Raw genomic sequence first — 72,089 nt, forward strand, 5'->3', positions numbered from 1 at the left:
TTCCACAAGTGACAGAGTCTCAACTGCTCATCGCACTTAACTCTTGTAAAACATTTATTTCTCTTAGGGTGATATGCAATTCAGTTTTTCAGGAAGCTATTTAGCCTGACAAACCTGTTCTCCCTCTCAAACGGATTTTTTGTTCTGCATTTCTTTCAAATGGCCTGGAAATTTTGTTCCATTTTCATTCATTGCTAAGGGGAAAAGTAACATTTCTTATATTTTTTAATACACTCAAATTCCCATTTAAATGAGTTGCTCTTTTCAGAGACAGATAATGAATTGGTATGTTATTGAAAGACAAGATAGTCAAAGCTGTATCTTGTACCTGTTTAATTTCCTATACAATGGCAAGCAAAAATATTTATAAGATCAAGTGTATTTGAACAGCCAGAGAAAGATGTCAGTTAAGTACAAATGGTAATATTTGCTTCATACCAGCCTAGACTGTCTTACTAGTGGCTGACTTTTTTACTACTGTTTTGTAAACAAAATATAGTCAAATGTTGATCTCTGGAGTCACTTGAGGTTTTTATAGCTTTCTGAAACCTATCATAAAATGTAGACTTGCATATTTCCCTTGATGTATTTTTTGTAGCTCAGTTTATGGACGGTTTACAAATCATCAGATATATGAGTAGAAATATGGATGAATTATAAGCACATATATTCCTTTTTCCACTATATAATTCTAAAAATAATTTACCCTAAACTCTTTACATGAGTTTGGGATTATTTTTATTTGGAATCATTTTTGGTCTAGAATATTAATTCAAGATGTTCTCTATTCTAGCCTTCTGCCAAGAGTAGGAAGTTCTAAATCATAAGCACATAAACCTGAAGCTTCCCAAACAATAATTTATTGATCCATGCTTGAAAAAATCTCTCTATTTCAGAGCTTTGGAAGTAGGAAATAAATATGTAGAACAATAGATTCTCAAGATAGACTGAAACTCCAGAGGTCACCTAAAATAAACCACCATTTCATTGCTTAAACGTCCTCTATAATTTCAGTTGGGGATTGAATACTTCCAGAGTGCTCTGCAAAAGTATAACTATGTTGAAGTAAAAGCCTTTGCTAAATGGGTGTCCTGATGCTAGTTGTGCCTTTAGGACCAAAATGTACCGGTTTAAATTTCTTAATAATGACGACTCCATAAGCACTTACGTGCCACTCTCCAGTTTCCCTGTAACTTGCCTTTTGGTTTAAACCTCCGGTTTCTTCACGTATTCCTCATACATTCGGTTTGATTCCCTTCTCAATTGCCATCACTCTCTTCTGTGTGCATTCTAGTTTGTGGCAAAGAGAAATAGGGTTTCAAACTGTTCACCAGAATGGAATGCCTACATTCTTGGCATTAGACATTCTTTGAAGCAGTCTGTTTTCATGAACAGTCTTAGCATATATGTGTAAATATATATATGAATGTGTCTTACAGTATTTTATATAATTATAAATGTATATATAAATATAAAAATATATAAAATATTTAAAATATATAAAAAATATATAATTTTCACTCATGTGAAGCCCGTTATTACAACTTCTAAGTCTTTTTCACTAGGTGTTAAGCCATATTTCTACCATATTGAATTGGAATTTTGTGGAAGGACAAGGGCAGCACTGGTAGATCGCAGTGAATGGTGGATTAGGGATGGACTAAACATGAATATTGTGTTTAATGCTATTTATCTTTGAAGTTTAATCCATAATTTTACTTTATCAAGGTCTTGTTGGATTCTGATAAGTCCTGCCAGCTTTATACCATTCAAAAATTTGGTCAATATTTTAATAGTACTCTCACCTAAATCTTTAATTAAATTTTTTTTTTAAGAAAGCATAGTTTTCAATAATATCATATTCAATTTGATCCACAATGCACATTCCTTGGATAAAACCCTTTATTCAGTTATAAATCCATCCAGATAGCACTAGTTATTCATCTTTTCAGTATTGATAACAGAATTTCTTAAAATGTTACACAGCTTGGGGCACCTGAGTGGCTCAGTCGGTCAAGCCTCCGACTTCCGCCCAGGTCATGATCTCCCGGTTTGTGGATTCGAGCCCCACATCAGGCTCTGTGCTGACAGCTCAGGGCCTGGAACCTGCTTCGGATTCTGTGTCTCCCTTCTGCTCCTCCCCCATTCATGCGCTCTCTCTCTCTCTCTCTCTCTCAAAAATAAAGCTTCAAAAAATTTTAAAAATGTTACACAGCTCTGAAGAGCTCTCACGGCAATCTGGTGCATCCCTGATCACTGGTATGTATGTATTTGATGCAACTGGCTACTTAGAAAAGGCTTCTTCTCTCGTCATAGTTACATCTATTCCTTCTAGTGCTTTAAGTTTTGCTGGATAAAACCTTCCATTAACCACCAGTGCTGTTTGTCATAGAGAACATTCAAATAATTACAAAACCTAATTCGCTAAAGTATATTTAAACCAAGTTACCAGAAAAGTAAGTGATATTAATGCGATATGACCTAATCTTATTTCTAAGTGTTCTCCCACTCATTTAATATATAACATTTTTAAAATTTGTATACGATTTTTATTTATTTATTTTTTATTTTAGAGAGCATGTGAGCAGGGAAGAGGGGCAGAGGAAGAGAAAGAGAGAGTCTTAAGCAGGCTCTATGCTCTGCAGAGCCTGATGCAGGGCTCAATCCCACAACCCTGACATCATGACCTGAGCCCAAACCAAGAGTGGGATGTTCAAGTGACTGAAGCACCCCTGCGCCCTGATAACTTTCTTATTTATTTTTTATTTAAAAAAATATATTTTTTAACATTTATTTTTGAGAGACAGAGCAAGACAGACCATGAGTCAGGGAGGGGCAGAGAGTGAGGGGGGACACAGAATCAGAAGCAGGCTCCAGGCTCTGAGCTGTCAGCACAGAACCCCACATAGGACTCGAACTCACAGACCCCGAGATCATGACCTGAGCCAAAGTCGGACGCCCAATTGACTGAGCCACCCAAGGACCCTCCCTCCCCTGATAACTTTCTTATTACCTAGTCTATGATGTAGTTAGAAATTTGTGACTTTAAAACACAGAATACTATCCCTGTCCTCAAGAAATTTGCCATCTTCGGGGCGCCTGAGTGGCGCAGTCTGTTAAGCGTCCGACTTCAGCCAGGTCACGATCTCACGGTCCGTGAGTTCGAGTCCCGCGTCAGGCTCTGGGCTGATGGCTCAGAGCCTGGAGCCTGTTTCCGATTCTGTGTCTCCCTCTCTCTCTGCCCCAACCCCGTTCATGCTCTGTCTCTCTCTGTCCCAAAAATAAATAAACGTTGGAAAAAAAAATTTAAAAAAAAAGAAATTTGCCATCTTCAGTAAGAAATTAGAAGTTGGAAGTGACTGTTTAACCGTGCTTTTTTGAAGTTACTATGAAAGTTGGTGACTCTGATCAAAGAATTTGGGAGAATGAGTTCTTTTTTTTTTTTTAATGAGTATTATTAGGTCAAGTTCCTTGAGGTGCAGAATTTGAGGAAGAGAAAAAATATATCCAAAGAGGAATTTTAAACTCTCCCTTAAAAAAAAAAAAAAAAGATTTAATTTAACTGCCGTAGCTTCTTTAGTATTCACGAAAGAATTTTATTGCCTTTCAATGGTGCTTTGGGTTTCGGTATGGCTGTTTTGATACCTCAGTGTGCAGAAGATACTCTCCAACAGCTCGGTCTGCCTAACTGGAAATCTTATCTTGACCATATTTCAGAATAAATTATCTTTTATTCCAAGCTATCTGTGCATCCATATATCTATATTGCTTCCCAAATACCAATAATCCAATAATGGAAGTACTTCACTTCAGTTTTCCAGTTTAGACTTCATGGTTTATAAGACAATTTCTGGGCTCTGGGAAGTGTCAACACAAAGCTTAATATTGGTGATTTTGTAGTGAAGTTAAGTTTAGGCAGGTTTTTTTGTGACATTGTGGATATAGTATCTAAAGGCATCCTTTTTTTTAAACTTTATTGATTGATTGATTGATTGTTACCTCTACACCCAATGTGGGGTTTGAATCCATAACCCCGAGATGAAGAGTCACATCCTCTTCCTACTGAGCCAGTCAGGTGCCCCAAGGCATTCTCTTTTGAGTTAGCCACGTCCAATCTGTATAATGGGCTAACCACTAGTGTGGGCTAACCACTTCTTCTTTTCACATAAGTGCCTTCTAATGATTAGATACTCTTAGTTATTCCACTGAACACTGAGAAGACTGCAGGAAAGAAAGGACAGTGATATTTCAGAACTTCATGCTTCCACAAAATGATATGCACAACATAGTTGTACTAAAATATGTCAGCACTTAAAATGTCCCAGCCATTATTTTAGACATTCTGTATCTATGCACTTTAATCTTCACAATAACCCTCTAAAGTAGCTATTATTTTCTCTATCTTTCAGAAGCATTGAAATTCATGGGGTTTATTAAACACGGTACCCTGATTCAAGTCTGGCAGCTATTAACAATTGCAGCCAGACTTTTTGAGATGGTTTATTCTTAATTTCTAAATCTCTGCTCTTTGTGTGAGATATATGGGCTTTTCTCTGGAAGGTTTGATTGTCCATGAATAAATCATCTTTTATATTTCATGACCTCATTACTTCAGTCTCTGTTCCTGTCACATGTATGGGTCATTTTATTAAAAATGCCTACCAACCCCCTAACATCAGTTTTGATTTTTAGGGTTGGATATGAAATATTTAAAGGACAAAGTAGCTGAGACTATCAAAGGACATAACCTAGTTGAATCTCTTCACTGATTCTTTTATTCTATTACTGTTAACTGGGTGAATATTGCAAAAACGCAGATGCTATGAGAGTTGATTTATGGTTCAGTTCAGGGTCAGAAGTTTTTGTAAATCAAAACCTCTTTTAAACAACCCTTGGAGTTGGTGAGAAGTTTTACTTGTTTCCATTTGAGCACTGTAGAAACCTCTGGTCTAATAAAGTAGAATACTAGAACAAAGAAAATTTAACCTAAGTTGAGACAACAGACACATTTTTAGTCTTGGCAGTATTTTTGATACAAGAGCAATGATACAAGATACGGTTTGAAAGGCCTACCAGTCCTATATGACATATTAAGAAAGACCAGTGACCTACTTCAATACTTCCCCCATTCTTGTATCTTTATTGTCCTATATCTAAATAAATTGTGTATGCTGATACTTGTTAATTTTTTTTCAACTTTAGAAATAAAACTACATCAGATGAAGACACAGCTTTTGTTTTTCAATTCCATCATAACGCAAATATTCCTGTACTCAATATTTCATATGTATATGTGAATATACAATTTGGTTTTATATTAATATTCAGCATTTATATTACCATGCCTAAATAAATGTCATGCACGACTAAGTCATATGTAGCACTTAATTACTTGTGTTTCTCTCAAATTTTTATTTCGCTTAGATTTTTTTTTACTACTAAGTTATTACCTATTTCCCAATTGTATTAGAATCCTCTCAGTAGAGGCAAACACCTCAAACAATCTTCAATTTTATCCTTTTGTAGACCTCTCTAATCTGCTGTCAGATAGACTAGTTGCTATGTTTGACCAACTCACATTTTGGACTCTTCCTATAATATCATCTCAAGGAGTTCCTTCTCCACTCTTGATTTGGGTTCTGTATAGATTTCTCCTACATACACATATACACATTTATATTTATAATAAAATATTATATACTTGGGGGGGTTAAGGAAATTTCTCATCTTTTCTGTGCTACTCAAAGTACATTTTAATGGGGCATTGCCTACAGAAAGGAGAGAAAGAGGCATGTCCTATTGATTGCATGGCTACTATTCCTAAATGCTTATAGCCTTCTCATTGTCCCATTCTTCTGGCCTTTGGTTAATGCTGTTCTCAGTGCTTGATAGATTGGTGTAGTTAGTCTCTCCTTTTCTGTCTCTCTCTCTCCCCCAAAGAAAACAGATGTTCCTCCCCTTAAATTGCTCAAGTGTAGGTTTGGAGTGGGTTGAACCTGAAAAACCAAAGTTTGGGGGTAAAACCTAAGGATCTAATAGAGCTGTAAGATGTATTCATTTTTCTCCATGTTTTTCTAAGAGAGCAAGTAGACAGCAGGGAAAATGTGGGTGGCTGGTACGTTACTCAGAGATTGCTTCTCTTATGTAAAGGGCTGGTGCTACCCACACTGTTTATTTTACATAATACTGTTATTATTTTTTAATTTCATTACTTAGACCCATTCTAAAGTAAGTTATTACACTTTAGTCAGATCCTGACATAAAGCGAAAATCTTCCTAGGTTTTTCTTTTCTCTCTCTCTCTCGCCTTTACAGAAATTTGGAACCATATGTAAGAAGATTTAGGAAATGTGCGACTGTTCATCTCTGCTAGTTCTGTTCACTTTCTCTATTTTAGATATCAGCGTGAGTAGAGAAATTATTTATATACATATAATATTTCATCAATATTGCCATTTATCTCTAGTGATATACATGCATAAATATTAGGCTTTGATAAGAGATTTCTCTTTTCCCTTGGTACTGTAACACAGGCTTTACCCTTACCAGCCATCTTAATCTAGTATTAATCTAGTTTCTTCAGAAAGCAGAGTCTGTTTTCTCTCTCTCTCTCTCTCTCTCTCTCTCTCTCTATTTTTCCCTTTGTTTATTTTCTTTGTTTTTTGAATTCCACATATGAGTGAAATCATATGGTATTTGTCTTTCTCTGATGGACTTATTTCATTTAGAATAATACTCTCTGGCTCTATCCATGTCATTGTAAATGGCAAGATTTCATTCTTTTTTATGACTGAATAATATTCCATTGTGTATCTATGCCACATCTTTATCCATTTACCAAATGATGGCCACTTGGACTGTTTTCATAGTTTAGTTATTGTGAATAATGCTGATATAAACACAGGAGGGCATGTTTCCCTTTGAATTACTGTTGTTGCATTTCGGGGATAAGTACTCAGTAGTGTGATTGCTGGAATATAAGGTAGTTCTGTTTTTAACTTTTTGAGGAAGCTCCATAGTGTTTTCCACAGTGGCTGCCCCAAGTTTGCATTCCCACTAATAGTGCATGAGGGTTCTTTTTTCTCCACATCCTCACCAACACCTGTTGCTTCTTGTGTTGTTGATTTTAGCCCTTCTGACAGGTGTGAGGTGATAATCTCACTGTAGTTTTGATTTTCATTTTCCTGATGGGATAATGAACATCTTTTCATGTGTCTGTTGGCCATCTGTATGTTCTTTGGAGAAATGTCTGTTCATGTCTTCTTCCCATTTTTAATTAGATTATTTGTTTTTGGGGTGTTGCATTGTATCAGTTCTTTATATATTTTGGATACTAACCCTTTATTGGGTATGTTATTTGCAAATATCTTCTCCCATTCCATAGGTTGCCTTTTAGTTTTGTTGATTGTTTCCTTACCTGTGCAGAAGGGGAGAGATTATTTTTAAACACATTTCTATTTGGGGAGAAAATTCAACAGTATGGTGACATCTTTTAAGACTGATTATCTGATGATTTCTATTTGGCTTAAGCCAAAATAGATAAGTCCAATACACCCTAGTGTACAAGTTCCTGGCAAAGCGTAAGATATCATTAATATTTAATAAGCCACCCTGGCTTCTAAGAATTTTTTAGTGTGGTAATCAATACCATTGTGATATTTACATGGTATTCAAAGTCTGCCTTAAAAGCATATAAAAAACTAGACAAACACATTTTTATGAGATCCTGGACATGGTAAATGTGGTATGTTCTTATGTAAAAAAACCTGCAATACCTACCCTCCTATATAGCATTGTGTTGCTTACTAAGAAGACATTGTTTTAATACATCCAGTTGACTATTAAACAGCTTTTATCTTCTGATGACTAAAGAATATTTGTAAAATAACCCATTGAAAACATCGAAAGCTGTCTCTGAGCTATTAACTGGATGTATGAAGATATAGCTATTGAAATTAGCAGTTAAAAAATCACATACATACAAGTAGTTTTAATTAAAGATAAAAAGATGTAAAGCGGCACCTGGGTGGCTCGGTGAGTTAAGCTTCTAACTCTTGATTTCGGTCCAGGTCATGATCTCACAGTTCGTGAGATCAGGCCCTGCACTGGGACTCTGTGCTGACAGCTGGGATCCTGTTTGGGATTCTGTCTCTCCCTCTCTCTCCCCCTGCCCCGCTCTCACTCTCTCTCTTTGTCTCTCTTTGTCTCTCTCTCTCTCTCTCTCTCTCTCTTTCTGTCTCTCAAATAAACATTTTTTCAACGTTTATTTATTTTTTTTGGGACAGAGAGAGACAGAGCATGAATGGGGGAGGGGCAGAGAGAGAGGGAGACACAGAATCGGAAACAGGCTCCAGGCTCTGAGCCATCAGCCCAGAGCCTGACGCGGGGCTCGAACTCCCGGACCGCGAGATCGTGACCTGGCTGAAGTCGGACGCTTAACCAACTGCGCCACCCAGGCGCCCCCCTCAAATAAACATTTTTTAAAAAAGATAGAAAAATACCTGGTGAAGAATGGAAGGAATGGATACCGTTGTACAACTCGGAAGAGAGGGAGCATAGATGAAAAAAATGTTTTCTAAACAAACTCAGAAAGGCCAAGTTTTCGAAGATTTTTGTACCTTTTCATTAGAAATTTAGATTCTTAAAAAAATGAAATGTGGAGACAAAGAACTTTTTGAATATACCAAATAAATAATTAGAGGCATTTTCATAAACCTTAAAATAAGACTAGTTGTTTTGAAGGGATTTTCATTAGGGTAGAGAAGATTTATGGCAATTATTTAGTGTGGGTGTTATCTTAAAAAGACTTGGTTGTCACAACACTTGTTCTAGAGATGAACACTTTGGAACATCTTTGAAAATCTCTTTTATGACCTGTCCATCATTTTTCATGGAAGATGCTCATACATTTTGAATAGGACCATCTATTAAAAACTGAGAATCTAAAAAACAAATTCCATTTCCTTTTATTTAATTTTACCCCTTTCACTTTTTTTAAACCATATATGCCATTAGATTACCTTCATTATTAAAGGTAAAGTTTTGTTGGTACAGGTACACTTTGAAGTCCCCCAACCTATCTCTTGAAATTTGGTTATTTTTGCAACTTTATCCTATTTTATGCTTCTTTTAGGTACCACAGATAAATAAATTGATGAATATTTGTATAAAGTATAGCCCCATTTCTATGGCCATCCTTATAACCCAAATTTATAAAACCACCTTACTGATGATTCTTGACAGAATAAACTTAGAGGTGGACTAGTAATTAATTTCTCTAGAGAGAGATTCACATTGACCATTGACTTAATTATATTCACTTGTATTATCCTATGTAACCAGAGTATATGCTATTAATATTTTACAACTCTTCATGAAATAAAATATCCTTCATAACATTGCTCAATATTTTATTTATTTTTTTAATGTTTGTTTATTTTGAGAGAGAGAGCACAAGCAGAGGAGAGTAGAGAGAGAGGGGGAGAGAAAAATTCCAAGCATGCTTTGCACGGACAGCGCAGGGCTTGGTCTCATGAACCAAGAGATCATGATCTCAGCCAAAATCAAGAGTCAGATGCTTAACTGACTGAGCCACACAGACACCCCATATTGCTCAGTAATTTCAATATTTCCTTATTTTTTTTGAAAACTATATTCTCCTCTAATCATCTGAAATTATGCAAAGTAGTAAAGTAGACAACATTCATTGTATGTTATATTTGGGAGTTTTATGTTCATTATCTCATTTTCTTCTCTTTTAATAGCTGTTTACAGCCCCATTTTATAGATGCAGAAACTAGGCTAAGTAGCATGTCACTATGCCTTACAATATACTGTTTAAAAAAAGATCCTCTGTAACCGTGTTTGTTAAATTAAAATTTAAACATGGATACATGTTTACTGTAACAATTAAACATGGATTTATGTCTCCTATCATCTGAAATGTATTCATCAATAGATATTTTTTGTTAATCTTGCTTGAAACAAATAAGGAAGATGTCTGTCCGTAACCTACCTCAAGAAGTGCATTGTAAAACTGTTCAATATCAGTTGTCCCAAAGTCTATGACTAAATTAGCCAAAACAATATTAGCCAAAACAATATTTTTCGTTTAATTACTAATATTTATTAGATTTCTATGTTTAGATCTAAGTTAAGGATATACCCCAGGACGTAAAAAAAAATGACAAAAGAGAATGGGTAGGTTTTAAGCAATGTGCTCTATACTCAGCAGTAAACAACAAAAAGACATTTTCAATTCCATGACAAAAAAAAAAAAAAAAAAAAAAAAAACAACAACAAAAAAAACACCCTAAAGCCCTAAAATAATGGCTTCTCTTTTTTTTCACCCCGAAATGCTTATTCACTAATTGGCACAGTAGACTTCCCCAAAGAGACTTGGCCAGGAAGTGTGTGAATATAAACTCAGCAGGGTGAAGTTGAGGATTAAAAGAAACATAATTTGGGTTTCTTCAAAACACTATAAATCTTTGAGCATTCTCTGAGTGCTTATTTGTCAGTCCCACCTGACTAGATAATTGGGAATTCCTTAATTGCTCTCTGTAGTAACCTTCAGATCAAAAATCAAGTGATTCCAAAACTAGGGGCTTCAGCTTCATCTTTCCACTGTACATGGTTTTGGGTAACTGGATCAGTTCAGGTAATGAAATTAGGTTTTAGCTTGCATTATGAACTATTTGCAGTAGGGAGGAAGGAAAAGAGAGGAAAGGAGTGAGTGACTTTATCATTAAATGCAAAGAAATGGATTCATAGTGTACAGAATTTGAAATCAAATACTGTAGAGGCTCCAAGTTGGGGATTTATTAAATTTTACATGTTTCGGATCACAGAAAGTGGAGATTGGATTTCTCTTAAATGGAATTAACACCTCTATCCATTACACATTCTCCTCATTAAGCCTTCTTGAATGCTTGCTTCTGTCATCACAGTGGCTATAAAACCTTGAGAACAACTCAAGATGCATTCCTAATTCCAAAATCCCTCATCCAATTGTAGATTTTTGAAGGCAAAGATTGCATTTTATTCATTTAAGAACTACTGTGCCTTTAGTGGATGGAAACTTTTACAATCAGAGCAAATGCTTGTAAAGTTCAGCTCTGCCTTGCATAATTCAGAGATGCAGTACATAAAGCAGATGGTGAACTTTTTTATTAAAACAATCTTTTGAGAGTTTTGGGTTCACAGAAAAATTGAGAGGGAAAGTGCAGAGATTTTCCATCTCCCCCTGCTCCCACATATGCATAGTTTCCCTCATTATCAACATTCCCCACCAGAGTGGTGTTACATTTGTGTAACATTTGTTACAACTGATGAACCTATATTGACATATCACAATCACCTGAAGTCCATAGTTTACCTTAGGGCTCATCTTGGTGTTGTATATTCTATGGATTTGGATAAATGTGAAATGACCTATAATGATTATTATAATATAATACAGGGTATTTTCCTGAAAATCCTTTGTGCTCTACCTGCTTACTCCTCCTCTTCCCACAAACTCCTAGCAACCACTGATTTTTTTCTTTTTACTGTTTCCATAGTATTGCCTTTTCCAAAATGTCATATAGTTGGAATCACACAGTATGTACCCTTTTAAGATTGGCCTCTTTCCCTTAGTAATATGGATTTATGTTTTCTCCATGTCTTTTCATGGCTTGACATCTCACTTCTTTTTAGTGCTGAATAATATTTCATCATCTGGCCATACCACAGTTATTGATCCATTCAACTACCAAAGGGCATCTTGGTTGCTTCCAAGTTTTGGCAATTATGAAACAAGCCGCTATAAATATTGTATGCCGGTTTTTGTATGGACATGTTTTCAGCCACTTTGGGTAAATACCAAAGAGTGTGGTTGCTGAATCATATGGTAAGAACATTTTTAGTTTTGTAAAAATCACAAACTGTCTTCCAAAGTGACTGTACCATGTTGCACCAGCAGTGAAGGAGAGTTCCTGCTGCTCCACATCCTTGTCAACATTTGGTGTCGTCAGTGTTCTGGATTTGGGGCATGGTAATCTGTGTGTATTAGTATCTTGTTGTTTTAATTTACATTTCTCTAATGGCATATGATGTGGAACATCTTTCCATATGCTTCTTTGTCATCTGCTTTCCTTGTTTTTGTTTTTTGATGTCTATTAAAGTCTTTTGTTCATTTTTTAATCAGGTTGTCAAACAATGTAGTTTTTACAATACCTCTGTTAAGCAGGTACTGTCCCCGTTTGAGATGCAAACACAAAGGCTTAGGAAGATTAAGTATCCTGCTTGGGTCACATCACCAACTTAAAGGAAGTTAACACAAATTCAAATCCCAAAGCCCATGCTACAGTTTCCATGCTTAAATGACTTCTATAAGAGTGTAAACCAGAAATTATACAGGTGTCTAAGTCTGACTAAACCTAATATATGTAGGCATATTCTCTAAAATTGAAATAAAAGCATTCCTGTGAATTAAGACACAGTAAAATCAGAGTCAGTTACTAGTATGTTTTTGTTTCATAGGGTTACATAGCCAGGAAGCATGAACCCATACTGAAGGCTAATTAGTGGTTGTCTGAGGACAGGAGTGGAGTGGAGTGGGGAGGATAATATCTGAGCAGGAGGAAACTTTTGGGAATGATAAATAGTCTATTATCTTAATAGTAGTTATGGTTTCACAGATGTATGCATATGCCAAAACTTATCAAATTGTCTAAATATGTGTGGTTTATTGTATAACAGTTACACCTCAGTATATCTATTTACTAAAAAAAAGATGCTAGTAAGAGAATACGAAAAGATAGTCCATGGACTATAAGAAAATATTGGCAAAGAACCTATCTGATAGAGTTGGCATTCAAATAAATTTTTTAAAATTCTCAAAACATTAAAAAATGATGTAAATATTGGAAAAATATTTGAATAGAAACTTCTCTGTAAAAGAAATGTGATGGCAAATAAACACGATAAGATGCACAACAGTAGTCATTAGATAAATGCAAATTAATACCAATATTCAGACTCTTATCACCTGTCATCTAAAAAGGAAAAGAAAGGGAGAAAAAAACCTGACTCTCATACATTGCAGGTAGGAATGTAAAACAGTACAGAAGAATGTGACCAACAGTTTGGTACTTTCTTCAAAAATCTAGCAAATCTTTAACATGTGGCCCAATAATCTCTGTTCTGGGTATTTGCTCAAGGAAGCTAGATCTATTCTCACACAAGCCTGTATACAAAACACTTACAGTTGCTTTATTTATGACTTTCCCAAACTAGAAACAAATCAAACGTTCATCACCCTGTGAATAGACAAACTGTTCTGCATCCACCCAGTGGAATATTATGCAGTAATAAAAAGGAGTGCATTGTCAATATACACAACAAAATGGAGAAGTTTCAAAGGCAATGTACTGAGCAAAAGCCAGAGTCATACATTCTGTATGCTTCCCTTCATACGACATCAGGACAGAAAATAAATTAGTGATTGCCAGTATTTAGTGACGGTTGGAGAGATGACTCCAGAGGAGAACAAGAGAATAAGTTTGGATGATGGGACAGTCCTGTATCTTGATTTCAGGGTGAATATCGGACTGTGGGATGTAACAGTACTGTACAATAAGAAGAGTAATTGTTTCTGAATATAAATTATACCTCAATAAAACATACACATATTCTTTAACAATCTGAGATACAAAGCTAACGGAAAGGAAGGTTGAACATATTTATTAGTTACTGTCCCTTCCTTGTGTTAGATTACCAAGGCTGCCATAACAAATTACCACAAGCTTGGTGATTTAAAACACTAGAAATTTATTCTCTCATAGTTCTGGGGGCTAGAAGTCTGAAGTTGAGGTAGGTATCAGCTGAGTCATACTACCTCTAAATGCTCTAGGAAACCAGTTTTAGAATATTGGACCCACCCTAATTCACTGTAACCTCATCTTAACCAATTGCATCTACAAGGACCTTATTCCAAATAAGGTCACATTTTGTGGTTCCAGATGAACTGGTGAGGGGGCACTATTCAACCTACTATACCCCTCATGGAGAGGATATAGTTTTAATTATAGTTTGGCATATCAATTTCACGTAGATACTTCCAGGTATTTTTCTATACCGTTATCTAGAGAAAAATTTGCCTGGCTGAGATTCTTGTTTCCTAATTGTGTATAACAAATTTTACATTGATCAGGGATGTGAACAAGAAAGCTAGGCTCAGCATCCAAATGAAGCAGCTGGGGCACATTTGGCAAAAGATAAAATCTTCTATGTAGAGATTGCAAGAATATTTCAAATAATGCTAGTCCTTTTATGAAAATGTCAGAGGACCATTTTATATTTGGTCAGAATTTCTGTGTAGCTTTTGTCTAGAAGCAATAATTCCAGCAGTGCTGGTTCAAATGGTTTCATCTGCCTATTTCCCAAATCCCATCTGGTTCTATTACTCTGGCCAAATCCATACAGGAAAAATAATTATGGTTACATAACCCATCCTTGAGTAAGAGCAGATAAGCTTACTTTGTGACAATAATATCAGCATTGCCTTATACTCACTAGTCACAAATTCATTTTGCCTATATAAAAATTCTGTCCTAATTTTTCACCGTTGGCCAATACATGAAGCAGAAGTCACACCTTGTCAATTCCAAGCTTGGGTCTTAAATGGTTACGTGCTTCCCTTCTTTGTCTCCTGGAACCAAGCCTAAACAAATTGGGGTGAGCCTGCTGTACAATGAGAAACTTACTGCCTACTTACCCCATCATTTTCATTGACCATAACTTCCCAGATATGTTAGTAAGGCGACCCTTGTCCAGCAAGCCCCTGCCAAGCTGACCCTCAGAATACGAACAAGCCCAATCGAGAACAGCCAAGCCTAGCCCAGATCAGCAGAAATACCTTACTTACCCAAATACGTATAAGCAAAAACAAATGTTTTAAGGCACAATATTTACAGTGATTTGTTGATAGCGATATATATTGATAATGGGGTTAAGAAATATCTATAAGAATATAAAATAATATTTGTTGAGTAACTGTTAGGTCAGTGTCAATATGCACCCATATTTTACTCTAGTAGAAGAGATACACTGGGGGTCATTAGCACTTAAATCAAACTTTGCATAATTAAATCTTTCCTAAACCAATATACCCAATGGTCAGCCATTTGCTTTTTATTGTATCTTTGTCATTTGATTTTAGTAAACTGAGACTGTGGAAAGTATTTAAGTTAAAAACATAGTATTATGTTGTTTTCTGCTTTATTGTGTATTTTCTTTTAATGTTCAAAATATGGCCACAAAAAAATGGGCTCAGTGTTCACTCTGACAGTATCCACCTGAAACATGCAATGAAGGCCATTGAAATATCTCATTGTGATTATGGAATGAAAATGTCATCATGAGAGATAGAGCCTGCCATCTTTCATTAAATCAGATGTGTCTCTGTGATTTTCTTTTCTCTCTAACCATCTAAAATGGTTGGCTAATTCTCTTTGCCTTTAGCACCTCATCCATAATCTCTCCAGTCAAAGAATCTTATTACAATTGTGTTTATTTTCAAGCAATTTATTTGTACCTTTTAGTTCATGTGAAAATTGTAACATCTAAATTGTTTTATATCTACCTTAATTCTAAAGGATTTTTTTTTTTTTTGCCACAAATTATGCCTTCCATCTACCTTCCTGAACAAAGCAGAAGACAAAATTCACCAGGTATTTTGAAGAAAAATCATTTACTTCCTTGCAGCTGTTAAGTCATTTCATGATAATGATTCTGGGAATGAAGCATAACCACCCCTAGACCAGCACGTGAAATTATTTCCACTGGGGAGCTGACCTTCTTTACAGGATGGCATTTCATGATTATTATTTATTAATAGGGTCTTTTCAGATATAAAACGAGGATGCACAATAATGGCAGATTGCTGCTGGAGATACTATGAAGTTATACTAGGAGGTTTTTTTTTTTTCTTTAATGAAGGAAATATGGAGGCTTCCTAGAAAATAAGATTGACATTGATATTCAAAGACTTCACCCTGTGTTAGTAGTTCAAATCAAAGCTACACAATGTTTAAAGGTCAATTACCGTTTGGTAATTATGGCTTGACAAATAGACTAACCTGTTCTGATTCTGAAAGTATCTTTCTCATATTTGACATTAATTGGCCCTTCTGTGGCTTTACAGAGACCAAAGTTGAATAAACTTTGGAGAATGGGCTTCTTCCTTACCACAGATACTGTTCTTTGCTTTATTAGTAGACACAACTTGAACATGTTCTGCCTTATTATTATCTGCAAAGCATGAAAAGAATGAAACTCACCTTATGAGGGGAAGTAATGAAAATGGAGGACAACAATAATAAGAAAGCCTCATTTTCAATCATGACCATTCTAATGTTATATCTATCACCTGCCTCTGTTCTCCACAAAATTTATGGGAATACTTTCAAATGCTATTCATCCTTCTCAAGATTAAGAGCTTCTATAATAGGGCCTGTGTAAGTTTTGACACTTTTCTTCCAATCTTTTTTTTTTAAATCAAAGTATATCTTTTTTTTTTTTTTTTTTTTTGGTCTTTCTGTGACAACTACCTATCATCTCTAGCAATTTTAATTCTGCCATTGTAGTCTAGACTATGGCTCCAGAAATGCAGATTAATTTGAGAGACTAGAAATGGAAATGTGGGGCAAAAGTCATTGTTTATTGATAGCAGTTCTATGAAGGGAACTGATCTATGGTTGGTCTAAATCCAGTTTTCCTACCCACAAGGCTGTCTTGTCTTTGCTTGATCCAAGATGCTCTGTGTCAGAGTAACAAGTTGTGCTAAGGCCCACTTAGGAAGCTACATCACCCTAATTACACAGGTCTCAGGCTCTTGCCTTTTAGGGAAAAAAAAATGATGCTTGAAACTAGGGATATCTTTGATCTTTTCCCTTCCTTTCTCTAAAAGCTATGCAATTATTTCTTGCCATGCACTTAACTTTTCTCCCCCCTTTTGGCTACTATTTTTTCTAATTATATTTAGCATCATGCTCTCATAAAAAGAGTGTTTTTTAAAGTTTTGTATCTTAAATAATTTTTCTTTAAATCATACTCATTTAATTTTGAGTGTTTTTCTACCTTAGCATTCTATGAGCATTCAAGAAAGAAACAGCAAACAGAAATGAAATAATAATTTAAAGTGTTACTCTGAGGTGGGGCAGTTATTCTAAATGAATAAGAGTGTGAAATTAGGTTGTTTTAGAAAGTAGCAGGATAAATTTAATGATGAACATCAAAGGTTATGACCTGGTGAGGATCTAGTAATAAAAGTAGGTCCAGATGAAGCAGGATATGTGGAGTTAACATAGAGAGGATATATAAAGTTCAGAATATAGGTTCTGAGAGTTACTCAAAATACAAGGAGGCACATGGGGAATTCAGCAAGATGGCTTAAGATGAGAAATAAAAGTATATAAAAGCTAATGCTTTCATTACATCTGATCCATGTCAGTCTTTATTGAGAAGAAGATATCAAACAGATAGGGTAGAATTGACTAATATTCAGCAGGAAACCAGGAGTAAAGATACACTTGTTAAAATCCCAGATAAATCACTTATTCTTTGACCTTGAAAAACTTTCATATGAAGAGAGCTAAAAAGATGGTGCCTCTGGGTCTCTGTTGAATATCACTGTAGTGTTTGAATGAAAGTCTTATAGAATACAAAAATAACAACCAAAGAACGTCAAAGACAATATATAAATTCACACACACACACACACACACACACACACACACACACATCTATTTAGAGGGGGGAGGGAAGAGCAGGTGTGAAAGAGGATAATAAATTCCTATTGTCTTTTCTTTTCAGTAGATAAATATGTACAGTGTTGTAAACATTTGTGAAATGTTTTCTACCCATTAGAGATTTACCACTTGAGGGAGGATAAATTATTTATCACATGCTTTGGCATGTATTTGGGGAATATTTATACAAAATGTTTTATCTAAACTGTACATTTATTACAAAAAATAGTAATTCATTTTAAAGCAGTATCTTGGCCATCTTTTTTTTTAATTAATTTATTTATTTTGAGAGAGAAAGAACATGAGTGGCAGAGGGGAAGAGAGAGGGAGAGGGAGAAACAGAATCCCAAGCAGGCTCCACACTGTCAGGATGGAGCCTGATGAAGGGCTTGAACTCAGGATCCATGAGATCATGACCTGAGCCAAAGTCAAGAGATGGACACTTAACAGACTGAGCCACCCAGGCACTCCTGGCCTTCTTGAGTCTAGCTGCTACTCTTGAAAAGGCAGCCGTGTAAGCTTAAAGAGCGTCTAAAAGTGGAGTTCTATTTCTTAGCTGAAAGATTGTATTCTTCTTTGTGTAACTCAATAAACAACTTAGAGCCAAATCTAAGAAAGATTATAGTAAAACTGTTCAAAATCACTTTATGGAGCTGGGTCAGAATTCCCAAATTAAATGTAGTTCCTGTTTGTACTGCAGTTTGTGGTAAGGTGTCTCATAAATTAGATCAGTCTTCAGTTCAAGTGAGTTACCATTCTTAATTCTGCGTATTTCACTTGTAATCTTCAAGCACTTTGCAGAAAGGCACTCAACACTTTTAGGCCACTCAACTCAGTCAGAGGAAATCATCATTTGATACACAAATTAAAATACATCCAATTTCACATAAGCCAGTGATATTCAGCTTTTCACTTTCAAATGTAATATGTCAAGTAATTTCTTTATATTTTTAATTATTCTAGCACAGAAAAATTTGGGGAATGAATAGTTTCTTTCAGTTATTGTTACTGCTGTGTGTATAAACTTACCCAAACGATGCTAGCTTGATGCTCAAGAATCCACAGTGTTTTTCACATATTTATGTTGGTGGACATAAAAAAAAACAGTCTTACTTAGTTGCTACTTTAAACAGAATTTTCAATACACCGAGAGAATGCAGAGCCTTACTTAACTTATTAAGCCAGTCATTCATATTAAGTAAGTGTTTAAATATATCTAATTGATCAAAAACACAGAACTGGATCCTGAGGGCATTTAGAGAGGATGAAGACACCATTTTCTTTTAGCTTTGCTTACATAGAATAACACAAGTTAACACAATTAAACAATAACACAATGAAAACACAATTTAACAATATTTATTTGTCATGGGGAAAAAAACACTTCTGTTGGGGCACCTGGGTAGCTTAGTCGGTTGAGTGTCCAATTTTTGATTTTGGCTCAGGTCATGATCTCATGGTTGTGAGATAGAGTCCCTCCTCCGGCTCCATGCTGACAAAATTGAGCCTGCTTGGGATTTCCTCTCTCTATGCCCCTCCCCCAATCATGTGTGTGCACATGCGTGCACATATGCACTTACTCTCTCAAGTAAAAAAAATACTTCCGTAAGACACCTATTCTAATATCAACACTTCTGCTAGTTAGCTGTAAATCTGGAATAAGAAACTTACCTTGTTTCCTCAATTACAATTCATCTGTCTTATAAATATTTCTTCAATGTATAAAGCTTAGAGCGTAATCAGAGGGTTTTTAAATTCCATTAAATTGACACACTTTAAGAGATTCTATGGACCTTAACAAAAAATAATACATGTATATTTGTATCAGTTCCTATAAGGGATATAATCAGAGTCAAATGGTATTACCCTTGGGTCAACATTTCTCTGTTGTTTGAGATGCCTTCCTGTCCGATCCCACCCACATGTGACTTAGAGTATGTCTACTTTGCTATGAAAGCATTATGATAATTTTCATATGAACACCTTCAACAAAACAGAGGTTATATTTCTTGAACAGAGAATTGCTAACTATATACTACAGTGATGGAAATAATTAACATAAAATTTATAATTGAGTTAATTATGTTTTCCTTTCTAAGTAAAACTAACTTTTCATTGCCCAATTTACAGATCATGAAATGAATTCAATCATGATGAAAATACGAAAGAAATTAGAATTGAGAAAATAAATGAATGTTAGTAGACTCTTCGAAATCAAACACAAATTAAGAGTATCAAAAAGCTGGGAGGCCGGGGTGGCTCAGTGGGTTAAGCAGTGGACTCTTGATTTTGCCTCAGGTCATGATCTGGCGTTTAATGAGTTCAGCACCATGTCAGGCTCTGTGCTGACAGCTTGGAGCCTGCTTGAGATTCTCTCTCTCCCTCTCTCTCTTTCTCTCTGCCCTTCCCCACTTATGTGCACTCTCTCTCTCTCAAAAATATATGAACATTAAAAAAAAAAGAGTGTCAAGAAGCAAAAAGTCTACTATCAAAAATCACTGCAAACATCATCAGTTAAGACTCAGGGACAAATCAATATTTCTTCTCAGAGAACAGCACAAATAGCTTATGTTATTACACTGTCAGATAGAACCACAAAAATCAAGCTAATAAAATATGTTGGGAGAGAATTTAACTATTCAAGTTACTTTCCCAAGTACAACTGTACTTCAGGGGATGATCAATCACACCCTGTTGTGATAGTCTTCATTCTGACGAAAGTCTGACGGAGAAGCATGATGGGTAAATTAGCCTTTTGTTCTGTGGAAGAACAGACCAGATGTGGAGTAGTTGACAAGCACATGGGCTGTTTGTGTGTGCACATGTGTGTGCATGTGCACATGTCTGTGTGTGTGATGTTTGAGTTTTTCCTACAAACCTCTTTAAAATTAACAAGCCACCCTTCTGCCGACGTATTAAATGTATGTGTTTCTTCTTAGCATCATAGTGCTATCATAAATCTGTTGAGCTGTAAGTCCAGTTTCAACAGAGCGCCCACCTAAAAAAGACAACATTAACATCACATATCTTAAAGCCAAAACTTTTCATGGGGGTGAGAGGTGAGGAGACAGAATAAACCTGGTAATTCTCACCCAGAGATAGCACTGCTCAGTGACCTTAATACTAAAAGAGGTCTCCGGGTGGAAGAAAGAATTAGAACTCATCTTTGCAATTTCACTTGACTGACACATCTGTCAGTGTCTTTTATGATCCAGCTGACCCACCTTGACAGAAAGCCCAGCTGTACTTCCAGGATCTAATGAACGGCTGTTATATTGTACTTCTAAAGTTAGCAGCACTCCTCCCTTTAATATTGTGGGGTAAACGGGACAGAAGCAAGTGTTGGATGAGGCTGTGGTTTGGTTTTGTCACCAAGGGTGATCTTATTACTTGCCTTTCAGCTGTTGAAAGAGAAACTTAAAAATGATTTTAAACTTTTCATAGTTTGCCTGTAACTTTGACCCTACAGGATGAGAAACGGCTGCAATATTGTTCATGATTATTGTCATTTGACCATTTCTGCCAAAACAGCAAAGATTCCACATGTCTCTGTCTGCCCTTGAAGCGGATACATCTGCAGGCTTTTATTCCCACAGGAAACAATTCCAAAGAAATTTTGTCATATTTAATATTTTAAGACTAATTAATTAGAGTAGGATTTAAGTTACAGCTAGTAGTTACAGTGATTGATACTGAAGTTCATTTTCTACTGAGGGCTCCATAAGTTTTTGCTGTGCAAATGGAAGATAGAGGAAAATAATTCTACTCCATATATTTTTTTATTTCTCTTCAGGTAGCTATTGTAACAGATGAAGCTCAAATCATGATCAACCCTTCGGCTAAAGATAAAACTCTTTTCAGTAGACATGCTATGTGGGTATTTAGCTCTTTTCTTTTTCTCTCCTATCATTTTCCATTTCAAAGATTGTCCTTATCTCCCAGAAAACTGTGTATCAATGTCTCCTCTACCACAGTGGTTCTCCAACTGAGCTGTGGGGAAGTCATTTGATTCTTTTCTCTTGAAATGAATTTGAAAAATCAGCTCAAATGGACTGAGATAAACTAGTCACTTGGAGTAGGAGAGGTGGTAGAAGGTGTTGAGGAGATTTTTACCCTAGGGTCAACACACTAGGAAAATTCAGAAGGGGATAGTTACATCGAGCTTTCCTAGATTTCCCCTGCAGAATCTCTATCCAATATTTGTTCTCCATGAGCTATTGCCTATAAATTGGTTACTACACTCCCAAGTTATTTTTTCCTTAAGTTATAGATTTTATTAAAAAATCATTTCTTGGGGTGCCTGGGTGGCTTAGTTAGTTAAGCGGCCAACTTCCGCCCAGGTCATGATCTCGCGGTCCATGAGTTTGAGCCCTGCGTCGGGCTCTGTGCTGACAGCTCAGAGCCTGGAGCCTGCTTCGGATTCTGTGTCTCCCTCTCTCTGACCCTCCCCTGTTCATGCTTTGTCTCTCTCTGTCTCAAAAATAAATAAACGTTAAAAAAATTTTTTTTAAAAAATCATTTCTTCTCAGAATGAATATAGAACCAATTTCACATACTTCTGAAGTCATGAGAAACAAAGGGTAAAAGATATCCGTTTATAGTTTATATTTTATTTATACTTAGGTTATTTAATAAATTTCAAGGTTGGTCTCTTTGCAAAATATCATAGGTGACTTAAAAAATATAACTACTGTCTTGAATGAGTAGAGACCATAGCAAAATAATTTGTTAAATTCATGCCATTTTGAGAGTGGTTTACTTTTCAGGTAATCATGAAATTAAATAAATACATTATTTTTATATTTATTTAGCAATTATTTAGGAAGTACTATAGTAATGATAGCAGTAATGCCAAGCAGTTATTAAGCATTTCTTAATTTTTAGGCAGAATATTAAGAATTTTCTAAGCATCGAATTGTGGTATTTCCCAATTCCATTATGAAGTAAATAATCCTTATAAGACAATAAATTTGAGGCTTACACATATTAAACAGTATATTCCACATTAATAGAGCAAGAACATGGCAGAGCTGAAATTCGACCTGAGTAGTTGGGACTTCAGGTGCTGTGATGTCTCTCTGTGAGTCATGTGCATACATCCACAACTTAATGTAGGCAGATAGCTACTTTTGTGAGGCTAACTGTGCTTAAGAGGAGGAAGAAATTAATAGAAAATTATTTGAGTCTTCCAATTGATAGCAGTTGTTTGTATAAAATTATGCTTGGTCACTTGCTCAATTGTTGGTCCCATTTTTTTTTCTTTTCTTCTTAGTTTATTTGTACCAGGATTTATTTTTAGTTTTTTATTCCCTGTTAAAATGACTTGTTTCAATCAGCAATGCATGAAACAGTTTATAAAACTAGCTATCTAAATCAGATTGTACTTTACTTGAACATTCAGATGAGATCTTTAGGTTATCTGTAAAAAAGAATTTATTCCTGCTTTTTATGAAATGTTCTATCCCTACACATTTAAATTCCTAGCAGGGAGGAGTATTCATGACCAAACTACAGTTTCAAAAAACACTGTTTTCCTTGATAACTTTAGACCAAATTTGTTATATGTCTGAATCTATCAATCAGTAGCTGGTGTTTGAACTTTTTAAATACAAACTGACAAATAAGTGTTTGCATCTGTCCATCTAACCACAAGTATTTGAGACTTGTCAGACAAGATCTATGCCTTATTCTTCCTTGAATCACAATTTCTTAGAACAAAATTTCCCAGAATTTCTCATGGAACGGCCTTGACAATGAGTAAAATGTTTCGACTAGATCTGATGTCATCATTGATTTGGCATATTATTTTTCTCACACATGCTCTAAACAGTAAGGTATTGGAAAAATGGACATCTCACAGTCTTCAATATATTATCAGACAGCCAATTTCATAATTTATTAGTGTTTTTTTTCTTTTTTATACATAAAGAATACAATAAAACATAAAGCAAAAAGTTATCAACCATCCCTCTCCCTAGAATAGAGTAACCCCTCTATCTAGATTCACCTTTAAAATCATGACTTTTAATTATATCATCCCATAATTTTTTAAATGTTAGCCACTGGATACAAATATTTAAGTCAAATTATATGTATAGTTTACATTGCTTAAAGCCACAGATATTTAATTAGCACCCACTCTGTAAGGTGCTATGAGATGTGCATTATGCATGCAACTGATTTTTAAATATTGACCTTGTATCTTATAACCTTGCTAAACACACATGTTCTAGAATAGTTTTTGTATATTTCTTCAGGTTGTTCTATGTAAACAATAACATTGTCTGCAAATACAGTTTTATTTCTTCTGTTCAAATCAGCATGCTCTTACTTCTTTATCATACCTTATTGAGCCAGCTGGAATTTCCAGCATGATGTTGATTAAGAGTGTTGAGAATGGAGTATGATGCCTTATTACCAGTCTTAAAGAAAAGAACATTAAGTCTTTGATCATTATGTCTGATGTTATCTAAAGTTTTCTGTAGATAATCTTTACAAGGTTAATGATGCTTCTTTCTGTTCCTAGTCTTCATCATGAATGTGTTTTGAATTTGGCAAATGATTTTGCTCTATTGAGCTGACTGTATGTTTTTTCCTCTTTAGCTTGTGAATTACACTGATTGATTTTATTTTAAACTTTAAAAAATGCTTATTTATTTTTTGAGAAAGAGAGAAAAAGCACAAGCAGGGGAGGGGCAGAGAGGGAGGGAGAGGGAGAGTCCCAGGCAGGCTCCATGCTCGGCGCAGAACCTGACCTGGGGCTGGATTCCACGACCCTGAGATCATGACCTGAGCTGAAATCAAGAGTCAGCCATTTAACTGACTTAGCCACCCTACATTGATTGATTTTAAATGGTGAGTTAGCCTTGTATTCCTAGTAGAAACTCAGTTTGGTCATGGTGTATTAATTTTAAATAGATTGCTGGATTTATCAAGGATATTTGGCTCTGTCTTCCTTAATGAGATTAGTCTGTGCTTTCTCTATGTCATCATATCTTTGTTCAATTTTGGTATCAAGTAATACTGGCCTCATAAAAATGAGTAGGGAAGAGTCCCATGTTCTATTTTTTGAAAGAGATTGTGTAGATTTGGTATTATATCTTTTTTAAACAATTCATAGGATTGGTCAATGAAATTATATTTACTTGAGGTTTTCTTTAAACTATGTATTGAATTTATTTCATAAATAAAGGATTATTCAAATTATTCTTCTTCTGAAGTGATTTTTAATAGTGTATTTCTTTTACTGACTTGATCCATTTCATCTCTGGTATGTAATTTATGAGCACAGAGTTGCTTTTAGTATTTTTATTATCTTTTTATTAGTTGTACATTCTCTAGCGATTTCCCACTTTCAATCCTGATCATGGTAGGTTGTATCTGGCTAAAGGTAATCGACTTATTGATCTTTCAAGAAAAACTATTGCTTTCAGAGGTTTTCTCTAGACCTTTCATGTTTTCCTTTCATTTATTTCTGTTTTTATCATTATTCATTTTTGGTTGACTTAGATTTAATTTGCTCTTGTTTTTCAAGTTTCTTACAGTAGAAAAATAGGTCATTGACTTGAGACTTTTATTCTTTTTTTTAATTTAATTTTTTTTAATTTACATCCAAATTAATTAGCATATAGTGCAACAATGATTTCAGGAGTAGATTCCTTAATGCCCCATACCCATTTAGCCCTTCCCCCCTTCCACAATCCCTCCAGTAACCTTCTGTTTGTTTTCCATATTTAAGAGTCTCTTATGTTTTGTCCCTCTCCCTGTTTTTAGATTATTTTTGCTTCCCTTCCCTTGTGTTCATCTGTTCTCTTAACATCCTCATATGAGTGAAGTCATGTGATATTTGTCTTTCTCTGACTAATTTTGCTTAGCATAATACCTTCCAGTTCGATCCACATAGTTGCAAATGGCAAGATTTCATTCTTTTTGATTGCCGAGTAGTACTGCATCGTGTGTGTGTGTGTGTGTGTGTGTGTGTGTGTATATATATATATATATATATATATATATATATATACCACATCTTCTTTATCCATTCATCCATCAACGGACATTTGGGCTCTTTCCATACTTTGGCTATTGTTGGTAGTGCTGCTATAAACATTGGGGTGCATGTGTCCCTTCGGAACAGCACACCTGTGTCCCTTGGATAAATACCTAGTAGTGCAATTGCTGGGTCATAGGGTAGTTCTATTTTTAATTTTTTGAGGAACCTCCATACTGTTTTCCAGAGTAGCTGCACTATCATGCATTCCTACCCGCAATACAAAAGAGATCCTCTTTCTCTGCATCCTCGCCAACATCTGTTGTTGACTGGGTTGTTAATGTTAGCCATTCTGACAGGGGTGAGGTGGTATCTCATTGTGGTTTTGATTTGTATTTCCCTGATGATGAGTGATGTTGAGCATTTTTTCATGTGTTGGTTGGCCATCTGGATGTCTTCTTTGGAGAAGTGTCTATTCATGTCTTTTGCCCATTTCTTCATTGGATTATTTGTTTTTTGGATGTGGAATTTGATAAGTTCTTTGTAGGTCTTGGATACTAACCCTTTATCTGATATGTCATTTGCAAATATCTTCTTCCATTCTGTTGGTTGCCTTTTAGTTTTGCTGATTGTTTCCTTCGCTGTGCAGAAGGTTTTTACTTTGATGAGGTCCCAGTAGTTCATTTTTGCATTTGTTTCCCTTGCCCCCTGGGACATGTTGAGTAAAACGTTGTTGCAGCCAAGATCAAATCATAAGACAGTATGGTACTGTCACAAGAACAGACACATCAATGGAACAGAATAGAGAACCCAGAAATGGACCCACAAACTAATCTTTGGCCAACTAATCTTTGACAAAGCAGGAAAGAATATCCAGTGGAATAAAGACAGTCTCTTCAGCAACTGGTGCTGGGAAAACTGGACAGCAACATGCGGAAGAATGAACCTGGACCACTTTCTTACACCATACACAAAAATAAAGTCAAATGGATGAAAGACCTAAATGTAAGACAGGAAGCCATCAAAATCCTTGAGGAGAAAACGGGCAAAAACCTCTTTGATTGAGACCTTCTTTCCTAATGTAAACTTTTAATGTCATGAATTTCATTTTTTTTTAAATTGATTTCTTTTGAGAGATGGGGGAGGGGCAGATAGAGAAAGAGACTCCCAAAGATGTGGGGCTCGAACTCATGAACGGATACTTAACCAACTGAGCCACCCAGGTGCCCCTGCCATGAATTTCATTTAAGCATTTTTTTTTCACTACATCACACACATTTTGATGTCATTTTACTTTTATTCTGTTCAAAATGTTTCCCAATTTTCCTGAGAGGTTTTTGTATTGAGATGTTTATAAGTGTTTTATTTAGTTTACTTTTTAGGCAGTTGGAGATTCTTCTGTTGTCTTACTGACTGACATTAATTTCTTGTTTAATGATGTTATGGTTAAAGAACATACTTTGCATGATTTATTTCTGTCAGAGCTTATTTTATGAACCACATTATAGTCTCCTGTGGTCATGACTCATGCACAATTGAAATGTGTGTGTATCTGCGGTTGTTGGTTCGAGTGTCCAGTAAATAGTTAGGTTGAGTTGGTAGATAGTGTTGCTTAGATGTTCTATACTCTTGCTAATTTTGTTTTTCTGTTCTATCAATTACTGAGAAAGAAGTGTTCAGGGATCTTTAAATGTAGATTTGTCTTTTTCAAATTCCATAAGTTTTTGCTTCAATTATTTTGAAACCATACAGTTACATTCATACACATTTCATATTTTAATGATCATACACGTTTCATATTATTTCTTGGTGAATTTATCTTTTTATCCTAAGGTAACCCCCCAATTTTACACTGGGTAATGTTTTTCTTTTAAAGTCTATTTTGTCTGATGTAAATAGAGCCATACCAGCTATTAAAAAAGTGTGTTTATTTATTTTATTTATTTTTATTCTTTTTCATGAAATTATGTAATTATATATATATATATATATATATATATATAATTACATAATTTCATGAAATTGAATTGAATGTGTAGATATCTTTGGGTAGTATTGACATTTTTAACAATATTTATTCTTCTAACCTATGAGCACGGAATGTTTTTCCATTTCTTTATATCTTCTTCAATTTCCTTCATAAGCTTTCTATAGTTTTCAGCATACATATCTTTTACATCTTTGGTTAGATTTATTCCTAGGTATTTTATGCTTCTTGGTGCAATGGTGAATGGGATCAGTTTCTTTACTTGTCTTTCTGTTGCTTCATTATTAGTGTATAAGAATGCAACTGATTTCTGTACATTGATTTTGTATCCTGCGACTTTGCTGAATTCATGTATCAGTTCTAGCAGACTTTTGGTGGAGTCTGTCGGGTTCTCCATGTATATTATCATGTCGTCTGCAAAGAGTGAAAACTTGACTTCATCTTTGCCAATTTTGATGCCTTTGATTTCCTTTTGTTGTCTGATTGCTGATGCTAGCACTTCCAACACTGTGTTAAACAACAGCTATGAGAGTGGACAATCCCAGTCATGTTCCTGATCTCAGGGGGAAAGCTGTCAGTTTTTCTCCATTGAGGATGATATTAGCTGTGGGCTTTTCATAAATGGCTTTTATGATCTTTAAGTATGTTCCTTCTATCCTGACTTTCCTGAGGGTTTTTGTTAAGAAAGGAGGCTGAATTTTGTCAAATGCTTTTTGTGCATCGATTGGCAGGATCTTTTTTTATTAATGTTATGTATCACATTGATTGGTTTGCAAATATTAACCAGCCCTACAGCCCAGGAATCAGTCCCACTTGATCATGGTGAATAATTCTTTTATATGCTGTTGAATTCGATTTGCTAGTATGTTATTGAGATTTTTTGCATCCATATTCATCAGGGATATTGGCCTGTAGTTCTCTTTTCTTTCTGGGTCTTTGTCTGGTTTGGGAATCAAAGTAGTGCTATCTTCATAGAATGATTCTGGAAGTTTCCCTTCCCTTTCTATTTTTTGGAACAGCTTGAGAAGGATAGATATTTTCTCTGCTTTAAATGTTTGGTAGAATTCCCCAGGGAAGCCATCTGGTCCTGGACTCTTATTTGTTGGGAGATTTTTGATAACTGATTCAATTTCTTCACTGGTTATGGGTCTGTTCAAATTTTCTATTCCTTCCTGTTTGAGTTTTGGAAGTGTGTGGGTGCTTAGGAATTTTTCCATTTCTTCCAGGTTGTCCAGTTTGTTGGCATATAGTTTTTCATGGTATTCCCTGATAATTGCTTGTATTTCTGAGGGATTGGTTGTAATAATTCCATTTTCATTCATGATTTTATCTATTTGGGTTATCTCCCTTTTCTTTTTGAGAAGCCTGGCTAGAGGTTTATCAGTTTTGTTTATTTTTTCAAAAAAAAAAACCTCTTGGTTGCATAGATTTTCTCTACATTTTTTAGATTATATATTGTTTATTTCTGCTCTTATCTTTTTTTTTTAATTCTTTTTTTTTTTCAACGTTTATTTATTTTTGGGACAGAGAGAGACAGAGCATGAACAGGGGAGGGGCAGAGAGAGAGGGAGACACAGAATCGGAAACAGGCTCCAGGCTCTGAGCCATCAGCCCAGAGCCTGACGCGGGGCTCGAACTCACGGACCGCGAGATCGTGACCTGGCTGAAGTCGGACGCTTAACCGACTGCGCCACCCAGGCGCCCTGCTCTTATCTTTAATATTTCTCTTATTCTGCTGGGTTTGAGGTGTCTTTGCTGTTGTGCTTCTAGTTCCTTTAGGTGTGCTGTTAGATTTTGTATTTGGGGTTTTTCTTGTTTCTTGAGATGGGCCTGGATTGCAATGTATTTTCCTCTCAGGACTGCCTTTGCTGCATTCCAAAGTGTTTGGATTGTTGTATTTTCATTTTCATTTGTTTCCATATATCTTTTGATTTCTTCTATAATTGCCTGGCTGACCCATTCATGTTTTAGTAGGGTGTTCTTTACCCTCCATGCTTTTGGAGGTTTTCCAGACTTTTTCCTGTGGTTGATTTCAAGCTTCATAGCATTGTGTTCTGAAAGTGTACATGGTATGATCTCAATTTTTTTATACTTATTAAGGGCTGTTTTGTGACCCAGTATGTGATCTATCTTAGAGAATGTCCTATGTGCACTTGAGAAGAAAGTATATTCTATTGCTTTGGGATGCAGAGTTCTAAATATATCTGTCAAGTCCGTCTGATCCTACGTATCATTCAGGGCCCTTGTTTCTTTATTTATTCTCTGTCTAGGTGAACTATCCATTACTGTAAGTGGGGTATTAAAGTCCCCTACAGTTACCACATCTTATTAATAAGGTTGCTGATGTTCATGATTAATTGTTTTATATATTTGGGGGCTCCCATATTTGGCACATAGACATTTATAATTGTTAGCTCTTCCTGATGGATAGACCCTGTAATTATTATATTATGCCCTTCTTCATCTCTTGTTACAGCCTTTAATTGAAAGTCTAGTTTGTCTGATGTAAGTATGGCTACTCCAGCTTTCTTTTGACTTCCAGTAGCATGATAGATCTCCAGCCCCTTGCTTTCAATTTGAAAGTGTCCTCAGGTCTAAAATGAGTCTCTTGTAGACAGCAAATAGATGGGTCTTTTTTTTTTTTTTAATCCATTCTGATACCCTGTGTCTTTTGGTTGGAGCATTTAGTCCATTTACGTTCAGTGTTATTATAGAAAGATATGGGTTTAGAATCATTGTGATGTCTGTAGGTTTCATGCTTGTAGTGATGTCTCTGGTATGTTGTGGTCCTTGCCACATTTCACTCACAGAGTCCCCCTTAGGGTCTCTTGTAGGGCTGGTTTAGTGGTGATGAATTCCTTCAGTTTTTGTTTGTTTGGGGAGACCTTTATCTCTCCTTCTATTCTGAATGACAGACTTGCTGGATAAAGGATTCTTGGCTGCATATTTTTTCTGTTCATCACATTGAAGATTCCCTGCCATTCCTCTCTGGCCTGCCAAGTTTCAGTAGATAAATGCTACTACCCTTATGTGTCTACCTTTGTAAGTCATGGCCTGTTTATCCCTAGCTGCTTTCAGAATTTTCTCTTTATCCTTGTATTTTGCCAGTTTCACTATGATATGTCATGCAGAAGATCGATTCAAGTTACGTTTGAAGGGAGTTCTCTGTGCCTCTTGGGTTTCAATGCCTGTTTCCTTCCCCATATCGGGGAAGTTCCCAGCTATGATTGTTCAAGTACACCTTCAGCCCCTTTCTCTCCCTCCTCTTCTGGAATTCCTATGATACGGACATTGTTCCATTTGATTGCATCACTTAGTTTTCTAATTCTCTCCTCATACTCCTAGATTTTTTTATCTCTCTCTTTCTCAGCTTCCTCTTTTTCTATAATTTTATCTTCTAATTCACCTATTCTCTCCTCTGTCTCTTAAATCCATGCTATGGCCGCCTTCATTTTATTTTGACCCTCATTTGTAGCATTTTTTTAGTTCCTCATGACTATTTTTTAGTCCCTTGATCTCTGTAGCAATAGATTCTCTGCTGTCCTTATGCTTTTTTCAAGCCCAGCGATTAATTTTATGACTATTATTCTAAATTCTTATTCTGTTATATTGCTTAAGTCGGTTTTAATCAATTCGTTGATTAAAGGAGGGGCCCTGCAGCACCTGAAGGGAGGCGGGCCCATTGGAGGGATGGATCCACAGAAGCACAGCATTGGGTGTTTGTGCGGTGCAAGCAAGTTCGGTGATAGGAACTGGTTCCCTTTGGACTTTCGGCTGGGGGATGGGCGAGGGAGATGGTGCAGGCCAGCACCTTTGTTCCCCGCCAAGCTGAGCCCTGTCTTCCGGTGCTCAACAACTCTCCCTCCTGGTGAGATCTCGCCCTCCTGCTCTCTGAGCAGAGCTGCTGACTTTTAACATTCCGGATGTTAAGTCTCGCTGGCTGTCAGAACTCAAGTCCGGCCCCTCCGCTTTTGCAAGCCAGACTCGGGGGCTCTGCCTTGCCCGGCACGCTGCCCCTCCACCGCCCCGCCTCCCTCCCACCAGTCCATATAGCACACACCACCTCTCCACCCTTCCTACCCTCTTCCCTGGGCCTCTTGTCTACGCTTGCCTCTGGAGAGTCCATTATGCTAGTCTTCTGGCAGTTTTCTGGGTTATTTAGGCCAATGTGGGTGGAATCTAAGTGATTAGTTGGATGAGGTAAGCCCAGCATCCTCCTACACCACAGTCTTCCAAGCCTAGCCTCTATGTTTATTTACTTTTGAGAGAGAGAGAAACGGTACAAGCAGGGGAGGGAGGCAGGGGTGGGGACACAGAATCTGAAGCAAGCTCCAGGCTCTGAGCTGCCAGCACGGAGCCTCATGCGGGGCTCGAACTCAAGAACTGCTAGATCATGACCTGAGCTGAAGTTGGATGCTCAACTGACTGAGTCATCCATGCACTCCTAATCTTCATTGTCTTCTTTTCTCTCCTCTATTCTTTACCTCTTTTTTCCTTTTATCCTGCATTATTTTTGGTTATTTGAATATATTTTCAGTAATGCATTTTATTTCTATTAACTTTTTGGGTTGATCTGTTTGCATTATCTTTAGGAAGTTACTCCAGAGATTGCGGAGTACATATTTGAATATTCATGTTTGAATTTAACCTTATTTAGAGTTAAGATTTGATCACTTCAAATAAAATGTTTATGATATAGTTGAATATTATATCTGCAATACATTGAAAAGCCATCAAAATGTATTTTTTTCAACAGTTATGCATATTCCAAAGATTTTAAGAGGTGAAACATAACGTTTCATGTTTAGCTAGGTATTTACCATTGTATTCCTATTCCTTTATTCCTGAAGTTCCATATTTTCCTCTGATATCATTTCTTTTTAGCCTAAAGAACCACCTTTAGTATTTCTTCTGAAGTATATTTGCCAGTGCTGATTTCCTTTAGTTTTCCTTCACCTGAGAATGGCTTTACTTTGTCATCACCCCTGGCAAGTATTTTCATTGGATATGCAATTTTGAGTTGACTGTTTTGTTTTGCTTTTTAAAACACTTCAGAGAGGTCCACTGTCTACTAGCCTGTGTGGTCTTTTATAAAAAATCTGCAGTCACTAAAATTTTTGTTCCCCTGTATATAAAGTACTTTCTCTACCTATACAAGGATTTTTCTTTATCTATGATTTTGAGTATATTGATTATGGTATGAATGGATGAGAGCTTTATGAGCTCTTTCACCCTGTTCATTTATGTTTTGACCATGTTTGCAAGGTCATTATTTCCTCTAATTTTTTCCTGCATTAGTTGTTTTCTTTCTCTTTCTGAGACTCCATTGACAGGAATAATACACCATCTGATGTAGTTTCACATATCTTGAAGGCTGTGTGTTCATTTTATTTTAAATCATATTTTTTCTTTCCTCTGTCTTCTCTATTCTGTTGGTACCATTCTTGTAGGGTTTTGTTGTTGTTGTAACTGTTTTACTCCAAATATGGTAATTCTTCTTTCTAATATTTCCAATGTTTTTTTTTTAATAGTTTCTATTTCTCTGCCAAGAAATTCTCTCTTTTATTTCAAGAACATCTATCTCTTCTTCATGTAGCATGGTTATTTTACCTATGATAGAGTCTTTGACTAGTAACTGCTATATCTGCATCATCTCAGGATTGGCTTCACATCTATTCATTATCTTTTTGCTTGAGAATTTGTCACAGTTTTCTTTTTCTTTGTATGTGTAACAATTTTGGATTGTGCCCTAGATATATTTAATTTTGCATTTGAATCTCTAAATATTTTCATAATCCTTTGCTGAGTGTTGATTTCATTTTTATTTCAGAAGCTTATCAACCCAGTTGGGTTTAGGGTGTTTTATCTTTTGTAGGTGGTCATTTCAAGGTCAGTTACATGTTCAAAGCCTTTGTTCTGTTACCTTTGGCCTTTCCCCTACATCTGCAGCTCAGGCATAATAAGCCCAGGGCTTAGGTTGCTTCACACACAAGATCAGGGAACCCTTTTCCAGGTCTGTTTGTCTCCAGTATGCTTTCCTCCATCTCTAGCTCCAGGGTTAACTTTTTCCAATCCTCTGCCTCTGAAGGCAGAAGTGTTTTTTATTTATTTGGATGGTTTTGTTTGTTTGTTTGTTTGTTTTCCTCAGAGTTTTATCCCACCACTGCCTCATAGTTTTTTGTGATTGTCATTTGGACAATGCAGTGTAACAAGACAAGAAACAAAATAATGGAGATCCCTACACTTTTTGGATCACATGTTTTTTTGTTTTTGCAGTTTCTCTGTACAGAAAGATATGCGTTCTGTTGTGGTTTCTGGGTTTTACCACAGCTTTCTGCCTCTGCCCCACGACTAAGGAGTCCAGGGTGGGCCTAAAAGAAAAAGCAGAAATAATCAATTGAATTAAATTAGAAGTAAAATAAAATGGAATGGAATTTAAAGGAAACAGAAAAAAGGAAAAGGATAGTCCCCTAATCCTCCTTGCTTACAGAGATTCCTTTTCCTGGTTCTCTAGCCAGAAATAAATGGATATCATTGCTGTCCCAGCTGGCTGCGGAATACTACAGAAGAGAGGCTTTTAGGTAAAGTCCTGGCTTGTTTAGGACCATCAAGTTTGGCATCTATCTCCATTCTGCCTACTATTATTAATTCTTCAGAATCCAAGACAGTTGCTTTTTATATTTTGCTCAGAGATTTTAGACCAGGGAGAGAGAGAGAGGCTGTAGTGGGTCTATACCAGCGTGGCTGGCACCAAAAGTCTTATCTGGACAATTTTGATATAAATCCTTTATTGATGTGTGGCATCAATAAACACATTGATCTTTGTGTGGTTCGTATATTTCCTATCATTGGACATTCATATTGTACAATTTTTGTCATAAAAAATGCTGCTCTTAGTATTGTTATGTACAAAATGCGATAGGCAGTCTCCATATTTGTTCACCTTTTTGAATACTTAAGAGAAATCTTGAAAGTGAAGCTACTAAAGCAGGGTTACAATCATTTTTTTTTCCAATTTTGATGCTTGCTGCTGTGTTTTCCTCTATAGTAACATTTCTAGCACTAGTATGAAGAGTTCCTCTTTCACCTACTCTCAAAAAACATTGGACATGGTCACTTTTAAAAATAATTTCTAGTCTGATAAGTAGAAAAGAATATTGTTTTAAATGTGTGCCTCCTGGAACTCCCAGGCTATATTTTAAAACTAAAGTTAATAGATTTTGACCCTTTTTAGGATTTTCTTATCCTATCGATGTCATTCTATTTGATTTATAAAAATTCATTATGTGGTATCATCTTAACATTTTATCATTTTTTATTTATCTGTGATTGCTTTTAATTTTATTTACAAACATTTTTGTCAAATAAAAATTATGAAATATAGTTGATGATATTTTACTGTTACTACCTGTGATGTCTCACTTAGAATATTTTTTACATCCTCATGTTTATATAAAATTCACATATAGATTCTTCTGGTATTTATAGTGCCTAAATTGATTTTGGTGTGAGGTAAAGATATAATTTTTATTTCTGTTTTACTTAAATGTTTTGGAAAACTTTATTCCCTAATAGCTATTTGTTAGGATAGTCACTGAATAGTCAAAGCAAATATACAAATACTTACCAGGTAGCAGCTGTTTTGACTTGAAAGTATACTAGCTTAAAGTTAAGAATTTGTTGTAAACAGTCTTATGCTGAGTTCTATGCCTCATGTGTTGTAACACTTTGGAATATTGAAAATACCACTCAAGCTCTTATTAGTACCTTACAGGGTTCTTAAGGGTCCTGTAATATATGTTATTTCTTTGGTTACAGGACTTTGGGAAACACTGAACTAGAATAGTGTCCTTTAAATTTGGAACCAGTAATTCTCTAAGAAGATAAATTAAAAGGCAGAGGATATTTTGTTTTAGAAGAGGAATAGATATAAATGACTAATGACCAGGGTATTATAATACTTGAAGACCACGCCCCTTTGAGAACATTCTTTTCAAGCCTCACTTTTTTTTTTTTTAATTGCAAACCATAAATGAAAAAGACCAGCAACAATTTTAGGAGTTTTAATGGAAGACAAAGTTCAAACAACTGAACCGTGGTCACAGTTTTCTAACTTAGAAAACTCAGTGAAAAATACTGAACTTGCTTTCTCCTTAAGTATTAACCAATTGTGCTAAAGCATTCTTTCACCTGACTCCTGACTTGTTAGAACAACAGGCACGTGACACAGTGTGTCCAAATTTCACTTAGAGACAGCGTCAGACAATAGGCAAGGAATCTCTTCTGAACTTGGAGGGGCAAAACAGCCCTCGTATCCAACAGGATAAGCTTCACGATTGCCTTTTGTTTTCTATTGCAATTTTGGTTTCCCATTCTCGTCCGTGGCAGCAGCCTCAGGTGCTTGGTTAGGCTTTGGCAGGTGAGGGTAATAAGGCAAAAGGGAGGAGGATGAAGTGAATTGAGCCACAGGTGGAAAATAACATTGAGTCCTGGCAGACATAGTGCAATGGGGGATGTAGCTGCTGACCGCTGAAAAGTTACTGTTTGGATGATCTCATTCCATTATTGTAATGGGACAAATTATTAGATGGATGGTTTTCTTTTTATTGCTGGTCTGGTTTCACATCATGCTGGGGGTTTTAATATTGTATTCGCAATGCAGTAGATTCAGAGCAGGAAGAAAATGAGGAAATAACTAGCTCTGAGGATAACTGACCTAATCTTGGTTTGAATTCATATATATCTTTACCTGGAATTCCAGTGAGCAACTTGCCAAAGAATGACTTATATATGGGAAGGAGAACAATTGAAGAAATGCTGCAGTGTAGCCTGCGGTTTAAATTAAATCTGGACAGAGTCAAGATTGACGGAGGCAATTGAAGTTGCACAAAGTGCCTATGTGCAGTGGGTCAGGGGAGCTGGGAATTAGAGAATTCTCAAGTGGTCTGTGAAAGATAAGTACAGGAAGCCCAAATCAGAAAAATAAAGTTTTTGCCCTTGCTTGGCAGGGAAATACTAGAAATCTGGCTTTAGGGTAGCCAGGTTTAGCAAATAAAATTACAAAACACCTTGTATTTGAATGCAGATAGACAGTGATGTTTCAGTGTAAGTAAGTCCTAAATATTTAATGGGATATACTTACATCAAGAAGTTACTTGTTGTGGGTGATGGTGAGTAAGGATGGTGCTCTTTGTGATGTGCACTGGGTGGTATATGTAAGTGATGAATCACTAAATTCTACTCCTGAAACTAATATTACACTATATGCTAACTAACTACAATTTAAATAAAAATTTGAAACAAAAAATGAAACTGCTTGTTGTTTGTCTGAAATTCAAACTTAACCATGAGTCGTTTGTTATATTTGGCAACTCTGCTCCCAACCAAACCCTGCCTTTCTATTAATTCATGATTACAGGGATTAGTAATCTGAGATGGCCTGGAAGGAATTGAATCTATTGAGATTTTCACACTTCCCTAGTGAAGGGTAAGCCTGGTGATGCTGGCTAGAGTCAGCTAAATCAAATATTCAGTATAGTTATAGAAGTTAATACAGACTTCCCTTAGGAAACAGATTTGTCTGAATCCTCTGACTATGGAGTAAGTTTTTTACCAATATATCAAAGAAACCTGAAATAACTATCTCTGTTTTGTAAATAATTTCTTAAAAATGATGGTGGAAAATGCCACATTGACATGTTCTCTTTTCAATATATTCAGTAACATAAGATAACAGAGAGGCCATATCTACAAAAACATACATACATTGTTGGAAGAATTACATAGTTGAAATTATTTTAAATGGTCTCATTTTGTCCTATAGTTTAGAACCATTTGAGGTCTCAGAGAAATAATATGTCTAGATCAGAATAATCTTGACTTCACACAGCCGTTATGAACTTTTCTTCAATTATTGCTTATCTTTTATCATTTAGTGTGCAGAAAGACGTGCATAGTCATGTGTGAAATAATTTTGTGCATCTTGACAATGAAGCATCATCATCATCATTCATCATTGTCATATTCATTGATAGGTTAATGATTTCTGACAAGTACATGTAAGTTAGAATAGAATGCAGATTGATTGCATTTTAACCCAGTTTGGGCTCTTGGGTGAAAATTTCTTGAACAATAATTGATCTTGAAAAAATAAAATTATCATTGCTTTGGTGATAAGCTAGAGAGAGTGACACGATATGACACTACAGCTGTAGACAACGCTCCTTCCCCCTAAACCATCACTGCATTATGGAGTCGAGATGTCATTGGTCCAGATGTGTGTGTTCTATTCTCCTGTCTCTGAATGACCATTGTCCCTAGAGAGTGGAGAAAGAGTTTATACCATTCCCAGGATGAGACACAGGCTACATCTGCCACCCACTCTGACTTTCCTGATTGAAGGGACATGAATTCTCCCAGGTGGCTCAGTCTCTACTTATTGACAATGATATCACTTATCAGCTTTGGCTGTAATAAGCTGCCTTATTGACTTCTGCCTTGTCACTTCTCCAGCTAGCTCCTTGTCACAAGCACCACTGCTTTGCATCAGTCTGCCTTTGCTTTATTGGTTTATTGATAGTTCCATCCGTCTTCTTCAAGGAGGTTGACAGGCTGGCATTTGACTCTTCTGTCTTCCTGTGATTTTACAGCCAGCAGGATGGCCGCCTGAAGTGCCTGGAGTTTTGCTCCAATGGCCAGTGTGCCAACCACTCCTCCCCACTACACAAAAGGCTGCTACAAATTCTTTATTGCAAAATATGGAATTATTGATAAATCTTTGCAAGTGTTGAGGTGCAAGAGCAAACTAATATTTGACCTGGTGACAATGACGAAACAGCTTCAGACTGTTTTTCCAGGTGCTCTCTATGAGAGCTCTCTAATTGTTGCACTAACGGAGCCATGGTTTGCCCCAGGTATCCAAGCAGAGCCAAATAGCTGCAGGGGTGTGAACTGATTCCCTTCTGCTTGTACAACATCAAAACCATGTTAGAGGAGCTCTGACAAGATTCTTTGGTACTGATGGAAAGGAAAAACTAATTCCTAATACTAAACTCATTGATTTTCAAAGACAGAATAATAAAACTCGATTTTTTGTTTTAATTTAAGGTCAGTGTTTATGCCTCTGGCATGTGGGGAAATTATTTGACTTGTAAACTGAGTATGTTTGATCTGGAACTATTCACAGAATGAGACAGCATGGTGTAATGAGAGCTTTCATGGGAAAACAAAACAGGGATTATACAATGGAAACACTTTTGGGGGTCTACACTGCTAGATATCATTATATATGCATTTTTATCCCATCCTTACTAGATTTTATGTACGAAAATCATGTAGGCTATATCTACAGAAAATAAATTAAGGAGTTATATCAGGTACAACCACAAGTCTAGCATAAAAGTGTTTCTTTTACTTTAATGGGTCTCTAGGAATTTGCAGTACCCTATGGATGAACTTCACACTGAAGTTTTGAAACATGCTTTTTTTTTTCTTTTGAAGAACTATAAATGTCTCTTAGGAGGAAAAGGAAGAAAATGAAGAAAAATGAAAACAAGAGCTTTCACTTATTATGTGATGATGATTATGACATTATTTAATTCACATCAAAACCCTTATTAAAATTGATATAAGGTAAATATTAATTTCCCATGACTAGATGAAAGAAATTGAAGCATCAAAGTTAATGGAATTGCCAGAGATGAATGACATAGCTAGAAAATAAGCTTATCTAGTATTTAACCCCACCCTCTCTCTCTCCAAAGCCCAGCCTTATAACTGCTGTGGGGCTTTATCTGCCAAACTATAAGTTTTGAAACTGTAAAATCTGGATATCTTAGGCAGACTGTGTTATGCTTGGGAAGAACAATGAACATGGACTTTAAGTTGATGTTTGAGAATGATAAGGAAACAAGGACAATAAAAAATAATTATGAGGAACTGGTAAGATATCAATAGATAAATCTTCGGTGCTTAATCTAAAAGTAGGCAACATTAATTACTTTCAAGACATTGCTTCACATTTTCACACAACCAGCGAGGGGATCACCACACCCACCCTGACATCTTTAGGAGTCCCTCCATTATAGGTTTATTCCACACTGCAAATCTTTAGGGAAGATGAAATTTAATATTCTACAGTCAATCTTATCTGCTTATGAAACAAACATAATTACTTGACATTCTGTTTTGCATTTTCTTCTAAAATAGCAGAATAGAATATTCTTTTTTTTTTATTTCATTTTTTAAATTTACATCCAAATTAGCATATAGACAACAATGATTTCAGGAGTAGATTCCTTAATGCCCCTTAATAATTTAGCCCATCTCCCCTCCCACAACCCCTCCAGTAACCCTCTGTTTGTTCCCCATATTTAAGAGTCTCTTATGTTTTGTCCCCCTCCCTGTTTTTAGATTATTTTTGCCTCCCTTCCCTTGTGTTCATCTGTTCTCTCTCTTAAGGTCCTCATGAGTGAAGTCATATGATATTTGTCTTTCTCTGACTAATTTTGCTTAGCATAATATCCTCCAGTTTGATCCACGTAGTTGCAAATGGCAAGATTTCATTCTTTTTAATTCAGAGTAATACTCCATTGTATATATATACCACATCTTCTTTATTCATTCATCCATCGATGGACATTTGGGTTCTTTCCATACTTTGGCTATTGTTGGTAGTGCTGCTATAAACATTGGGGTGCATGTATCCCTTTGAAACAGCATACCTGTATCCCTTGGACAAATACCCAGTAGTGCAATTGCTGGGTTGTAGCGTGGTTCTATTTTTAACTTTTTGAGGAACCTCCACACTGTTTTCCAGAGTGGCTTCACAAGTTTGCATTCCCACCAGCAGTGCAAAAGAGATCCTCTTTCTCCACATCTTTGCCAACATCTGTTGTTGCCTGAGTTGTTAATATTAGCCATTCTGACAGATGTGAGGTGGTATCTCATTGTGGTTTTGATTTGTATTTCCCTGATGATGAGTGATGTTGAACATTTTTTTCATGTGTCGGTTGGCAATCTGGATGTCTTCTTTGGAGAAGTGTCTATTCATGTCTTTGGCCCATTTTTTCACTGGATTATTTGTTTCTTGGGTTTTGAGTTTGATAAGTTCTTTATAGATTTTGGATATCCTTTATCTGATACGTCATTTGCAAATATCTTCTCCCATTCTGTAGGTTGCCTTTTAGTTTTGCTGATTGTTTCCTTCGCTGTGCAGAAGCTTTTTATTTTGATGAGGTCCCAGTAGTTCATGTTTGCTTTTGTTTCCCTCGCCCCCTTGGACGTGTTGAGTAAGAAGTTGCTGTGGCCAAGATTAAAGAGATTTTTGCCTCCTTTCTCATGGAGGATTTTGATGGCTTCCTGTGTTACATTGAGGTCTTTCATCCATTTTGTTTCTTTTTGTGTATGGTGCAAGAAAGTGGGCCAGGTTAATTTTCTGCAAGTCGCTGTCCAGTTTTCCCAGCACCACTTGCTGAAAAGACTCTTTATTCCATTGGATATTCTTTCCTGCTTTGTCAAAGATTAGTTGGCCATATATTTTTGGGTCCATTTATGGGTTCGCTATTCTGTTCCATTGATCTGAGAGTCTGTTTTTGTGTCAGTACCATACTGTCTTGATGATTACAGCTTTGCAGTATAGCTTGAAGTCCAGGATTGTGATGCCTCCTGCTTTGGTTTTCTTTTTCCAGATTGCTTTGGCTATTTGGGTTTTTTTCTGGTTCCATACAAATTTTAGGATTATTTGTTCTAGCTCTGTGAAGAATGCTGGTGTTACTTTGATAGGGATTGCATTGACTATGTAGATTGCTTTGGGTAGTATCACATTTTCCAATATTTGTTCTTCCTATCCAGGAGCATGGGATCTTTTTCCATTTTTTGGTGTCTTCTTCAATTTCTTTCATAAGCTTTCTATACTTTTCAGTGTATAGATTTTTCACCTCTTTGGTTAGATTTATCCCTAGGTATTTTTGTGGTTTTTGCAGAATAGTAAATTCTTAATGACTTAATGACAGAACATAATAGCTAAGTGTCCACAGCAACATAAACTCCACGTTCTATATCCAGCCAGCCTCTTAAAGTCAAGAATAGCATACTGATAACAGAAAGTAAACACAATTACATGATAGTACACTAGTGTTTCCACAAAACATTGGTAAACTGTAACAAACCTTTGCTCCACAAAGCTAGTAATAGTTCACTGAAAAACAACTGGGAAGCCATGTGCTGGGGGGAAGTGATGCGTGCAGCTACTTACAAAATAGTTACTTCAGCCTTGACAACCTTGTGGACCTCCAGTATCTACAAGTAACCTCATTTCTCTCATCTACTCTCATAGTATGAAGGGAGCATTAAATTAGAATGTGGCATTCTGTCCTAATTTCCTTGGTCTGCCATGACAAATTTCCATGAACTGCATGACTTGAAACAACAGAAATGTTTTCCCTCAAAGTTCTGGAGGTAGAAATCCAAAATCAAGAGGTCAGCCGGTCCCTAATCCCTCTGTAACTCAGAGTAGAATCAATCCTTCTATCCCTCTTGCTCCCATCTGATGATGACTATACATCCCTGGCATTTCTTGGCTTGCAGCTGCCTCACTACAATCCCTGCCTCTGTCATCATATGCCTGTCAACATTGCCTCCCCTCTCTGTGCCTGTCCTCATGTCCAAATTGACCCTTTCCATGAGGACATCAGTCTTATTGGATTAGTATCCATTAGTAATGACCTTGCTTTAACTTGATTGCCTCTGTAAAGACCCCATTTCCACATTCTGTGGCACAGGGGTTTAAGTATTCAACATATCTTTTTGGGGGACAAAATTCAACGCATAATACATACCATAAAGGACAGAACAAATCCACTGCATGCCACCGTAAGAGACCACTAATGTTCCCCTTTGGTTGGAGGAAGCAGTGGAGGAGGATGGGGGACCAGGTGGCCTACTTTTTCCATTTCTGCTAGTGCTAGAAACTCCTTGTCAAAAACGGTCATGATGCTACCTTTCTGTATACTCTCTGCTCTTTCAATTGGTCAGAGATGACCCTTAGTATATGGTTGGAAAAGAGTTCATACCTTCATATATCAAGTACCTGCTTCATCAATCCTTTCCTCTGGTAAGAAATTCAACAAAGTCTTCATTTTGGCCTGGGACACAAAAGTTTAAGGATGGACAGTGGAGTGACACTTTGGAAAAACACTGGCTGCTAATACCCAATTGCTTTTTAGCCAAGTGAGGGTAACACAATTCTCATTTATATTGCTGGGAAATAATCAGTCCTTGAAGTTAGATAGTGTCTGGATCATTTAACATGAAGAAATAATGGAAAAAGAAGTTACTCTACTTAATCTGAACCATGCTAAAAGGGACTTAGTTTGACCTCCAAAAAAATGGAGTAGTGATGCCCCATCGCTTTTCAAATTGTGGACACGATAAGCATTTTTACAGCAAGAAGCAATAGAGAGCCCAGGAGCCTGCACAGTCTCCATTTGTCTTTCACATCAGGATAGAACAGACAAGGATCAAATTAAGAATAACTTGGAGACATTCTGTTGCCAGGAGAGCATTCTCCTTCACTAAAATTGAATAAAGTGGAAAATTGTTCATTATCAATATTGGATTATTTTATTTTGGGGAAAATGGCATCATTTAAAAGAGTTAAATAATCCACTTCTTTCTTATGTTTATACTTTTTTATTTTTAGAAACCATGTGTATATTCAGTATCTTGAAGCAATATTTGCTATAATGTAGACTAACATGTAGTAAGTGCCTACTATGTTAAAATTAATGTGCTTGGCTCTGTAATACCAAAGTTGAAAGGCCTTGGCTCAAGGTTGTTTTATATGATGCTTTTTTTTTTTTTGGTACTGTGCAATATTTATATTAAGCAGTTCATCACAACCAATATAGACAACTGCTTTAAAGGCAAGGGGAAACAAATTTGGCCAAATACTGCATTTATTAAATTAGAGACCGTGTAGACAGACAATTCTTCCTGTTAACTGGAGCTCTAGAAATTAAACCAGTCTACAGAAATTTTTAGATATTGCAAGAAGAGTGACAATTTTCTTTACATGCCATTCTTTCTCCCCAAATTGCTTATATCTTTGCAAGTACTTTCAAACCCTGAGAGGTGAGTATGTAAACTGAATTTAAAAACAATTTTTCTGACTGTTGGCAAGAATTTATCAATTAATAAGACAGTGCCTTCACTGTGTAATTTTTTCATTACCTCTGCTGTTGGGTGATAAAAAAAAAAACTTTAAATCAAGAGCTTCCTCTTAAGGGTGATGGAGGATATAAAACATAAACAAATGGCCATAATATTATATGCTATCTTCTGTATTAATAAGAACAACATGGGCTCCAGGAAGTCAGAACAAGAAGGATATCATGTCAATAAGCTACGCAGACTGAAGATGGCCTCTCTGTGGTTAGGAGAAATGGATGTGTTTTGGCTCACTATCGTTTTCCCTCATTGCCCTCCCACCCACACCCCCAGGCTCACTGAGTCATTGGGAAGAAAACAAAGATATTTATAAGCACAGTTCTCCATATACCATTCTTCTCAGAGGATCTGAACATTCAACTTTGAAAAATACTTGTGCATTGGAACCAGAATGATTCATTTACAGTGACTTGTATTGAATCTTATTTTCATGTTCCTCTTAAAATATATCTAAAAATCTCACAGTTTCACTGAACTTTCGTTTTGATTTGACTAAACCAAAACCAAAAACTCCTCAGTAATGGGTTATCTCCATTTCTCTCTGGTATATTCCAGACGATTAATCGAAAAGCAAAAAAAAAAAAAAAAAGAAAAAAATCACTTAGCAATGGAATGTCCTTGATCAAGCAGTTTTTTTCACCCAATTTTCCATTGTGTAGTTGACGTGAAAGACTTTTGGGAAATAAATACCATATTTGGTACACTATTTAATCTTTTCCGTAAAGCTAAACAATGTAAATGCTAATACAATATCCATCTGAGAATTTTGCTGCTGTGCTTCTTCTAGTTCTGCTAGTGACATGATCCTGGTTTTCTTTGAGATATTTGAAGATGAGAAAACTTCTTATCAGTGAGACTTTGCCTTCTTTGCTATGGCAGCCTTTCTGGGACCCTTGCTGTGATTTTCCTCATTCTAAAAATTTGAAGACCACATAACGAGCCACAGTTATCTACTAGCAGAATTATTTGCTCTCCAAATACCTCATGGATTAATATAAAAACTCTTGTTGGATTTGTGCAAATCAATAGCCTTCAGTTCTTCTTCTTGCTATAACTATCTTTTCTATTCTCCTCTCTCAATTTTTCTCATTAGTCAAAATGCCACTAACTCTCTCTGTTAGGGATTCTCATTATAGCCAGTCTTCCAAGGATTCTTTTGTCAAGGGCACTAAACTAGTCAGGGTTCTTGGCTTCAAACAGCAGAAGCCAGTTCTATGAAGTTAAGTAGAAAAAGAATTTAGAGAGAATAATGGTGGTCTCACAGGGGCTAAGGGAAGCCTGGAGAATCAGAATGTGGAAGGAATCAGTGGTGGCTGAGGTAGTGAGCACCACACCCCTACCAACTATAGAGAGAATCAGGCTGGACATCCAATCCACAACAGTCATCATCACATTGCTGACTCTAGACCCTCCCTGCTATAGTCACCATTGTTGCCTGTGCTGAGATGAATTCTCTATTGCTCCTTGGGTCATTGACCATAAGATTAAAATCATGAGTGTAAATATCCACGTGGCCAAACCATGTTTATTCCTTTGTTGCCAAGAGTTAGGGAGACCAAGTGATGGGCATATGTAGTTTTTAAAATGAAAAATGAGGTTCCTGCTTCTACCAAAATTCATACAGTGGTTGATCAATGGTTGATTCCCCAAAAGCAGATCATCATATCCAAAACAGCCAAAACAAACAACAGCAGCAACAAAATGGCAAATGTCAATTACTAAAAATGGTCTATAATATGGACACATTATGCAGAAATCACTAAGATGTGCTCCTGTTTTAAAACTTAGCAGGTCATTTGGATAGACACATCAACAAATCAAAATGATGTATTCTTGTATAGATTATGGGACATTTCACAGATTATGTTGGAATCACAGAGGTTGGAGGAAAGAATTCTGCATATAATAATCTGGAAAGACACCTAGAGATGCTGTTTGTTCCAAGAATAATAATTGTGCCTATTTAAAAATTGCTTTTTTTCTTAAGTTACTAATCTATGTAAACCCCTGACATATATTAACATTTGCAAACTTCCTACCAGGAATCAGACACAGATGGCCATTACTGCGGCCATTATACAAACAATGATCAAAGAAATTAGTACACAAGTTTAAACAGTTAGTAAATGGCTGAGTCAGAATGTAAACTCAGGATTTCAGATACTCTTCATCTTCTAACTACCATATAAGGAGAAAAAGATAGGACCCAGTCAAATGTAGTGTTCACAATGGGTGAAAGCAAGAGCTGTGAATGCCAGCAAAATTTGTGGAAGTAGGAAAAGCCAGTAAAGTAATAATAACAGTTATTTTATTGAGGATTACTACATGCTAGAAATAGATCCAAGAGCTTTCCATGTCTTGTTCATTCAGTGCTCACACGAACCCAATGAATCAAGTATTATTATTAGAAATCCAATTTTACTAATGAGAAAATTGATAAGGTCAAGTGATTACCAAGGTTTCACAGTTAGTATGTCTTTCATTTGTCTATTGCTTCCAAACAGACCTGAAACTCTGGCCTAAAATTAAACAAAACAAAACAAAACACAGGCATTTTCTTTCATGATTCTGTGGCACAACTCGGGACAGCTGGAGAGATTTTTTTTTATATGAGTGGGCTTGAATGTTCAAGGTGGCTCACTGACATATTTGGTGTCTTTTGGGGATGGCTGGGTGTCCCCCTCTTGGCCTCTTCACCTCCAAGTGACCTCTCCCGATAGTTGACGTCTCCACATGGTCTCTCAGGCAGGGTAACCAGATCTTTTACATGGTAGCTCAGGGCTCTCAAAAGCACAACAGCAGAAGCTGTCAGGCTTTCTTAAGGCTTAGGCCTGGAGCTTTAATAGCTTCATCTTTATTGTTTTCTATTGGCTAAAGTGAGCTATAGGCTCAGACAAGATTCAGTGTGCAAGAAGACTATACAAGAGTATGAGTTAGGGAAAGAAATGTGTATGGGGGCCACCTTTGGAGAACTAGTTACCACAAGATCTTGCATAGCTAGGATTGACAACCAGGTGTCCTGACCTAGAATCTATACATTTTAACATAAAGTCTGTGGAAGTCATGAATGTATAGGAGAGGGTGGGAAACAAGAATGACCAGAGAAAGGTTATAGAATCACACTCTGAGGACAGAAGGCAAAGGATGTATACAAAGCTAAATGACATTTTTTTTCTTTCTGTTTACTTGACCACCAGCAACTCATGCTTAAATTTGTTCTTCATTACTATTTTATATATTGGAAATTAGGGGAAATCCCCAGGTTCTCAAAAATGGTCATCTCTCTTAAATTAGGAATTCTGCTTCTCTATCCAATTCACATTAATGGAGAAACAGGCTGGATGAGAGGAAAGAAAAAGGAAATCATTCACTAATCAATTTGTTTAGGAAGCAGATTCTTTTTTTTTAATGTTTATTTTTGAGAGAGAGAGCAGGGGAGGAGCAGAAAGAGAGGGAGACACAGAATCTGAAGCAAGCTCCAGGATCCGAGCTGTCAGCACAGAGCCGACACCATGCTCAAACCCACGAACTGCAGATCATGACCTGAGCTGAAATCAGAGGCTTAACCAACCAAGCCACCCAGGCACCCCTAGGAAGCAGGTGCTAAAGTGAATACACCCTTCATCTTTCTGTTCTTTCACTTTCTTCCCTTCATGATCTTTGATTCTAAAAGTGACAAAAATATGTTTCCTCATGTGTTTTCACAATCCCCCCACTGTTTATTGAAATGCCTATAGGTGCCACATTGAGTGGCACATAATTGAAGGATTTCACTGGGGATAAAGATGCAGTGTGATCAATGAGCAATAGAAGGGGGAGTGTTGAGTGTGTCATTGGTGTAACCCCCCTTAGGAAGAACAATGATACAGAGAAGGAACAGGTACACAATTAAGTTCAGCTTCCACAAAGTTTAGAAAAAATATCTGATGGTGGTAGAGCTGGTGCAAGGCTCCGTGAAACATTTTCAGGAGTCTAAACTTTTTTTAATCTGAAAATGCATTGAATTAAGTTAATGTCACTGTCAACTCTAGGATAACTGCATTCTTCAAGATCGAATTCTAAATTCTCACCAATTAAAAAACAGTATCTACTTTAATTTTCATGAATGTAATGCTGTTGTCTTAGTTCATATTGTAAACTTTTCATTCCTTAATAAGATGTGTGATTATTTACCAATTCCTCCACCTTAGAGCAAAGTAGCTCAGAAGTCCTTCTGAACATTACATTTACAAGGGAGCAGATCCACTTATGTTCAGGAAAAAAAAAAGGAAGTTCCAAACAAGAAAGAAGTAGTCTTAGGAGGTCAAATCAATGATCTATATAGAAAATAAATGGAATTGATTTGAAAGAACAAGCTAGCCACACCACCTTTGTGAGTTTCTTGTTAATGAATAGAATATTTGGAAAAGTTACAGTAGTTCCCTCTGTCAAAGAGCTCACTCTGCTTTTGCTAATTCTATCAGTCTTTAACAATAAATTTTATAATAATTTATCTTACACTCTCAACTAAAAGATTTATGAATATCAGCGGAAGATTTCTAAATGGTCCATTTTTTTTCCATTAGAAAAGGTATGCAAATTGGACTAATTGTTATTTGGACTAAATGTTTATCTCCACCCACCCCCAAATGCATATACTGAAATCTTGACACTCATGGTGATGATATTAGGAAGTGGAGCCTCTAGGAGATATTTAGGTCAAGAGGATGGAGCCATTATGAATGAGATTAGTGACCTTCTGAAAGAGACCCCTTAGAGTTCCCTCACCCCATCCATCATGTGAAGACACAGGGAGAGAATGGCTGTCTATGAACCAGAAAGCAGACTCTCACAGGTACCCAACCTGCCGGCATCTTCATCTTGGAACTTCGCAACTTTCAGAACTGAAATAAATGTTTGCTGTTTAGGACAACCCATCTGTGATATTTTTGTTTTAGGAGCCTAAACTAATACACAAATCAAATCCAACATGTTTTTAAACCAGTGAATATTCCTAGTCACTGAGTGCTGTTAGAATGTCAGACAGAAAGCCAAGAAGCTACCAAAATATCAAGTGTGTGCCAGGGATGATGGAGCATTTTCTCACCCTACAATCAACATAATATTTCTCCATTGAATCAATGAATGTTTGATTATCTGTCTTTAGGAAAGCCCCAGGCCTTTTAAACATATAAGGCTAAGCCTCTTCACCCAGGAGCATCTCCCCATCAACTGATTTGGGACCTTGATTATATCTGTGAAATCTCTTTTGTCATACAATGCAGCAAACATGGGAATATCTCCTCATATTCACAGATTCTATCTACATTAAAGGTTAGGCATCACAAAAGGTCAAGTGTCATTGAATGTCATCCTAGATTTCTGTTTATCACAGCATATATTCAGAGAGCATGATAGAAACACCCACTACTATAAAAAGAAATCTGTACACTCTTACTATTGCTTCTGTCTTAATCCTATGTCATGAAACTACTTAAGAAATACAAAGAAATTTATAGGACAGAAATATAATGAGCTTTGTATTGGCTGTTGTATGATGACAGTGTCAGTTAAAGAATTAATCATGGAATACGTCAACCTGGAAGCATTTTCAGTTGCCAGAGTCGTTCCTCCTAGTGCAACATATATCAACGAAATCCTCAATAACATCAAAGGAATTAACTACAGAGTAACAGCAGACCACCAACACAATCATAAGAAGCTGAGAGCAATAGTTTTTATGAAAGGAAAAAAAAACCTCCCACAGTAATTTTCAAAATCAACAATACTTTAATGAAATTGGAAGTTCCTTTCTGGAACTTCCTCTTACCCCTATGCTTCTCCTCCCAGAGGGTCATGACAGGGATTGGCTGAGATGAGCATCAGAGGATTGACCTTTTCAGAAGAGTTGCTCTAAGTGTAGAGACTGTGTAGCTGCAGGAAAGAAAAAATCTAAGTGAATGGTAATAATGATAATAACAATTTGATCAACCATGCTAGCAGAAAGACTGAATTATCTTTGTATGTTTTAATAGAAAATACTATGAAATCATTGTGAGATGAAGAGGCAAAAAATATTAAGTAGACAAAAATATGGGAAAAAAATGTATTATGGGGGCATGCGCCAGGCGATTAACTGATGATAACAATTATAATAAGTTTCTAATGTCATATTTCTGGATTTTTGATGCTTATGATATTATTTACATTTTAAGTGTGAAATTTATTGTTAATTTTTATTTCATTTAAAATACTTACTTTTGTACCTGATATTGTATTTTCAATTATATACTATTTTTTTAAAAAGAGTCTTTCACCCAAAACATATGTTCCTTTTTCTATAGAACCTAGAACTACACACAAGTATTAGATATCTGTTGCTTCTCCTTTTTTTAAATTGAAGTATAATGGATTTGCAGTGTTGTATTAGTTTCAGGTGTGCAATTTGATTCAATAATTCTATACATTTTTCAGTATTCATTATGATATGTGTACGCTTAATCCCTTTTACCTATTTCACTCATCCCCCCTCACTACTCTTATGGGAACCTGTATTTAAAAGTCATGTTTTTGGTTTTTTTTCCTTTGTTATTTTGTTTTGTTTCTTACATTCCAAATATGAGTGATATCATATGGCAATTATAATTTCCTGACTTATTTCACTTAGCATTGTACCCTCTGGGTTCGTCCATGTCTCAAATGGCAAGATCTCATTCTTTTTTATGGCTGAGTAATATTCCAGTGTGTCTGTTTGTACACACCACATCTTTATCCACTCATCCATCAGTGGATACTTGGGTTGTTTCCATATATATCTTGGCTATTGTAAATGATACTGCAATAACATAGGATTACATATGTCTTTTTAAATTCATGTTTTTGTTTTCTGTGGTAGATACCCAGTAGTGGAATTACTGGATCATATGGTAATCCTATTTTTAATTTTTTAAGTAACCATACTGTTTTTCATTGCATTCCCACCAGTGGTGCACCAGGAGTTCCTTTTCCTCTACAAACTCATCAACGCTTGTTATTTTGTGTCTTTTTTATTTTAGCTATTCTGACAAGTGCAAAGTAAGTACTTTATTGTGGTTTTGATATGCGTTTCCCCAGTGATTAGTGATGGTGAACATCTTTTCATGAGTCTGTCATTTGTATGTCTTCTTTGGAAAAATGTCTATTCAGGTCCTTTCCCCATTGTAATAAGATTGTGTGTGTGTGTGTGTGTGTGTGTGTGTGTGTGTGTGTGTGTGTTGAGTTGTATACATTCTTTATGTATTTTGGATATTGACCCTTTATCAGATGTATCATTTGCAGATATCTTCTCCCATTCAGTTTTGTTGCCTTCTGTTTGGTTGGCAGTTTCCTTCACAGTGCAAAAGCTCTTTATTTGGTGTAGTTCCAACAGCTTAATTTTGCTTTTGGTTCCCTTGTCTAAGAAGGCATATCTAGAAAACTATTTTTATAACCGATGTCAAAGAAATTACTGCCTATGTTTTTATTCTAGTTTTATGGCTTCAGGACTCACATTTAGGTCTTTAAATTCATTTTAAGTCTATTTTTGTGTGTGGTGTAAAAAAGTAGTCCAGATTTACTCTTTTTCAGGCAACTGTCCATTGTCCCCAGAACCATTTGTTAAACATACTGTCTTTTCCCCATTGTATATTCTTGCCTCCTTTGTCATAGATTGCCTATATAAGCATGGGTTTATTTCCGGCCTGTCTATTGTTTTCTATTGATCTGTGTGTGTGTTTTGTTTTGCTTTGTTTTTATTTGTTTTTTTTAATTTGTTTTTTTTTTTTTTTTGGTTTTTGTTTGTTTGTTTGTTTTTTGCCGGTACTGTACTGCTTTGTTTACTACGGCTTTGTCGTACGTCTTGAAATCTGGGATTGTGACACCTCCAGCTTTGTTCTTCTTTCTCGAGACTGCTTTGGCTCTTCAGCATCTTGTGTAGTGCCATACAAATTTTAGTGTTATTTGTTCTAGCTCTTTGAAAACCGCTGGTGTTTTGATAGAGATGGCATTAAATCTGGAGATTGCTTTGGGCAGTATGACTATTTTAACAATATTGGTTCTCCAGTCCACGAGCATGGAGTAACTTTCCATTTGTTTGTGTCCTCTTTAATTTCTTTCATCAATGGTTTATAGCTTTTGAAATACATGTCTTTTACCTCCTTTGTTAAAGTTTATTCCTAGGTATTTTATTATTTTTGGTGTAATTGTAAATGGGATTATTTTCTTAATTTCTCTTTCTGCCACTTCATTATTAGTGTATACAAATGCAACAGATTTCCATGTATTGATTTGTATCCTGTGAATTTAATGATTTTATTCCTTAATTCTAGTAGTTTTTTGGTAGAGTCTTTAGGGATTTTTAAATAGAGGATACTATCATCTGTAAATAATGAAAGTTTTACCTCTTTCCTTACCAATTTGGATGACTTTTCTTCCTTTTTTATTTGTTTTTGTGGTTTGTTTGTTTTTCATTTTTGTGACATTTTTGTCTGATTGTTGTGGCTAGGACTTCTAATACTATGTTGAATACAAGTGATGAGAGTGGACATCCTTGTCTTTCTCCTGATCTTAGAGGAAAAGCTCTGTTTTTCACCATTGACTCTGATGTTAGCTGTGGGTTTTTCATATATGGCCTTTATTATGTCCGGGTATGTTTCCTCTAAACCTACTTTGTTGAGAGTTTCTTATCCTGAATGGATGAGGATCTGTTACTTCTTACCCAGTGATGCTATGAAAAAAATATCCCCAATATGCTTTTTTAAGCCTCAAAGGAATTAACAATTTTCATGTCAGGATTTATGGTAATTTACTTGTTTAAGCTAAATTATAGTAGATTTGAAATTTGTTTTTATCTAAAATCTTGGATAACAATAGAATGGGCTAACAATATAATTTCAGGGAACATAAAGTTTGTATATTTAAGAATTCACTAAAAATTATAGGAGTAACATCCACAGACTGAACTTACCTAATGCAGATGGGCACAATAGCTCTCTTATCCAGGTTTCCTCAGAGGTACTTTTGTCATTTCCATTTTTAAAATTCTTCTAAAGTTGTAGAGATACTGTCTTGTATAATTTTGTGTGCAAATTTGTTTCATTTTATAATTTTTACATAAATGTATTCCCTTTTATATTTTTTAATTCAATGTTGGCATGCCTTAAAGAGTATATAATTTGAATTTTAGTCCATAAAAGTACATAAGCAGAATATACTCAATCGCTGCATAATATTCCATCTACGGTTTTACCATAGATTTTTAAAGCATTTGTCCATTAACTATAACCAAAATATCTAGCAGCTTTTATTATATCTGGTGACCCAGTGGGGGTCATTATACATACATAATTTCTCAGCTAAGTTAGTAAACTATAGAATAGGTACTAAAAGTGAAATACTTTAAAGAATATGTAACGTTTAAAAAAAATATTTGTTTTTGGGAGCGCGTAAGAGGGGGAGGGGCAGAGAGAGGAAGACAGAGGATCCAAACTGCGCTCAGCGCTGACAGGCTGACCTCGCTGAACCCAATGTGAGGCTTGAAGTCACAAACCACGAGATCATGGTCATACACTCCACTGAGCCATCCAGGTGCCACAAGAGTATGTAACTTTTAAATGTTGAAATTATCTAGTTCTCCATAACAATGTGTGAGTGCCTATTCTCTCAGACTCTCTCTGGTACTATGTTATCAGTTCTTCATTGTTTTGCCAATTGATAGCTGAAAAGCCGTTATCACATATTTTATTCTAACATTTTATTATGAAAAATTTTTAAAATACAGAGTAGTTAAAATAATTTTACAATGACTACCCGTATAACCACTGTCTAGATCCTAACATTAACATGTTACTAAACCTGTTTCATGTATATCTTGATGTAGCCAGCTTACTAACATACCATATGGTTTTATTTTGCTTTTATTATGAACAAAATTGTGTGTTATATGAACTATTTTTTTCATACTATTTGGCTATATTTCCATTGAGTTCTTTTTAGAATTTGTGTAACTCTTTATAAAAGAACTAAGTCCTTTTCCTGTGCTATGATTTACACGTGCATATTAATTTTTACATTTTTGCCATGCAGAATTGCATTTTTTACTTTTATGTAGCCTTATCTATTAATGTATTATTTACTCCTTATGCATTATATGTACTCCACAGAAAAACTCCCATTTTCTGAAACTGTAATCTTCCTATAGTTGATTCCTAAATATCATGGTTTATTTTGTTGTGATTTAAATGTGCAACCTACTAATATTTATTTTGCTGCAAGGTTAGAAGTGTTAATTCAATTTTTATATTAAGTCATTTGTCCCCATAATTTGTTTTTTAAAAATATATTGACCTCTTCTATTATGAAATTGATTTTTGTACTCTATTTCCATATTGATTTGGGTGTACTTCTAGATTTGCTTTTCTCTTCCATTGAGATAACATTATTTTAGTCATTGAAAATTTACAATTTGCATTGGTATTCTCTATCTCATCCCCATTGCCCTTCTTTGTAAGCCTTTTTTTTTTTTTTTGGCTGTTTTTACATGTTTTTTTCCTACATCACCTTTAGTATCCTTTGGACAAGTTTGAAATCCTCTTGGTAATTTTTGGAAGAAATGTGCTAAATTTATGAATTTATAAAAGATAATTGGCATGTTTTTCTGTTTAGTTTTTTTCCATCAAAATATGATCTTTTATTTGATCATGTTGTCTTTTGTCCTTCAATATAATTTTGGTCTTATTCCTAAAGATCTTGCATGTTTTGAAAATTTCTCCAATTCTTCATTTCTAAGTTGCTATGGAAAATGTGATCTTTTATTTCCATGTATCTTCTGCCTGCTAACATTTGACTATATGAAAACAATTTCTTTGTGTATATCAGTGTTTACCCAATTATTTATAATTTTCCTAGATTAGCAGTTGTCTGTTTCCCATCAAAAATTTTTTTCAGAAAAATATATTTTTCACCTTTCTTTACATTTACTCTCTTATTGCTGTCTGTTTCTAAGTTTGTTAGTAAGTGCTTGCAGGATAACATGAAGTAGTATAGTATAAAAGTCCTCTCTGCTTTCTGACTCAATCTGGAATGTTTCTAGTATCTCCCCTATTATACATCATACTTGCTATGTATGGGTTGGTATATCCATATCTTCAATAGATAGGTGGATAGATAGATACATAGATTAGATAGATGATAAATATATTTTCATAGTTTTATAATTAGTATACATGCATGTATCCATAGTATGTATATGTTATCATATACTACATATCCTAAACTACATATGAGTATATATAAGAAAATAATCATATAGTCAAGATTCAAAAATATTTTTAAAAATCAAGACAATACTGAATTTTATCAGGTACTATTTCAGTAGTTATGGAGATAAAGATTTTCATATTTACGTATTAATATGTGTATTATTGCAGTAGATATCTTTCATTTCTGAAACAAGCTTGACTTAGGGCATGTCATTTACTTAATGTGTGTCAAAACTATGTCTTAATGCTTATTAAAGCTTTCTATGTGTTAATTAGTAAAACTGATCTCCAGTTTTCTTTTTGTTTGTAGTATTTTTGTAAAATTTTGGCATTACTGTTATGCTAAATTTTTGTAGAAAGTACATTTTCCCTACATTTTTAGTCTGAAATCATCTAAATACATTTCAAGTTATTTGTTCTTAAGATGTTTGAAAAATAACTCCATAAGACTTATGACCAAAGTTCTTTTCTATTTCTCCTTTGATAATGCTTCATCTCTGGAATTTCTGTTTCATATAGGGTAAATTTTGGTAATTTCTATTTCCTCAGTAATCATATTTTATCCAGATTCTGAAATAGATTTACATATAAAGCTGAGAATATTGCCCTGGTGGTCTTTTAATTTTTTTCTAAAGTTTTTGTAATTTCAATGTTATCATTTCTTATTTTGTACATTTATGCTTTCTTCCCCTGTTTCCTTTATTACATAAGAATTCGAGGGGTGCCTGGGGGGCTCAGTCAGTCAAGCATCCGACTTTGGCTCAGGTCATGATCTTGCAGTTCGTGGGTTCGAGCCCCATGTTGGGGGTTCTGACAGCTCAGAGCCTGGAGCCTGCTTCAGATTCTGTGTCTCCCTCTCTCTCTCTGACCCTGCCCTGCTCACACTCTGTCTCTCTGTCTCTCTCTTAAAAATAAATAAACATTAAAACAATTTTTGTTTATTTATCCCCATCAGTGAATCAGATCTTAAAGGGGTTTGTTAGTTTTCAAAATTGTTTTTCTGCTTTATTTCTGTTTTTATGTGTATTGATTTCTATATTTCCCCTTTCTATAGTTTTTTGCTGTTCTGTACTGCTTGAAGTCTAATGTTTATTTGCATTCTTTCCAGCTTGTTAATACATGCATTTAAGACACAAATTTTCTTTTGTCCTTGTTTATTCTTCCCATATGTTCTGATTTATAATGTCTTAACTATTATCATTTTATTCATATTAGGCTCTTATGGTTTTCATTTTTATTTGAACCAAGGGATGATGATGCTTGAGATTCCTTTTTATTTTTTAATTACTAGGTGATAACATTTAAAATTTTTTTCTTTTTGATTATCATTTTGTTTCCAAGTCTGTTAATAATAATTTTTAATTTTATTACATTGTAAATAAAGAATACTGGCCATGCATTTACTCCATTTTGTGGGAATTTATTAAATATTCATTTCTAACTGTAGTATTATTCCTCTTAAAGCTTCTTCTCAAAGAAAAATAATATTAAAATTAAGCATATCAGTCTAAGATCTGAATGCCTAAGAAAGGAAGATTTTCGACTGCAACACTGTCAAGGAAGGCCTTCTTGAGAAAATTCTCCACCAGCTACTTCTGTCGAACCAGCTGCAGCCAATTATGCGCAAAGAGAAAGTGAAAATGGCTCTCACTCAACAGTTACAAGGTGTCATTTAAAGAACATCAAATTCACAACCACACAAAGACCTTCCTGGAAGTGAAGGTCATCATCTATCTAGAGATGTGACTTGACTTTGATTTCCAGATATTTTATTTTTTCCCACTTGAGAAGGAACACTTCACTTTCCAAGCATGACATTGCACAAAGCTTGATTTCCCAAGATCAGAAAATATTTATTGTCTCCTTGTCATTTTGTCAATGACATCTCATTCCTTGTCTTAGTTTGAAGAGTAAGACAAAAAAAAAAAAAAAAAGAAGAATCATGTGATGATACCTGAAAGCGTAATATATTTTTCTATCATCTGCCTAGAGCTGTAATGGTCTAAGATAATATTTTCATCACATATTTAATCACTAAAATTCTGGCATCATGCTTTCTTGCGTCTCCATCCTACAACATAGTGTGGTTCCAAAACCAAGGGTGATAACATAAAATGTGGAAAAGTCAAAATATAACATGTTGCTCCTTACATGTGTTGTTTAAAATAATACACACACACTCCATATAAACATTCACTTGGAATCACTCCCAGAGCATGCTAGTGTTATCAGTTACAAGAATCCTAGAATGAACTGGAAAAATAGTGTTGGATCTTACCACCTGAAGGAGACCTGAGCATTAATGTTACTGAGAAATGAGATTAACTTCTTCCAAAATATGATTCAGTGAAATACTCTTTAGTTGGCATCTTTTTCATTTTCATGTTAAATTGGAGCAGTCAACTCCTTATGTCTATGGCTAAAATTCACTGTAATGAAGAGAGAAAAAAGATCAATGGTATTGAATCTGGAAAAAATCCAAAGACTGAAGACTGTTTTCCAAATTTAAGTCTAGTTTATATACAAGTCTGTCCTCCCTCTAGTTCACTTCCTGGTAAAATGAATCCCGTTTCTGTGACCCCTTGGATGCACCAATGTACCCTTTACTCCCCATGGGAACTGACTATATTTTGTGATCATAGGGCCAAAGAAAATTTAGAATCTGCTATCTTTTTCTAACCAAAACAAAAGGCTCTTGTGACTTACGTAAATACAATAAACATTTATTGGGGAAACTTATCCTAGAGTTTTTAAATTTCTCATGTACGATTTTATTGGTCTCATAATTCACATATTGTAATGAAGCAAGATGATTTCTCTCGGAAATTTCCCAGTGAGAATAAAATTATTAAATATCATCATCACTGATAATAATTAAACTTTATTACCTCAACTTCAGTCCTGTCAGATCAGGCTTCCCAGAGGGGAGCCTATGTGTGAGAGGCCTTAGAAGACAGTATAGTGAAAAGTACAGCATTGAAACTAATGGAACACCTGGTTACAGACAGAACCGAACAGCCCAAAGATGATGCCAAAGAACTCTTTGGATAGGTTTGCTGCACAGCTATGTTCCATTCCTGCTATCTTTAACCAATGTTTGGGAAAGAATATGCCTTCCCAACAAGGAATAAGAATGCTAGAAATCAAAATTAAAGAAGACTAGCAGGAAAGGGACAACAGGGAGGGGTCATTAGAGATTGAATGATAGCCACTGTTTTAAAACATCACTTCAGTGCTGGGCACTTTTTCTCTTTTAAAACATTTAGCAGGAGCTATGTAGCAGGTTATAGATATTAGGTGATTTATCAGAAATGCATTTAGCTAGTAACTGCCGAAAGCAGCATTCAAAACAAGGGCACCCTGCTTCAAGGTGCATACACATTTTTAGTTTTCAACTACACGGTGCTGTTTTTCATTGGTGGGAGGAAGAAAATATGTGAAGGAGATAAATGAGCAAGAATCTGTTTAGTTGGCATTGGTAAATATTTGGCTGCAGTTAATTTTAACTCAGCTGCTTAAAGTGCACAGTAATTAGCCTGGTCGCCCTGAGGATAGTCTTAAATGAGGATGCCTGGATGGACGAAGATTGTTATGATGAGCGGAAGTAATCAAACTTGCGAAGTTGGCAAAGATGACGCTAGGGGAACAGGGAAAAAGCAAAGTACAGTTTTGCATGCTGATGACTTAAAAGCAAAACTCACCAAACTCATAGGTCAATGGAATGTTACTCTAGGCTGGTGGAGACTCTTACACAATCTCTAACTTTGGATGCATAGAAACTCACATGATTGGATCAAGTTAAAGGCACAGCAATCATATATTTATAATTCGTGTTGATCCAGAATTTAAAAGGCCCCATGGATACTGTGCTTAGCCCTCATTTGTTTTCCTTATCTGATTTGAACTCTCTAGATTCCTGTTTTAATTTTCACACAATTTGAGAAATGGGTGGCTCTCAATGTCACCCTGACACATCTTTTGTATGAATTCAGGAGAATGAACCAGTCAACAAGCTAAGAATGAGAAAGCTTCAACAAATGAAAATATTTTTCAAGATGAGGAGCTTCATCTTTTCTACTATCAGTCTAATTGGTTAAACTGGAAATAAAGACAAGGAGATATAGACAAGATGATATAGGAGAGTTAAAGAAAGAAGAGGCTAAAAGAGGATATAAGGAGAGGATAGAGGAGTTCCTTGGTGCTTCAACTGGTTAAGCATATGACTCTTGGTTTCTGCTCAGGTCATGATCTTACAGTTTGTGAGTTCGACCTCCACATCAGGCTCTGCACTGACAATGCGCAGCCTGCTTGGGATTCTCTCTCTCTCTCTGTCCCTCCCCTGCTCACACACTCTCAAAATAAATAAATAAACTTAAAACAAGTAAGAGGATAGAAGGAAGAGAAGCCAAATACCAAAGAATGAAAAGAAGAAAGAAATGTGTTGAGATTTATGATCTCCAATATGATGATTTAAACATCTTGAGGAACTGAAATAGGACTGACTTCTAATTCACTACCATTTTTTTGTTTTCGTTAACCAGTCTGACATTTCATATAAAGATAAAGCATTTTTAACTGATTGATTTATGCTTTTAGTGAGACTTCAGATCATCACCTCAAAGTTAATTTTAAAAGTAAGAATGGATGGGGAGGGGAAAGAAGGGAGACAGAAGGGCGAGAGTTCCTTGGAAGAAAATAGCAATTTTTACTCTGTATCATGAACACTGAATTTCAGGTAAGTAGTCACTTTGGTAGTGGGCTTGATGTACAGGCCCATGGGGATGTTTTCATACCTGAAATGGGGATATACTTATCTCTGTCTTTCCTTTCTCTTGAGCTCACATAGGCTCCCAGATTTTAAGCAGTTCTTAAAGGCACACACTCATGTACACACAACCCTTCATTGTTCTTCAAGTAATTTGGTAATCTATATTACGTTAAACATGTAGAATATGGTTACTGGGCAAGTCTTTCAGCTGTGAACTGTGTGGTAGCCAGGGAAGCAAGATTTAATACTAGAGAAATTCAGTACAGCCCAAAGGGGAGGGCTTAAATCCAGGAGACCCTGGAGACCCTCCCCACCTCCAGTCACTATGGAAATGACAGGTCCTTTAGACACTAGGCCTGGGGAGCATCTTGTTTATCCCCCAGGGTTTTCCTCCGTCTGAATCCTGCTTCCCATCCTGTACTACCATTACCTCTCTCTGGAGGATGTGTGGGCTGTTGTCTCCAGAAGACTGAGATTTTACCTTTGACAGTGATCCTCTGGCAAAGTTAATGTTTGCTTCTATATCCCTTCACATAGGGCATCTTTTGAAATTCCCTAGTGCAAACTCTCTGTTAGTAGTCCCCAGTATTTGAATACTTGGTGTATACCAATGAGATCACAGTTTGGCTCTGACTTCTAGATGGCATCTATTTTATAAAACTAATTGACTTTTAAGGAGGTCTGTCCTCCTGATGATGTGGCATAGTTTCCATTAATGTACTCGAGTTAAGTGATCATCAAAGAGATAATAGACCTCATGGTGAGAACAGCTGAACTTAATTTACAGTGTGTCAAGACAAAAGCTCCTAAAGAGGAACTCTAAAATTGACATTTTAAGACTCCTTAAAATTGTTGTCAATGGTGCCAGAAAGGAGTAGTGAAGCTGCTGTGATGTGGATTCTACAACCTCCATCTGGAGTGGAGAAGCTACTGGTTTCCTACAGACAAGCAGATATTCCGTGAAGCTAATAAAGCTTAAGTTTAGGGATCCTCATTTGCATGGGCCAATTCCTGGGCTATTAACAAAATTTTAATTTGTAATTTTGCATTTGTTATGAACTGGATCTATGCTGTAGTGTGTATGCCCACCCCCATTCTTATGATGAAATATGAACCCTTAAAGATGATGATATTTGGAGTGAGGGGTCTTTGGAAGGTGCTTAAATCATGGGGGTGGAGCCCTCATAAATGGGATTAATGCCTTTTAAAAGAGGGTTCAGAGAGAACTGTAGCCCCTACCACCAGGTAAGGACACAGAGAGAGGATGCAAGCTATGAACCAGGGAGGCAGCTTTCACCAAAACACAACCATGCTGGCACTTTGGTCTTGGACTTCCCAGCCTCCAGACTATGGGAAATAACTTTTCATTGCTTATAAGCTACTTAGTTTGTGCTATTTTGTTATAAAGGCCTATATGGGATAAGACAGTCTCCAAAGTTGTGTAAGTCACAAGTAGGATTAACAGATTGAACAAAATCCAAATCAACCGATCAAGCAGAAAACAAATATCCGGGATGTTCAATTAAATTTGAATTTCAGGGCTTCTGGGTGGCTCAGTTGTTAAGCATCTGACTGGCTCAGGTTATGATCTCACAATTCTTGAGTTTGACTCCCACATTGGGTGACCTCAATCCCTGCTTCGGGTGAGCACAAGCCACGGGTGAGCCCCGCTTCTGTCTCTCCCCCCCATCCCACCCCTAAAAGGATTCTTTCTCTCCTCTCTGCTCCCCACTCATTTACACCCTCTCTCTAATTCTCTCAAAAGAAAATTTTGAATTTCAGGTAAACATATTTTTTACTCTAATATCCACTAAACATTTGTTGTGGGTTTTTTTGTGTTTATTTTTGAGAGACAGGGAGAGAGAGAGAGAGAGAGAGAGAGAGAGCAAGACACAGACTCCAGGCTCTGAGCTGTCAGCACAGAGCCCGATGCAGGGCTCTAACCCACAAACCATGAGATCGCGACCTGAGCAGAAGTCAGACACTTAACTGACTGAGCCACCCAGGCTCCCCAATATTTGTTGTGTAATATTTGGGAATAATAAAAAAAATATCCATTCTTTATCTGACAATCTTCAAGGCCCTGGGGAATCAGTATGAACAAAATAAGTAAATTCTTTTCTCTGATAGAAGTTACAGGGGCGCCTGGGTGGCGCAGTCGGTTAAGCGTCCGACTTCAGCCAGGTCACGATCTCGCGGTCCGTGAGTTCGAGCCCCGCGTCAGGCTCTGGGCTGATGGCTCAGAGCTTGGAGCCTGTTTCCGATTCTGTGTCTCCCTCTCTCTCTGCCCCTCCCCCGTTCATGCTCTGTCTCTCTCTGTCCCAAAAATAAATAAACGTTGAAAAAAAAATTAAAAAAAAAAAAAAAGAAGTTACAAACAATAAGCCAATAAGTAAAGTATATGTGTCTGATGTTGATTTTATTGATCTAAACCCATATATGTTTTCCTATAGGTATAAGATAGAAGGGGGAGGAGGAAAAAGAGAAGGGGAGTAACATGGGGAAAAATATGGAGGCATTATAAAAAGCAGAATTTTTTTAAATTATAGTCTTATTTTTTAGGACAATCTTAGATTCACAGAAAGTTGAGAAGATACTACAGAGGATTTCCACATATCACATACCTATTTTCCCTCATTAGATACACATATCCATCAATATTCCTGTGTGTAACCATATGCATCTGTATAAAACTAAACTTGAATTGATACTGGCGTCTCCAACTGTAACTTGTTATTACATAGGTTACTGCATCCCTCTTTTGCTTATCTATAAATTCCTACTCTTCCTACTCCAACAAGTGAGAAACCTAGCTCCTACCATCCACCATTCATTTACCTAATTTTTCAGTTCAGTATCCATTTATAGTAGTTCTAGCATTGTTAATTGATGCCCCTAGGATATAATTTTATCAACTAGAATGCAGTGCTTTTGGGCAGTTCCTTTTGCCTTTGGTCTTACAAATTTCATTCATTTATAGAGTTACTTAGGTGGGTAACTCCTTCCCCAGCCCCCTTCAGTGAGGTTGTTTCAGACGTTGGTAATACAGTCAGATTCTCTTGTCAGGACTGACTGACCTCTTACATGATTTCTTTAAATCTGCCTACATTAATGGTTTACTCTGTGCTGTAAACTGTAAAGTTCTGTGGGTTTGACAAATTCACAATGTCATGTGTCCACCATCACAGTGCCATACAGAATAGTTTTACTGACGTAAAAATCTCCGGTGCTTCATCTATTCATGCCTATCCTTCCCCCCAACCCCTGGCAACCATGAATCATTTTATTGTCTTTATTGTTTTGCTTTTTCTAGAATGTCATATAATTGGAATCAAATACTATGTAGCCTTCTTGTTCACTTAGAAATAAGCATTTGTGTTTCCTCCATGCCTTTTTGTGGCTTGATAGCTCATTTGTTTTTATCACTGAATAATATTCCATTGCATGGATGTATCACAATTTGCTTATTCATCTGTTAAAGATACATTGGTTGCTTCCGGTTTTTGTGATCATGAATATAGCTATTGTAAACCTTTACAAGCAGGTTTTTGTGTGGACATAAATTTTCAGCTGAACTGAGTAAACACTGAGGAGCACAATTACTGGGTTGTATGGTAAGACTATGTTTAGGTTGTAAGAAACTGCCAAGCTGTCTTCCAGAAGGGCGTTCGGTTTTGAAAGGCAACTATGCTTGCCACTGTGCTACCAATGCCCACTAGCATTTTGAATTCCCACCAGCAACGAAAGATAGTTCCTATTGCTCCATACCTCTTCAGTTTTTTGGATTTCAGTTATTCTTATATACTGTGGTAGCTCACTGTTATTTTAATTTGAATTCCCTGATGACACATGATATTGTGCATCCTTAAATATGCTCAGAGGAGCAGAGGGTTTTTGTTTTGTTTTGTTTTGTTTTTTAGTTTATTTATTTTGAGAGAGACAGAGACAGCATGAGTGGGGGAGGGACACACGCATACACAGAGAGAGAGAGAGAGAGAGAGAGAGAGAGAGAGAGAGAGAATGAATCCCAAGCAGGCTCTGAGCTGCCAGTACAGAGCCCAGCACAGGGTTCGAACTCACACATTGCGATATCATGACCTGAGCCTAAACCAAGAATCAGATGCTTAACCAACTGAGCCACCCACACTCCCCAGAAAAACAGTGTTTTAATAGATATTTTTCAGAAAATATTTGTAAAAACAGAGCGAAACCAAAGCCCAATAAACTCCATGGTCCAGAATTTTTCTCTAGCATAGGTGAAGGTAGAGAGATAAGTGACAGATAAATCAATTCAGTGGTATGTTGTACATTTCAACCTGTGCTGGGGGAAAGTCTTCATAGATGGAGAGAAAGGAAAATTCACTTTTGTTTTTATAACAATGGATGGCTTAGCTTAAGTACTTTGCTAGATTAGGGATGGTTACCCAAGTTTTATTTGGGTGATTAGGAAGGACTTTCTCCTACAAGAGGATTCCACGTCAGTCCTTGTGCTGAAGTTAACCTTAAAATAACATGAGCATATGTGGAACACTTACTATGTGCCACATGCTGTAATCAGCTCTTTACATGTATTGGCAGAACCCTGAGAGATCCTGGAAGGCATGCCCTATGATTATCCCTATTTTTGTTCTAAAGCTAAGTAACCAAACAGCTAAGTATCTCATCTAAAGTCCATAGCAATGTGTGACAAAGCTTGAATATGAAATCAGGCAGTTTGACCACAGCATCTGATTTCTTAATCACTTTAATGTTTCATCTGCCTCACAAACCATGTCCTATTACAAATCAAGAAGGAAAGCTGAGAAGGAAGATAAAAGGTGAGACCTTTCCTGAGAATGGGATTGTATTCATTTCTTCAAAGCAGACACCTTCTCCACCGTGAGTTAAAGGATTCAGCAAGAACTTATCTCTTTGTGATTATAAAAATTGAGAACTTTAGATTCAGGCATCATCTTGAACATCTCCATTTTATAAATGAGGACTTGAAAGCCAGAAATATTCATTGTCCCAATATCTGAATGGATAGAGTCATGGGTTGATGGCTGTAATAGGTCTTTAGAGCTAGTGTTCTTTCCACTACATCATTATTTCTCTATTTGAACTTTGCAAAAAAAATGTGGATTGATGACTGTTTCTTTTTTTTTTTTTTTTTAATTCTGGTCAACCTGTCATTTTGTGGCCAAAGCCTCAAAGTGCATTAAGGGGAAGGTAGAATCTAGGACCCTCCACCTGCATGTCTCATCACTGTTGTGTGTCAAATAAATGTAAACAAAAGAAGCCTTCTGTGTGCCTGGCTGCCACTATAACCTCCTAGACTAATGCTCACTTTATTTAAAAAGAAATTATTCTCTTCCTTCCAAAGGAAGCCATGTAAATCTAACTAGCAGAGAATATTTCTGTTTTCTTTCCCAAGTCAAACAGGCAGCAGTGCCACAGTAATTTGCTCTTGATTATTACAGTATAAAAAGAAAACTTTTATTTTCTTAAAGAGATCAGGAGGAAGATGATAGTTCTGTGTTTTTAATTCATTGGGTAGCATACAAGTCTCAATATGAGAACAGAAAATGAAAGAGAGGCAACTGTAAATAATGCATGCAATTATTTCGTTATTAAGATTTTATTGGTGGAGTAGGAAGGTGGAAAGAAGCTGAGAAAACAAAGCTCAAGTTAATTCCAATTCATAGCTTTCATAACATTTGATAAATCTTTCTGGGACGTAAATAGCAGCAAGAGATAGCTAGGGAATCCTTTCAGTTTGTTTTGTAAATGGGAGAAGTATATTGGAGCCTAATTAAAAGTTTTAATAATATAATTAATGAAATTTTGAATGTGTCTATCACTAGATATTAATTATCTTATAGCTACTAGAACAAATAATGATGGTATCGTTCTTCGTGATTAGCACGGGTACATCTTCCCCGTATGAATGTTGATTAACTAGAATAAATTGGTTATCAAACTAAATATTTTTCCAAAAAACAGACATCTTCATTAATAGTAGCTTAAGGTGTTGGAGGATAATGGAATCTGCCAATGAACTTGTTTTCCTGGCCAAAAATCAAGTTAATGAGGAATCTAAGGAAAAAATGAATACACTCAATAGAAAATGAATATGATGGAAATGAATTAATGCCACAGAAGAAAAACAGGTCTTTTAAAGGTATAGGAAACGGATATACTCGTTAAATTAATTAACCAAGGAGGCTGTTAGACTGAGGTGGTTCTATTGCCTTGACAACCTATGTAAGCCAATCAAATTCTAAGCCTGTAATACCTCAAGGTTAAAAAACAAATTGAAACCTAAGGACATGCAGTCAAGGCCATTTACCTTTTCCCAAATAAGGGAGCCACTTAAGCCAATCAAATAATTTCCTTGCTTTGTTTCTTCGTTTCTAAAAAAGTCTTTCCTCTATGTCCTGTGGGTAGAGTGCTCCTACTTCCTGTTTGATACTGACCTTATGGTATAGATATTTGCACAGACTCAATACCTTTGATATACCTCAGTTTATTGTTTAACATACTGTAATTAGAACATTTTTTTCAGTTATTCTGTCATTTATTCTAACTATCCCAAATTTTCTTAATTCATATGATTTTCATTTTGACAGGAAACCATTACAATCTTTGAATCTAATGGTAAAAACATCAAACAAAATTCTCATGTTTTGAAGTCTTTTAAAGTCCACCTTAGACTTTAAGTAAACTAAATTATTAAATCTAGAAGACTAAGTATTTTAACTTAAGATAATTCTAGAAATAGTGTCATACAGAATGCTAAGCTCTTTTTATATCTTTATTTTTTGTTATAAGTTTATTCTGAGAGAGAGAGGATTTATGAGCATGAGTGGGGGAGGAGCAGAGTAGGAGAGGGAGAGAGAGAATCCCAAGCAGACTCTGCTGTTAGCGTGGAGCCTAAGGCAGGGCTCAAACCCACAAACTGTAAGATCATGACCTGAGCTGAGATCAAGAGTTGGACACTTAACCCACCAAGCCACCCAGGCACCCCTCTTTTTATATCTTTATATATTTTATAGCCTTGTGAGATAGGTGGTATCAGAAAACATTTTACAACTGATAAAAGTAATGATTTATTAGGTTAACTAATTGACCCAAGCAGTCAGCACAGAAAATTATAGATCTGGATTTGAATTGCAGCCTGTCTGAGGCCAAATGTCATAATACTTCCTTACCTCAACTAAATGTTAACCAAATATTTTGCCAAATTTGAAAATGCCTCAAATTTAAATTATAATTTACCATGAGATACTTTCATAAACCCTGATTAACAGCATTATAGGGAGCACAGATCATTTTAAAGTGTTAAATTTTCACATAGTAAAGCTCTTGATTAAAAAAAAATCCTAAAAAATACGATTTTTCCCCCACACTGTCAAAGAACAAAATTATCAATGAGTCATGACTTAGGTGGTGAACTATTTAACAATCCAATCACATTTGTTAGCCACATGCCCCGTCACCACTGGTCCCATGGTAGCATTCTCTCAGCTTCTGGGTGGAAGAAATGTAGCTGGTACCAAAAAAGGTGATATTTGTTACTTCTGCACTCCAGTTCTGCTGGATTAGATCACCAGCTCATATCATTTCGGAAAGGAGTAAAATGGTGTTATGGCTCATGATCAGCCACATTGTTGTTGTGATTCAGGAAAGACCAGCTTCTTTCTGGCTGCTTTTCTCCAAAGCTGTTCTGTCAGAAGCAGGTGCTTAGCTTTTGTTGGCTTACTTCCCATGACTTTAAGGAGGTCCAAAAGTCTATATGTTCAACTATTTCATGACCTAAAGCATTAATGTTTAAGAATTAAACATTCATGGCCGACTTTGGTGATAGGACCGAATCCCAATAGAACATAAATCCCAGCAAGAGTAATAGAAATAAAAGCAGTAGGTGATAAAGAAGTGTTCTCATGCCTATATTCTGTCACAATTAAGCTCATTCAAAAAATGGCTTGTGTGTTGGCTTGGGCCTCTAAAAACTCAATGTATTCAGTTCCAGTGTAGAACATGAGTTCTGGGAAGCAGATTTATTTCATTCTTGGCACTGTACAGTTTCCAAGTTTAGCTGTTATTTGAAGATAGACATGAGTGACTCACCTCTCTAGGAGTCTGAGCCACAGAGCACCATTAGCTATGAAAGATAACAATGTTCTCTTGGGTATATTGGAATGCTGATACTGCATAACAAAGCACTGGAAATCTCAGCAATATATATCAATAAAAATTGATTTCTCACACATCTGCAGCATTCAGTATGAGGTTGTTTTATCTAGGCCATGTACAACTGGACAGTTCTGGTTCATATATCCCTTATTCTCTCCCCGAGCCTACTGGGCTAATCCACACATGTGCATCTCTTAGCCATCACAGAAACACTGGAGTGAGTATAATTGCATAATTATTTTCTGTGAAAGTACTTTTTCTAATAACATCATGCCTACTAACATTATCTTGGCCAAAACAATTCATATGATTGAGCCTAGCCTCAGGGGCAGAGAAATACACTCTATGCTTTACTGGGAGGTGCTGCAAAGTTAGAAGTCAAAGGTCAGCTTTATAGGGAGGGCTGAAGAATTGAGGACTTTAATGCAATCTATTATAGCAATAAACCAAACATATAAGAAGCCATAATAAATGCTAAGAGTCAACAGTAACATTAAAATTATTCCCCAAGATTCTTTCTTAAATGACTCTGTAATTACAATGATTAGTTATTGTCACATGCAATGATTGTCAATTGGTAACTGTGTTGAGGTTAAAAATTATGCAGGTACACAGAGAAAATGTAAGTACTATGTCCTGACTTTATGTCTGATTTTGTCTTATTTCCTCTACCTTTGCCTTCATCAACCCTTACTTGAAAATGTGATTTTGCTTTTACCTTCACGTGGCACAGCAAATCTTTCAGGAATAAGGTAGAACATAAACATATTATCATATGAAATCGTAGCATTAAAGTGGAAAATAAAGTTAGCATATTCTCTGGTTTCTTCCATATTTTTTTTATTTTATTTTTTTTCAACGTTTATTTATTTTTTGGACAGAGAGAGACAGAGCATGAACAGGGGAGGGGCAGAGAGAGACGGAGACATAGAATCTGAAGCAGGCTCCAGGCTCTGAGCCATCAGCCCAGAGCCGGACACAGGGCTCGAACTCACAGACCGCGAGATCGTGACCTGGCTGAAGTCGGACGCTTAACCGACTGCGCCACCCAGGCGCCCCTGGTTTCTTCCCTATTTTACAGATGATATAACTGAGATAGAAAGACACTATGTGACTCGCAAAGATTTAGATGAGATAATTTCGAAGAAAAATCTAGTTTGTGATCTAATATCACTTTATATTTCAGTTTTATTGACCAAGTTGAGGAAAAAGAATCCAGTTTGCTTCACCACTTTTTCTCATTTTTTCTTCTGCATCAGACGTAACTATTCACCTTTCTGTAAATGTCTATAAAAATTATGAGCTTAAAATGTTGATTACATTTTATTGCTTTTTTACATGCAATTTACCTTTTTTTTTTGTAAAGAGTTTTCTAGCTTTAAGCTTCTCATACTAGAATCTACTTTTTCTCAATTTAACTATATTTCTCGAGCTGTGGATAAGAGTTTAGTCAAAATCCTTCAGCTATATGAGAGAAATGCTTTTGCATATATATACCAAAACTAAAACCAAGATAACCAAAAGAGAATTAATTTTAAGGATAGAAGTATTTCCCTGGGACTGTCATATTTCCCAAGGTCATTGGAATTCCACTATTACAAGAACCCATAAATATGAGCTGAGATACATAGTGGTTTCACCTGGACAGGGGCACAGGGATTCTGAAATAACCAGACATACATAGGTAGCTCCAATTATTTGCCTCTCAGACCAACAAAAGCAGTGGCTGCTGAAATAATGGTAAGAAAAATGGTTCTAGAGTTTTCCCCCATGACTCAAGACAAGCATTTACATTATTTAGACACTCGATGTCTCTTCTGACTTATGATTGCCTTACAATCTATGGAACATATTTAGTGTCCCCATGGAAGCAATTACACATGAAACATCAACATATATTTATTTAGTAGACAGTGTTTTCATAGGTCCCTGCAGTGTATTTTAACAGTAGTGGAAACGAACATTTTGGTGTAATGTGTTTTTATCTATCATTCAGATCAAAGAAAATCCAGTACTTGTAAATCTTAGAAAGCAATTGAAAGTTTCATACAGTAGTTGAAAGTAGTGAAGTAGTAGAAATTAATTAAAAGTAGTAGGATATAGAAGTAGTAAGTAGAACTCTGTGTATTTATGTGGAAAAATACAGCATTACATATACTGTCTTAGGAATTTTTAAGCATACAGTTCACTGGCATTCACAGTGTTATGCAACCATCACCACCACCCATCCCCATAAATTTTCATCTTGTAAAACTGAAACTCTGTATCCATTAAACAATAATTCCCCATTCTCCCCTCCCCCTAGCGTCTGGCAACCACCAATATACTTTGTTTTAATGATTTTGTTTGACTACTGTAACTACCTCAAATAAGTGGAATCATAAAGTGTTCATCTTTTTATGATTGGCTTAAAACTCAGCATAGCATTCACAAGATTTATTTACATTGTAGCATATTGCAGAATTTCCTTTTTTAAGGCTGGATAATTTTCCATTATATGTATAGGCCACATTTTGCTTATCTGGTCATCTGTCAATGGACCCTTGGGTTGCTTCCCTGTTTTAGCTATTGTAAATAATCCTGCTATGAACATAAGTGTATAAATGACTCTTGGAGACCCTACTTTCACTTCCTTTTGGTATATACCTAGAAGTAAAATTGCTGAATCATGTGGGAATTCTATTTTTAAATTTTTATAGAACTACCATACTATTTTCCATGATGACTGTACCATTACACAGTCCCACCCACTAACAGTGCACAAGAATTCCAGTTTGTTTACATCTTTCTAGTACTCATTGTTTTCTGGTTTTTGTGTGTGTGTGTGTGTGTGTGTGTGTGTTCTATAGGAGTCATCCTAATGATGTGAGGTGGTATCTCATTTTTCTATATACATTCTTAAATACATTTCTCTAATGATTAATAATGTCAAGCACATTTGCAGTTTGTTTTGTTTTGGTTTTTTGGGCCATTCATATATCTTCTTTGGAGAAATGTCTATTTAAATCCTTCCGTTTTTATATTGTTTTTTTTTTTTGTTAAGTTTCAAAAGGTTCTGGTTATTAATCCTTTATAAATATACTGTTTGCAAATAGTTTCTTCCATTCTGTGCGCTGCCTTCTTACTCTGTGGATAGTGTCTTTTCATGCTCCAATTTTTTAAATTTTCGTGAAGTCAATTTATTCTTTTATTACCTGTGCCTTTGTTATCATGTCCAAGAAATCATTGCCAAATCCAAAGTTGATAAGCTTTTGTCCTATGTTTTCTTCTAAGAGTTTTATTGTTTTAAGTCTTACATTTAGATCTTTGATTCATTTTGAGTTCATTTTTGTATATGATATTAGATACGGACCAAACTTCATTCTTTTGCCTGTGGATATCCTGTTTTCTGAGTATCATTTATTAAAAAGATTGTCCTTTCCCTACAGCACACTTTTGGCACTCTTGTTATTCTTGTCAAAAATCATTTGACAGGGGCGCCTATGTGGCTCAGTTGGTTGAGCGTCCGACTTCGGCTCAGGTCATGATCTCGTGGTTTGTGAGTTCGAGCCCCACGTCCAGCTCTGTGCTGACAGCTCAGAGCCTGCAGCCTGCTTCGGATTCTGTGTCTCCCTCTCTTTGTCTGCCCCTCCCCGACTTGTGCTCTGTCTCTCTCTCAAAAATAAAAAACAAACATTAAAAAAAATTGTGACAGTGTATGGGAAGTTTATTTTTGTACTCTCTATCTTGTACCTATTCCATTGATATATATCTTTATGGCCGTACCATGTTTTTTTGGTTACTATAGCTTTGTAGTAAGTTTTATAATCGGGAACTGTGAGTACTCCAGTTTTGTTCTTCTTTTCCAAGATCTTTTTGGATATTCCATGTGAATTGTAGGGTACATTTTACTATTTATG

The 72,089-nt window shown here is 36.0% G+C and overlaps 1 long non-coding RNA gene across 1 annotated transcript; it reads right to left on the bottom strand.

Annotated features, from left to right (window-relative positions):
* Nucleotides 1–26,415: 26,415 nt before the first annotated feature.
* Nucleotides 26,416–41,251, bottom strand: LOC123584169. The gene is made up of 3 exons (XR_006705209.1): nt 41,048–41,251; nt 36,782–36,788; nt 26,416–26,486 (listed from the first exon to the last, which is right to left on the bottom strand). It is a non-coding gene; the product is annotated as an uncharacterized LOC123584169 (long non-coding RNA).
* Between the last annotated feature and the right edge of the window lie 30,838 nt (nt 41,252–72,089).

Source organism: Leopardus geoffroyi, chromosome B3 (genome assembly GCF_018350155.1).
Source record: "Leopardus geoffroyi isolate Oge1 chromosome B3, O.geoffroyi_Oge1_pat1.0, whole genome shotgun sequence".
Classification (NCBI taxonomy): Eukaryota; Metazoa; Chordata; class Mammalia; order Carnivora; family Felidae; genus Leopardus; species Leopardus geoffroyi.